At 53.3% G+C, this 67,650-nt stretch overlaps 19 protein-coding genes across 19 annotated transcripts; 11 read left to right on the top strand and 8 right to left on the bottom strand.

Moving 5' to 3' along the window:
* Window positions 1-1,076: 1,076 nt before the first annotated feature.
* J4E79_008777 (uncharacterized protein) lies at window positions 1,077-5,809 on the bottom strand (the record flags this gene model as incomplete). Its single annotated transcript, XM_049357631.1, has 2 exons — window positions 1,077-5,508; window positions 5,562-5,809. 2 exons carry the CDS (start codon window positions 5,807-5,809, stop codon window positions 1,077-1,079), a joined length of 4,680 nt encoding a protein of 1,559 aa, XP_049208102.1.
* A 1,189-nt stretch (window positions 5,810-6,998) lies between these two features.
* On the bottom strand, window positions 6,999-8,909 carry J4E79_008776 (uncharacterized protein; the record flags this gene model as incomplete). Its single annotated transcript, XM_049357630.1, has 4 exons — window positions 6,999-7,097; window positions 7,139-7,617; window positions 7,666-7,760; window positions 7,813-8,909. 4 exons carry the CDS (start codon window positions 8,907-8,909, stop codon window positions 6,999-7,001), a joined length of 1,770 nt encoding a protein of 589 aa, XP_049208101.1.
* A 1,327-nt stretch (window positions 8,910-10,236) lies between these two features.
* J4E79_008775 (uncharacterized protein) lies at window positions 10,237-11,378 on the top strand (the record flags this gene model as incomplete). The annotated part of the gene is made up of 4 exons (XM_049357629.1): window positions 10,237-10,344; window positions 10,418-10,703; window positions 10,750-11,201; window positions 11,253-11,378. The coding sequence occupies 4 exons, from the start codon at window positions 10,237-10,239 to the stop codon at window positions 11,376-11,378; spliced, it is 972 nt and encodes a 323-aa protein (XP_049208100.1).
* A 660-nt stretch (window positions 11,379-12,038) lies between these two features.
* On the top strand, window positions 12,039-13,538 carry J4E79_008774 (uncharacterized protein; the record flags this gene model as incomplete). The annotated part of the gene is made up of 1 exon (XM_049357628.1): window positions 12,039-13,538. The coding sequence occupies one exon, from the start codon at window positions 12,039-12,041 to the stop codon at window positions 13,536-13,538; it is 1,500 nt and encodes a 499-aa protein (XP_049208099.1).
* A 1,068-nt stretch (window positions 13,539-14,606) lies between these two features.
* J4E79_008773 (uncharacterized protein) lies at window positions 14,607-15,338 on the bottom strand (the record flags this gene model as incomplete). Its single annotated transcript, XM_049357627.1, has 2 exons — window positions 14,607-14,933; window positions 15,231-15,338. The coding sequence occupies 2 exons, from the start codon at window positions 15,336-15,338 to the stop codon at window positions 14,607-14,609; spliced, it is 435 nt and encodes a 144-aa protein (XP_049208098.1).
* A 1,984-nt stretch (window positions 15,339-17,322) lies between these two features.
* Window positions 17,323-19,524, top strand: J4E79_008772 (uncharacterized protein; the record flags this gene model as incomplete). Its single annotated transcript, XM_049357626.1, has 1 exon — window positions 17,323-19,524. One exon carries the CDS (start codon window positions 17,323-17,325, stop codon window positions 19,522-19,524), a length of 2,202 nt encoding a protein of 733 aa, XP_049208097.1.
* Window positions 19,525-22,247: 2,723 nt separating this feature from the next.
* On the bottom strand, window positions 22,248-24,323 carry J4E79_008771 (uncharacterized protein; the record flags this gene model as incomplete). Its single annotated transcript, XM_049357625.1, has 3 exons — window positions 22,248-22,847; window positions 22,899-23,482; window positions 23,561-24,323. The coding sequence occupies 3 exons, from the start codon at window positions 24,321-24,323 to the stop codon at window positions 22,248-22,250; spliced, it is 1,947 nt and encodes a 648-aa protein (XP_049208096.1).
* Window positions 24,324-27,444: 3,121 nt separating this feature from the next.
* J4E79_008770 (uncharacterized protein) lies at window positions 27,445-28,491 on the bottom strand (the record flags this gene model as incomplete). Its single annotated transcript, XM_049357624.1, has 4 exons — window positions 27,445-27,592; window positions 27,657-27,782; window positions 27,830-28,339; window positions 28,388-28,491. 4 exons carry the CDS (start codon window positions 28,489-28,491, stop codon window positions 27,445-27,447), a joined length of 888 nt encoding a protein of 295 aa, XP_049208095.1.
* Window positions 28,492-29,119: 628 nt separating this feature from the next.
* PRE3 (Proteasome subunit beta type-1) lies at window positions 29,120-29,764 on the top strand (the record flags this gene model as incomplete). Its single annotated transcript, XM_049357623.1, has 2 exons — window positions 29,120-29,394; window positions 29,443-29,764. 2 exons carry the CDS (start codon window positions 29,120-29,122, stop codon window positions 29,762-29,764), a joined length of 597 nt encoding a protein of 198 aa, XP_049208094.1.
* A 790-nt stretch (window positions 29,765-30,554) lies between these two features.
* Window positions 30,555-31,924, top strand: J4E79_008768 (uncharacterized protein; the record flags this gene model as incomplete). Its single annotated transcript, XM_049357622.1, has 2 exons — window positions 30,555-31,697; window positions 31,748-31,924. The coding sequence occupies 2 exons, from the start codon at window positions 30,555-30,557 to the stop codon at window positions 31,922-31,924; spliced, it is 1,320 nt and encodes a 439-aa protein (XP_049208093.1).
* A 5,982-nt stretch (window positions 31,925-37,906) lies between these two features.
* J4E79_008767 (uncharacterized protein) lies at window positions 37,907-38,545 on the top strand (the record flags this gene model as incomplete). Its single annotated transcript, XM_049357621.1, has 2 exons — window positions 37,907-38,163; window positions 38,209-38,545. The coding sequence occupies 2 exons, from the start codon at window positions 37,907-37,909 to the stop codon at window positions 38,543-38,545; spliced, it is 594 nt and encodes a 197-aa protein (XP_049208092.1).
* A 1,854-nt stretch (window positions 38,546-40,399) lies between these two features.
* Window positions 40,400-40,732, top strand: J4E79_008766 (uncharacterized protein; the record flags this gene model as incomplete). Its single annotated transcript, XM_049357620.1, has 2 exons — window positions 40,400-40,627; window positions 40,688-40,732. The coding sequence occupies 2 exons, from the start codon at window positions 40,400-40,402 to the stop codon at window positions 40,730-40,732; spliced, it is 273 nt and encodes a 90-aa protein (XP_049208091.1).
* A 1,368-nt stretch (window positions 40,733-42,100) lies between these two features.
* Window positions 42,101-44,237, bottom strand: J4E79_008765 (uncharacterized protein; the record flags this gene model as incomplete). Its single annotated transcript, XM_049357619.1, has 2 exons — window positions 42,101-43,984; window positions 44,097-44,237. 2 exons carry the CDS (start codon window positions 44,235-44,237, stop codon window positions 42,101-42,103), a joined length of 2,025 nt encoding a protein of 674 aa, XP_049208090.1.
* Window positions 44,238-44,472: 235 nt separating this feature from the next.
* On the top strand, window positions 44,473-46,035 carry J4E79_008764 (uncharacterized protein; the record flags this gene model as incomplete). Its single annotated transcript, XM_049357618.1, has 2 exons — window positions 44,473-44,492; window positions 44,547-46,035. 2 exons carry the CDS (start codon window positions 44,473-44,475, stop codon window positions 46,033-46,035), a joined length of 1,509 nt encoding a protein of 502 aa, XP_049208089.1.
* A 413-nt stretch (window positions 46,036-46,448) lies between these two features.
* J4E79_008763 (uncharacterized protein) lies at window positions 46,449-47,910 on the bottom strand (the record flags this gene model as incomplete). The annotated part of the gene is made up of 2 exons (XM_049357617.1): window positions 46,449-47,248; window positions 47,301-47,910. The coding sequence occupies 2 exons, from the start codon at window positions 47,908-47,910 to the stop codon at window positions 46,449-46,451; spliced, it is 1,410 nt and encodes a 469-aa protein (XP_049208088.1).
* An 802-nt stretch (window positions 47,911-48,712) lies between these two features.
* J4E79_008762 (uncharacterized protein) lies at window positions 48,713-49,083 on the top strand (the record flags this gene model as incomplete). The annotated part of the gene is made up of 2 exons (XM_049357616.1): window positions 48,713-48,746; window positions 48,863-49,083. 2 exons carry the CDS (start codon window positions 48,713-48,715, stop codon window positions 49,081-49,083), a joined length of 255 nt encoding a protein of 84 aa, XP_049208087.1.
* Window positions 49,084-52,807: 3,724 nt separating this feature from the next.
* Window positions 52,808-54,190, top strand: J4E79_008761 (uncharacterized protein; the record flags this gene model as incomplete). Its single annotated transcript, XM_049357615.1, has 1 exon — window positions 52,808-54,190. One exon carries the CDS (start codon window positions 52,808-52,810, stop codon window positions 54,188-54,190), a length of 1,383 nt encoding a protein of 460 aa, XP_049208086.1.
* Window positions 54,191-55,008: 818 nt separating this feature from the next.
* Window positions 55,009-56,543, bottom strand: J4E79_008760 (uncharacterized protein; the record flags this gene model as incomplete). Its single annotated transcript, XM_049357614.1, has 3 exons — window positions 55,009-55,848; window positions 55,901-56,362; window positions 56,412-56,543. The coding sequence occupies 3 exons, from the start codon at window positions 56,541-56,543 to the stop codon at window positions 55,009-55,011; spliced, it is 1,434 nt and encodes a 477-aa protein (XP_049208085.1).
* Window positions 56,544-61,522: 4,979 nt separating this feature from the next.
* Window positions 61,523-63,027, top strand: GSK1 (Glycogen synthase kinase 1; the record flags this gene model as incomplete). Its single annotated transcript, XM_049357613.1, has 7 exons — window positions 61,523-61,568; window positions 61,625-61,797; window positions 61,846-61,929; window positions 61,984-62,338; window positions 62,387-62,580; window positions 62,636-62,840; window positions 62,888-63,027. 7 exons carry the CDS (start codon window positions 61,523-61,525, stop codon window positions 63,025-63,027), a joined length of 1,197 nt encoding a protein of 398 aa, XP_049208084.1.
* Window positions 63,028-67,650: the final 4,623 nt, after the last annotated feature.

Genomic DNA, 67,650 nt, shown 5'->3' with positions numbered 1-67,650 from the left:
GCCCGTGGATGTCGTCCTGTGACATGCTGGTGGCTGGTGCGGCGATGACGCTTGTGGAGGAGGGCTGCTGCGAGGGAGTGGTCTGTTGGGGCGGCGTGGTGGCGTGCCTGTGGAGAGCGACTTGGTAACTGCGCATCAGTGGGTCGTGAGGATCGTAGGAGGGGAAGTGATTGGCCATTGCGTTGTATTTGATAGGCGTTTCTCGGTTCTCGTTGGCTGGGGGGTAAGTTGTTGTTGAGGCTGTGTGGTTTAGCTGCGATGTCGCGATGGGGGCTAGTAGGTGTGAGATTAGATGTAGGCTGGAGGGAGTGAAAATCCACCATTAGATGCGCAGCGACAGCACTGTGTACCCTTGGCAATCACGATTTGCTCGCTTTGCTCTTTTGCAACTCATACCTTCATCAGTGATAGCTCGACTGCTTTCACAGCTGCTGCCTTATCAGAATGTTCAGCGATGATCCCTACATCTGCTATCTGAACTCGCGATCCCTATATGTGCTATCTGAACTCGCCACCACCATCTAGTTTCTATCCGGAATCCCTTTTCTTTCAGGGTCTCCAGTGCCTCCCGAAGAGAAGACGCAGCAAGCTGATGTGCTGACCGCGAGTACAGTGGCGACTTTGTATCTTTGAGGGCCCCCGTCTACCATGACCCAAGCTCACTACCACCAGCGCAATCACCACAGCGACAAGAATCGCAATCTGGGCCTCTACACCCATCGTGTTCACACCTACCGCAACGCGATTCCTTCGATCCTACAGTCTACTCCTCTTTCCTACGCATCGCGCACGAACACGGACACACAGCGTGTATCTCACACGTCAACAAGTCTGTCGAGACTCGAGAGCATGTTAGTGACCCCGACAATCTACCTGGCAGCACGCAGAAACACAAAGAAGAACCGTCGGACGTAAAAGTCATGATGAAAAATCGGTGAGAATTCAAGGTTGATTAGTCGACTACTCTAGGTATCTACAACAGTCGTCTCTCGCCACTCTACTACACCACCTTACCACGTAGAAACACCCCCTCAAGTCATCTTCGCAACGAGGCTCATGAAACCAAACTTATCAGCCTACGACGAAGCTTGCAGCCCCTCGGTCTCGTACTCGCGCGCATCCTGGAACAAGTCGATAATGCAGCTAGCACTCCAACTCTGCGTGGGGCACGAGTCGCCGCAGAAGGCGCCATCCTTCTGGGTGAGCTCCGTGAGACCAGCCCACGGCGACTCTTGGATAGCCTTCATGCAGCCGGCGAGGCGGCGCGTGACTTGTTGGTAGCTCTCGACACGTTCGTCGGGCGTCTTGCGGCGCTTGAGATCGAACTTGAGCAGAGCGCGCAGGAAGAAGCCTGTGGGCCAGAGCCACTCGGGTCCTTGGTGGTAGTTGCGGCCCTTGGATGTGGCGAAATCAGTCGAGTCTTCGCTGTTGATGTAGTAGCCACGGTAGTTGAGGTCAGAGGGGTCGAGTGTCTTCATGCCCTGTGGACCGAGCAATACCCTGTCGGCCATCTGGAGGGCATACAAGGCATGCTCAGGATCGCAGAGGTCTGGTGCAACCGTCATCATAATAGGGAAGTTTGGCCTCAGCTGGTAGTCCTCGTACTCCTTGCCTGAGCGGTACAAGTCCTTGTAGATACCACGACGGTTGACGATGCTCGAGTTGACGTCGTACTTGCTGTCTTCTTCTGCCGAACGAGGAACGTAGAAGCAGCGTTCGAAGTTGGCCTTGATCAGGTCGGCCCACTCCTTGTAGGTAACGGTCTTCTTGCCATCGTCCAGGGTAACGCCCTGGTACTTGAACTGGCCTGCGTCATACATGTCGGCGCACCAGCGTACTGTGCTGTACAACATGCCGATGATCTCAACTGGAGCACCGTCTCGTGGTGTACCGGGAACACCCTTGCTGCCGGCCTTTTCACTCTCACCCATCTTGTCCATCCATGTGCCGCAATTCCATTGGTTACCACCGAAGATCATACCAGTCTCCCAGTCTGTCCAGATCTTGATGTTGAAGCCTTCGGACTTCATTTGGCTGTCAATGTTCGGGCCTGCGTCATACTCCCGGAACTCTATGCCGGAGGCGTGTCGCTGGAGAGCTTCCTGGATGACTTCCGCGATGGAGGAGGACTGGGAGTACGCTTTTGCATCCGTGTGAGCGAACCATGTGTCATCGTACGGCAAGAAGCGGCGCTTGACCTCCTCTTGAAGAAGCTCCATGCCATTGGGCACAATCTTGCAGTAATCTTGGCAGTTTTGGAGGAAGAACCAGACTGAGTCGCGGGAGTTGTAACGTGGGTTCTTGCCACCGCCGAGGAGATTGGGTACCATGCCATGCTTCAAGACGCTGGCAAAGGCAAAGATGTGCTCCTTAGCGTCGGCATATCTACCAGTTCCCATGTAAAGACCACGGGCGGAGATGGTAATGTCACGTCCCCAGCATCGCGCCCAGTCGTAGGCAAAGTGAGGGAGACCAGCGGCCATGCTGGGTACGCTCTTCTCGGGCCACAACGAGGCGCTGTTCATGTAACCGGTGACTTGGCAGCTGACAAGAGCAAGACTCTTGAGGAACTGGTTACCCTCGCGGACGTTCTCACCCATGAGCTCAATGGCTCGCTCGACTGCAGCGTTGTATGCAGTCTGGATGACGAGGGCAAAGTATCGCGGAAGCATGTAGCTGGGGACCTTGCGAATGGCATCGAACTTCGCTTCCAACCACTCGGCGGGGCCCTTAATGTTGACGTACTCTGGCTTCTTGGAGATATTTTGAAGGCGACCAAGGCAGTAGTCGAGCGCCCATTGACCCTCACGCAAATGGTTGCAGAGTGGGTGGCCAAGGTTGTTCTCGTTCACAATGTCGCGTAGGACACTCCACCAGCCTTGCAGACCAGCGTAGACCAAGTTGCCATGACCTGGGACGTTGTATGTTCCGTCCTTGTGGTCCGTAGCGTCCCTCTCTTCCTCTTCACATCTGTATAGGATGTAGTTGAGGTCGATGAGGTTGACACCACTGAAAGCCGAACGCGCTCCGCTAGTGACGAACTTGTCGAGGCCTTCAGCATGCTCTGCGCTGGGTACCCAGGTCTCAAATAGAGCGATACTGCCCGGTGGGAACTTGTCAGGGATACTAATCGTGGTATCATCGCCAGCAGCCTCGATGTTGACGCCTTGAAGTTCGTTTGTCTTGCTGGGCAAACCGCGCAGTGTCGTCTGGTCGCCGATGATACGCGCTCTTGTCTCGGGACTGTTGTCGACTTCGAGATTCCAGGCGCCGACGAGCTTTGCTTGAGTGCCTGGTAGCTTCGTCTTGCCGAAGCCTCCGTTTCCGTTTCCGTAGCCGGGGAATGCAGTGTGCGCAATAAGGAAGTAACCTTTCCTGGTGTGGGGATTGACCCGATGGACGGTGATGTACTCGTTGTCGTGGTGGATATAGGTCTCATTGTACTCCTCCTTGCCCATTTTGACGTGGATCTCGTTGATAATCTTGCGGATACCACCAATGCCACCTTCTCCAGCTTGTGCTTTGATTTCGCCTCCAGTGGAATTTGCAGAGGAATACAGTCTCTTCTCGTGCACCAACTCGATCAGTTCAGGGTAGCATTCGTCGTAACCGAAGACGCTGCCAGTCGCGCAGTCGCACATGGCGACGAGCGCGGCACTGGGGAGCGTGTCGCGTGCATCCCGCTTCTGAGCTGGCGTCTCGTTGTCGTGCGTGCAGTCCATGAACAACGCGTGGACAGGACTGCGCTTGATCTTCTTGATGATAGGCTTTGTCTGGTCAGCTCCATCAGTCGCCTGCGCAGCATTGAGCACTTCGTCAGTCTCGAAGCTGCCGATGGGAACACCGCCGTGACGGTGAACAAGTCTGCTCAGCTCTTGAGTACTCCATGACTGCATGGCTTCTCGGATCAAGGCGCAGATTCCGAGCTTCATGCAGAACTTGTAATCCATCTCTTCAGACCCGGTGAAGAGCTCGGCGCAGACCATAACGTTTGAGTTGACGCTACGTGCTTGGTCAAGCATGTATTCGGCGAGATGCAGAGGGGTGGAATGACAGTTGTCGATGCGGAAGCCTTGGAAGTACTTGGCCATGAGGCGTGTGTACTTGGCCATGTGATCCCAAAGGAAAGGGTTGTCCTCTGGGCCATCTCCGTATCGGAGCTTCACGCAGTCGCCCCAAACAATGACCTCTCTTCGCAGGTATGCTCTTGACTTGGGCCCAGCGTTGTCTCGCATCGCGTCGGCAGCCCATACCCATCCGTTGTTCACCAGCGCAAGAGCTTCGGGGTTGTGCTTCTTTGTGGTCTCGTTGAGTGGTAGGCGCGTGAAGTAGGTCTCGATGAGTGGGTTCACATCGTTGACTTCGCCAAGCTTGGGACCATGGGCATCCATTCGGACGTACTTGGTCCGGTTGAAGAGTTGCTCCATGATCTCTGCTTGGTCTTGATCATACTCGCGGTAAAATGGAAGGTTGACCTCGTTGAGCATAGCCGTCATGGTGCCTTGAGCAGCCCGGTCGTCAGGAGTATTGCTAGTACGGGTGTCGTAGCGACCGAACAAGGCGCACAGTAGGCTAGCAGCGATGTTCGGGTCCATTGTCCGACGGTAGCGCTCGCCCATGCGGTCACCGCCGCGCAGAGCATGCTCGACCAACCAGTCTGCCTTCTGCTTCAGTGGCCAGTTCCTGACAGCATCGAGCCCGCGAAGACCAGCTTCACTAAAGCTGCCATCAACAAACTTGGCTTGGCCAGAGGTCCAAGCCTCCATGATGGCCTTGGTGTCTCTTTCGACGTCGATGACGTAGAATTGCCAGAGCTTGACCTTGCTAAGGACGTGGTCCTTGACACCTTGCATGACCTTGAGAAGGTCATCTTCACTGTTGAAGGTGGTGGGTAGACCATGCTTGGAGAGGTCCTTGCTGAACTGCAACAGCGCTGTATCGAGTTCGAGAGCAGGTCGCAGGTGTGGAGCGGTGTCGACGTTGTAGCCGGATTCTGGATGCTCTTCGAGCCATGGGCTGTTGTTGGCCGTGTGGTTCCAGACAACATCGGTCATGGCAAGCAGATTGAACTCGTTCTGCATTTTTCGAATCATGTTCGCAATGTCCTTTTCGCTTTCTTTGAAGATAGCCTTGTCGAACTCCAGTTGATTGTAAATACTGTAGGGCGAGTTTGAAGAGCCGCGCATCATCAAGGGTGTGAAGTGCACCATGTTGAAGCCACGCTGGCTCATGCCCTGCAGGTGGTTGTCCCAGTCTGTCGGGTAGTTGCCCATGAATTTGGACAGGCAAGAGATGATGCAGACGGCCTCGACCGGCAAGTGCTCGCCCTGCAGCTTGAGATTTGGACATATGTCGATGTAGTAGGTGTCCGTCCGCGTGGGTTCAGGCGACGCAACGTCTGTGAAGGACCACTGCGGCAGCGGTGTGTAGGTCGTGTAGAAGGAAAAGGCATTGGCCTCGTGGACGGGGATCTCAATCTCACACATGCCAGTAAAGTTGGGCTGCAATCTGCGGTGTGTGTCAGTGGCATGTGACCAGGCAAGGCATGGCAGACTGCTTACTTGTACTCACGATACTGGCTGCGCTTGAACTTCTCGCCCTCAGCGGGGATGTTCACCCAGAGACTGCCCTCGCGACATATCGAGCTGGTACCCTGGATCTGAAAGCAAATCGAGTATGCTGGGCTGGTGGGGGGAGGCAGGTAGATGTAAGTGCCAGCGACGTCTGGAACGCCGTAGTCGGTCAATGGCAGCAGGTAGACGACCTTGCGGTCCGAAGACTTGGGGTGTGTTGGCAGTGCTACAGACATGATGGTGTCGAGAGACTGAAGGGTTGCGGGAGAGTTATGCGGTAGTAAACAATAATAGTAGGTGGATAGCGGTACTCTAGGATATCTATCTTTGACGTAGCAATGGCGGCGATGCAGTCAGAGAGAGTGGTAGTAATGCAGTGTAGGAGCAGCGCGGTCGACGGAGGTAATAAACAGGCCAAAAGCCGTTTGCGCAGTCGCTTCTGAGGGTCAATTGCCCTCTGTGTGGAGAGAAGGAAGCAGCGCCTGGAGACGTGTGAGATCGGCGGTGGGCGGTCGCGAAGCATACGAGCCGCAAGCGCAACCCGCGGGAAACGTCATTGCCCCAAGCTCCAACCCCAGCTGGCGCCCCAGGTGGCCCCGTCTTCGACAGGTTCTACTCCAATAGCGCGGGGGCTAGGCATGCGTCCCAACTCGATCCAGTTGGTACGAGGGAAATTGTTGAACACGTTGAAACTGCCATGGAAACGCTTTCTGCCATGCGACGATATCCACATATGATACAAATGAACCCGCTCAAAATGCTACTTCTTCCTGCCCCGCTCTCCCAACGCCCGTATGCAACATAATGCAGAATGCAGGGTTAAATAAGCAGCTAATCAATACGCGGCCAAAACTCCAGCGCTGGCTACTAAACAATTATCGGGCAATACTGCTGCCACGAGCTCAGAGTGGTCAAACGACGGGTATCGCGACCTCGTGGCAGCCCACACGGGACGAAGCGAACATGCGAAAACCAAGCAGTCAAATCCAAACTTTCTTCTATCGTCACCTCATCTAGAGGCGCTCAACACATGGTCCGCTGTCTTCTCAGCTTCCGCGTCAAAATTTAATGTTGAAGGGGGAGCCCGGTGGATCGCGCAGGTCCAATCGAAATTGCGTCGATTCAGACGGCCCGCGACTATGTTGTGCTTGAGTCGGTGTGGCATTCTCATCTAGGTCGATCGAGGACGCTTCGGTGCTGACCGACGGGGGCGCACGCGGTGTGCTTCTCGCATGCTGAACCCCCTCTCGACTGTCTGAAGACGACGTGACTCGCTCAGGCGACGTCTCGCGCTCGCTATAACCACCGCCTCGCATTCGTAAAACGGGGTTGCTTGAGGGTTCCGACAAGACCAGTGAAGGGTTCGGTGGTGTAGCGCGTCCATTCCTCTCAGATGAAAGCCCTCGCGAGGATGACTTGACATGGTCAGTAGACTGACTCCGCATCGTCGCCGGCTTCTTCGGAGGCGGCACCTGGGGCGAGTTCGTGCCTTTGCTTCTCCCAGCGCTTTGAGGTGGGCCGTTTCTGGATGGAGTCTGTTGTTGTTGCTGTAGGTGGTGCTGTACTTGTTGCTGCTGTTGCTGTTCTTGTTGTTGCTGCTGTTGCTGGGACTCAACTTCTTGTACATGGTTCAAGAAGTTGATTTCGTCTGTCAAAAAGTCCTTCTCCGTCCAACAACCCTGCCAGCAGTTTCGCCAATCCAGAATAAGGAATTGGAAGCAAAAGGCGTCGATCTTGATAGCCGGCTGGAAACAGATGCACAGATTGTTGTAGTTCATCTTGTTGAATTCGGAACATGAGTGCAACAGGCTGATGTGGCAGGTAATCGCGAACAATAGGTAGTAGTTGAATGGTGGGAGCTTCGAGAGCTCATCCTTAAGCATTTGCGGCGTCGTCTTGGCGCCCTGGCATTCTTGCTGGATTGCCGTCTGGACCGCTTTTGGAAAGATTTCATCTGGCAGTTGTCGGAGCCAGTTCTTGAAGAGTGAACCGATGACGTTGGGATCGTTCAGGTTGGGATCGCTGATCAAGTCGATGTCTCGGTCTGTGATTTGGTGAGCAATTGTCGTGGAAATGAATGAGATAGTCCTACCTTCATCGAATTTGCGTTCGTAATATCGGACCTGCTGGGCTGATCCAGGAACGCGGTACAAGCCTTCTTCTTCACAGCCCCGCATATTCAGATAGCTAAAGTGAGTGTTAGCCTCACAAGCGGAGAACGAATCGAAGCATGACCTACTCTATGCACCGCCAAGGTAGAGCCGGCATCCAGAACTCAGTCTTGTCGCGTGACTGCTCCAGACGGGTCGATATCCGTGTCAGCCTCGTCTGTTCGATCAAGGGCTTGTGAATGATTTTGCACACGTAAGGTTCATTCGATATCGGCGTCTGGCTCTCGTGATTGCTTGAGCTTCGTCCAAGTTTGCCGAACACGCCCTTGCGGGCGGAGTCCATCTTCTCCCCCATGTTGCGAGCTCCTGAACCGAGTTTCGAGATGAAGCCGTGTCCCTTGGTTTCATTGTACGAACTCGAGGCTAGCGATATCTGCTCCGACTTGTCCCTTCGTGGCCCGTTGTCGACGTCCCGTGGTATCTGCTTCGAGCTGTCCTGACGATCTGCCGAGTGTGTTCGTGGCTTGCCTATGCCTCGCCATGATTGACCTTTGTCCATGGGTGCCGGCTTCAATGGCGGGCCATCGCCATTTGTCGTCCACGAACCCGCAATGTCCGGTGACAGTTGCCCTGGTGGGGCTTTGTTTAGTTTTGCACGGGTACCTGAGCTCTCGCCGTCTTTGATGGATTTCGACCTGTTCAGAATGCCCTTCTTCGGTTTGATGGTGTTGCGCTTTGAGGAGTCGGCGTGGGGATCGGAGGAGTCGTTGGAGTTGCCTGAGCCTGTCCGTAATACCTCGGAGCGGTTGTCTGTGGCAGTTAGCGATACGCTGTTTGTCTGGGCTACTGTAGCCATACCATCCGAGTTGGGGGTGCGCACGGGGCGGCCGAGGTCTGGTGTCGAAGCCCCGCTGCGCCCGTTGGAGTATAGACTGGGCGAGTGTTGTTGTTCAGGAAGCTGCCGTATCGAGTTCCCCTGGCTGTTAAGGCGTGACGACGACTTGTTGGCGCTGAAGTTGGAGAATATGCTCTTGGAGTCCTTGCGAGGCTTCGGCGAGGCTGGTGACTGTGGCATGCTATGAAACGAGGCATTGGGAGCGGCATAGTCGAGGTCCTCAGGCATATCTGGCGACCTCGGACTTTTGGGGCTCATAGGGCCGTTGGCGTCATCCTTGTTCTTTGGCTTGCCCCGCATGGCCAGCGACAGTGTCGAGGACTTGGGCATCTTTCGTATTGTTTTGCGTGGAGGGTCGCAGGGCTACTGACTCCTTAGCACGGCTCCCTTAAAAAGCAATGGCTGCTGCCAAGCGTGCAGGTCGAGGGCCGCAATACCTCGATGGGTGTTGGTGGGACGAGGGCGCCGATGTGCAGGCAGTCGAGCGAGGGTGTGAAGAGACGGTGCGGCGCGTGTAGAGAAGGGAGCGGTGGCAGGCTCAGTGGTTGCGGCACATGGGCGGTTGCGCGGTCAACGAGTCTGTATTTCATGACTGTCAGCAGCGGACTCATAGCTGGCGCAGAGAGGTGAAAGCCAGCGGGAGGTATTAGACGGCGCGCGGGGTGGTACGAACCGTGAGAGCCTGGTCGGCGCTGGCTGCGGGCGTGCCTCGAAGCGTCGGCAGCGGGTGTCGAGTCTATATCACCGCCGGCAGGACGTTGCTCCCATGCAGCAAGCCGGGAGGACAGGCGATGCCGAGCGCGTGCTACGGCAGTCTTTGGCGGGCACAGCGGTCGTCGAGTATGGCGGTCGCGGGCAGGTGAGGCGGTCATGCAACGTCTGGGATGTGGTCAGCAAGCGCTGCGGAACGTGAAAGGGGCCGGCGGCGCTATGGCGAGTGTTGACGGTGGTACAACATGGCGAGGGCACGAGTGGCAGCGGCGAGCGAGGTGTCGCAGCGCCGTGGTTGGGCATTACTCACCCACTTTCACACACAGGACTCGAGGGGTCTACGGGGCGCCGCGACGAGGGAGAGGCGCTGGGGTGAAGGGAGCGAGTGGAGCGTGGAGCGCAGGCTGGGCGGCCGTTGCTTCGAGTGCGGTGAGCGGCGCCTTGGTCAGCAAAAGGACACAATTCACGTGTCTCTGTGGTGAGTGCGATGGAGGGGCCCAAGGCACAGACAGGCTCTGCTGCAATCAAGAGCAAAGGGCACCAAGGGCTGCGAGAGGATGGCGGCAACGACTTCAGCACCGTGCACGGCCCCAGGTACAGTACGAGGGCGCGACGCTGCCACCACCCCCCAATTCGGCCCACCAGCGCTATCGCAAACGGCTGTCCACGGCGGGCGTAGTGCGATCTACCTAAGCAACATGCATGTGTGCTCACCGCCAGGCGACGGACTATCGACGGCAGACTATCGACGCTGCACAAGAGCACCCTCTGCATCGTCATTGTTGCGAGTGCGAGGCTGTCGCGGCTGCCAGACCGAAATGCTTCATGTGCCAAGTCTCGTTTCAGAAATTATGAGACCCTGTCGGCGCCATCCATGCTGCCTCGACTAGACCCTCCCGCGCCGCCAGCTCCCACCAACTCCTCCCACATCTGACACCCGTCTAACATGTCTCTCGTTTCCGGGCCCGGGCGCGCTGCTGGGATGGCCAGCCTGCCCAGCGAGATGCACCTCTTCGTCGACAGGCACGTCGCCTACATCCAGAGCCTCGACACTGTGCGTAGCCCGTCCCCAGTCCCAGCGGCCGCGCAAGCTCCCGGCCACCCAATCCCGCGCTGACCCGCTGCAGCGCAAAGATGAGCTCGAGTACTGGCTCACCGAACATCTGCGCCTCAACGGCCTCTACTGGGGACTGACGGCCCTGCATCTCCTGGGCCGCCCAGACGCCCTTCCACGCGCTCCCATCCTCGACTTTGTCATCTCGTGTCTGCATGATAATGGCGGCCTCGGTGCTGCGCCGGGCCATGATGCCCATATGCTCTATACCGTTAGTGGCGTGCAGATACTCGCGACGCTTGACGCTTTCGGTGAGCTTGAAGAGCGCAGCCCCGGCGCCCGCCTGAAAATTGCAAAATGTAAGTCATCTGCAGCTTCGCCGTGATAGTCTACTCATAAAGGTAGTCATCGCCGATTTGCAAGATCGCGAGACGGGCACCTTTGCGGGCGATGAGTGGGGCGAGCAGGATACCCGCTTTCTCTACGGCGCCCTAAATGCCCTGTCTCTCATGGGCCTGCTTGAACTCGTAGATGTCGACAAGGCCGCTCAGTACGTCAACTCGTGCGCCAACTTTGACGGCGGATACGGTACCAGCCCTGGGGCCGAGTCGCACTCTGGTCAGGTGTTCACGTGTGTTGGCGCACTGACCATAGCGGGGAGACTCGACCTTGTCAACCAAGAAAAGTTGGGCGCCTGGCTAAGCGAACGACAGCTCAAGAACGGAGGCCTCAACGGCCGGCCAGAGAAGAAGGAAGACGTCTGCTACAGCTGGTGGGTCATGAGCAGCATGGCCATGCTAGACAAGCTGCACTGGATAGACGGTCAGAAATTGACAAGTTTCATCCTGCAGTGCCAGGTGGGTAGTGTCTTCTCTTCAGCATCATCGCCATCTGACCATGAACGATAGGACCCGGATCTGGGTGGTCTCGCAGACCGACCTGGCGACATGGTCGACGTCTTCCACACCGTCTTTGGAATTGCTGGTCTCAGTCTGTTGAAGTATCCCGGTCTGGAAGAGGTAGATCCCGTGTAGTATGTGACCACTGTCCTCGCATCTCAACGCGTATACTGACCAACGCGCAGCTGCATGCCTCGCTCAGTCACCCGTAGGTGCTTAGGTAAGTAAGCGAAGATGCCAACAACAAATGCTAGTTGTATCTTCTCGCGCCTGTAGACTTCATGACCATTCACTTGTATTCGTATCCGTGTATTGTCCGTCTAAAGCCTATTCTCTCGCTATCTAATACCTCGCGTCTCTCCCATAGGCGTCGAGACACAAAGCGGGAGGAAAGTGAGGGTGGCTTCCTCTTTCGTCAGTGCCGAGCCCCCACGTGCTCTGCCTGCTAGAACACCACCAACAGACCTCTTCTTGCTGCAATTCCTCCACTGCGATATCGCACCTTCCTCTCTTCTCCTTACAAGTGCTGGCGCCTCTTCTGCTTTCCAATTATTCGCTCAGGAAATGGGCTAGGAGCTACCGCGGTGACCGGCAGCCATCTCTGTACTAGGTCTCTCATGAGCACCTCTCCCACCGTCACTTCGCCTTCTCCACTCTCAGTCCGCTCCTTTCGCAACGCTCTTTGCTTTCACTACTGCGCTGCTCTTGTGCTTGTTTCACTTACGCTCCTTACAAACACCGCATCCACACTGCAGCTTTCACCTTGATATAGTGCAGCCTCGCCAGGCTTTCGGCATGGCCAACATTCCGCTTCACTGCAACATTTGCCCCAAGAAGCCAAACTTCAGCGATGTCTCGCATCTACTCACCCACATCGCCAGCAAAGGCCACTTATCCAACTACTACAAGGTCAAGGTCCGCTCCACCAACGAGGATGCATCCCGCCGGCTCATTGAGACGTACGACCAGTGGTATGCCGAATGGGCTGTCGAAGAGCTCATGTCGGACCGGATGAATCAGAAGGACAAACGCCGTACTCGCGCGAGACCCGCTGGTACAGCTACCTCCTGCATCCGATTGTACTTGAGACTGATACTGACTACACCTGAAGCAGCCCGGCCGGCGCCTCCGCTCAAGATCGAGGCCCCCGCGCCACGTCCTGTACGTCGCGCCGCCGCAAGCGCTCTCCTCGATCCACGCCTGTCGGAGCAGCAGCACACGATGATCAAGCTAGAGCAGTCGCCTTCTCCGACGCCGCAACCTCTCGGCCCGGTCCTCCGCAATCGCAATACCCTCGCACCTCATATGCAGTACTGGCCTACAGAGTCTCGGGCCAGCTCTCGCAGCTATACCAACCCAGACTATGATACTTCCAGTGAATACTCCGATCCGAACGAGCAGCGTCGGAGGTCATACCGGTACAACGCTGCGGCTTCGTGTGCCATTGAAGATGAACCTGCTGAGGTTGCAGATCCGATGGCTGTCAGCGAGTCGACCAAACTCAAAGGTGTCTACTGGCCTGGCATGGACATCTTCGACTCTGCTACCCCAGAGATGCGGCGCAAGAGGAACCAGAAGAAGGACAGCTCTGTCGTCGAACAGCTGGAGCTCAACTCCCAAGTAGTCGAAGCAACTGAGCTCATCTTCACACCGTTGGGATCTTTCAAACGCCAGCGCAGGATCTCGTGCTCGGAGTCTGACGAAGAGGACGAGGTCGAGATCAAGACTGAGAGCCCCCAGCCCGTACGTCGGCGACCTGCACTCGCCAGTCTTGATGCAAACACTACTCGCCGCTCTACTAGACAGTCCAAGCGGCCCGTATTTCCTGTCCTCAGCCGCAACCAATACGATGATGATCGCGGCCGTCCTGGCTACGACCATGGCCGCAACAACCGTGCTCCGAAGCGGAAGCAGTTTGACGTTTACCAAGACGAGGATGACGTTCCATTCTCGCAGCCCAATGGCATGAACTATCTTACATCTGGCTTCACTCACCAAGCATCTCCATCTCCTGCACCTGCATTCAACTCTTACAAACCCTTCAACGACCCGTTCCAGTATGATAACAAGGAGAACGTTCTACCTTCGTTCCATCAAACGGCTTATGGTAACTTTCATGGCCATCAGAACAACGCCTACCAGTATCCCACCTACTCGTACGGCATTGGGCCTGATCAACAGGCCTTCCAGTACACCAGCCATCTCTACAACACCGCAAGCGCCTACCAGCAACAGGACCAAGATGACGATGACCAACGTACCATCACAGCTCCACCTTCACCGTCTACAAGCTAAGCGCTTGGACCTTGTGCTCTCATTCCGTTCCCAACGCGACACCCACGCTCGGCTTCACCGTGCTGTAGCAGATACCCGACTGTTCACGCTCGTTCCATCTACCGACTTATGCATGCGACTTACTTTCCCGCGTTTCTTTCTGATTCATATCTTTTACACGGTGATATATGATATACGCTGCAACGAGTAGCGACATGCGACATGATTTAATACGACATCTTCAAAGAGGCGCGCTATGGGGATCGCTGGACAGATACTCAGGCATGTTCTTCTTATTTCTATGCCTCACCCTACTGTGCATTTTGCTCGCAAGCATGGGACTGCCGGTAAGAAGCTGGTGGGCATGTAAAGTATCACTGTTTTCTCTTTTACCTGTTTAATATAGAGAGTTTGTTGTCTTCCAATCACGTAGACTCATAACCTCTAGATCTGACCAATGACTTCCACCGCCGCTCTAATACCCACCTGCAATATTCCTGTCTACACCAACCACCTCCATTTCACGCTTCCATAGCTTCCGCGCATCATAACATCATCTAGTCGTATACCGATCTCCGTACCTTTCCCTTCTTACTCCCACTTCCCACTACCGCCCATGACCTTATTCCGTCGTACCTTCTCCAGATGCTCCACACTCTCATAGCCATTAATCCTCGCATACAGCACCCTCAACAACCCACCCACCACCCACATAATCACGCCACTCACAACAAACAACCCGATTCGCTGATTGGTCGTGAGCATCGCAAAGATGGGATAAGGGTAGAAGCCATTCTGCAAAAAGCAGATTTCCTAGAAGATGGTGTGTGTGGTTAGCTGAGTGTACTTGGGGCGTTTTGAGAATGGGGTAATCTTACAATCCAGATCCAATATGTAAACGCGGTAATAGTGGAGAGAGCAAGTGTGATCATAGGCGCAGACTCATTCATCGGTGTGGTAGGCCATGGCGGCGAAAGCAGTATGTAATCCAAGGCCAGGACTACAGCAGGGACCAGATGGAATCCTATATCGTAGATTGCTGGTGGTAGCGGGATATCCCTATAATTCTCCCGTTAGCAAAAAGGAACGTCATGGGAACAACACCAAATCTCGGAAATCGAGGGTAAGGAAAGAGACGACGTACGGCTGCACCAAAAGCTTCCCATCAATAGCCTTCAACGTCCAGTACAGAATGCTGATGGTGGCTTCAATCGGGGCGGCTACGAGCGCAAGGTAGTTCTTTAGCCGGAACAGATGGTCTGAGAGGGCGACGGCAGGCGGGTTTGACGGGAGCGTGGAGGAGACGGAGAGGGCGGTGGAGGTCAGGTCGGCGATGAGGCCGAAGAGGAAGGTTAGGGTTGAGAGGGAGAGGCCGATTATGGTTAGGAATTGGAGGTGCCAGCCGAAGGAGGAGTTCTGGGATTGGGTGTTAGAGCGTGGGTTGGGTTGGTTGGAAGGTGGTGAGGGTTGGTGAGGGTTGAGGTGTCGTGTGCAGGAACCATTATGGGATGTGAAGATATGTTTTCGACAATGGTCTGTACATACAAAGACATTTGGGTTATCAATCAAGCTGAACTCATGTTAGCTGGTTGCAAAGTTGGCGGGATGCAGACATACAACTTGAAGGAACTGTAGAAGCTAATCAGACCAGCAACCTGTAATACGAATACTCGTCAACATTTGGCCTTGCCTTACGCTTCCTCTGTGACTTACGTGCAACGCGCCCGAAAATCCCTTGGATGGAGAGTCAAATCGCTGAAGCGGATGCCGCCGGCTCGCCGTGGGCTCGACTTCCCCAGATTTCGTCGACGAGACAGCCATGTTGTGCGCCTCAAAAGCGGAAAATGTACAAACAAATTAACACCTGCAAATGCTGGAATATGTGGGATATCAGACGGTCGTCTTGCAGAGAAGTTTTGAGGCTGTAGAGAAATGCAATGCCATCAGAAACACAACATGACGTATAGTTTTCTCAAAAAGCTTCACCTGGCACCACAGCGGCGCCAGCCAAGCCAACGTGGGTCCCCCTGCGACTGCCGTTTGAGCCTCGGAAGTTTGCCGCATCGAGATCTGACTTAGCAAGCAGCGCAACCAGCAACTAGCAACACTATTAGCCTAATGTTACACTGCAGAAGACGTTACAGTACATGCCTATAAGCTTATTAATTACTAGTCTACTTAATCTACTTATTACTCTTACCTACTTTAGACTTTAACTAAAATATATTTTACTTACTTTTATACTTTTCTCTAAGATTTATCTATAAGCATATTAATAATTATTTTATTAGTAGTAGTAGTATTATTAGTAAGAACTCTCTTATAAAGTTATTTAAAAGTCTTTAGCTCTACGCATATAAAGAGCTTAATAATATTATTAAGAGCGTTATTAAAGATAGAGATAGTAGTAACTTTATAATAAGTAATTACTTAAAGTAGAAATATATATTTCTAGTTAATAGCGTCTTTATACTTAGTAATATAGCTAGAATACTCTCTATTAAAGAAGTTAATAAGCTTAATTAGCTTATATTTATTAGAGCTAAGTTTTAATAGCGTTACGTACGCGTAAAAGTTATATTAAAGTATTTTTAAGTACTTAGATAGAAATAAGTATAGAAAAATTAACGTATAAGTATAAAGATTTTATAATTTTATTTCTTTTAGGTATTAGAGTAGTATATAACTATAATAGTGTACTTTAGTTATTAAGTTAAGATTTTTTTAAGTTTCTATAGTTAAGAAATACTAAAGCCTAAGGCTTACTTTAGACACGTAAAGCAACACTATTAGCAGTCTGCTATCGAACGTCTAGTGTGTTCACCGACCTCAAAGTTTACTCATCACTTGTACAACACAGACCCGTTCGTACTTAAACGACATCCCACGTATCATCTGACGTCTTGTGGATAAACTCCGAGCCTACCCTCGCGGCTAAACCTCGGCGAAAGCGCTGCCGACGGCTCGCCAACGGGAAAGGTACGAATCAGAGCACGATCAGGCCGTCCGCCATGGCAAAACCTCGGCACGCTTACGAGTGCCACTACGGTAGATCTCGAGACGCGCCAATGATGCGCGAATGTGTTCCCCCAATTCTCCACAACGAAGCGTCTCGAGATGCACCGATGCGGTCGTCAATGGTGTGCTTTCCCGGAGAGACGGTCAGGATTCCCGTGTGGGATTGGAGGCGAGCGCGGGAGCGGCGTTGGGGTACTTATATCGAGGGTCGTGCGCGGTGGAGGGGGGGATGTGTAGAGCGGTGATACCCTTTTCGTTGCAAGGTGCTTTTTGTTGGGTATATCTGTCACTACGGGCGAGTAGACGGTAGCGCGTGGTTCATTTCACACCTTTGTTGAAGTTTTCTGGGCAATTGCTGCTCTACGACACTGCTGAGAAGATGGGTTCAAAAGTTGAGACTGTCCTCCAGTCTCTGACGCTGGAAGAGAAGATATCGCTTCTTGCTGGGAAAGACTTTTGGGAAACTGTGCCTGTACCTGATAAGGGCGTTCCCGCTATCAAGGTACGACTTTGCTCTGCAACTTTGGAGTTACTGTACGGTGACTGACGCACGGTAGACTAGCGATGGACCGAACGGTGCACGTGGTGAAGTGTTCACAGGAGGAACACGAGCTGCCTGTTTCCCGGCTGCAGTATGTTCAGCCGCGACGTGGAATCCCGAAAATGCAAAGCATATAGGCCATGCGTTGGCTGAAGAGACTAAGACGAAGAGTGCGCGAGTGCTGTATGTCTGCTGATATATGACACGCGTAATAAATGCTGACAATGCTTCAGTCTTGCGCCCACCATGTGCAACCATAGACATCCTCTCGGAGGCCGCAACTTTGAATCCTTCTCCGAAGACCCATATCTTGCTGGCAAGATGGCCGCCAATGTCGTCAGCGGGCTACAAGAGAAAGGCATCGCAGCAACCATCAAGCACTTTGTAGCCAACGAGCAAGAGACGGATCGCCTGAAGGTCAACGAGATTGTGTCTGAGCGTGCACTGAGGGAAATCTACATGAAGCCCTTTGAGATCACCATCAAGGAAGCGAATCCCCTCGCTGTTATGACATCCTACAACAAAGTCAACGGAACACATGCGGATTCGAACGAGTTCCTCCTCAAGCAGGTCTTGCGTGGTGAATGGGGATGGGAAGGACTTGTCATGAGCGACTGGGGTGGTACCAATTCAACGGCCGACTCGCTGAACGCTGGATTGGATCTAGAAATGCCTGGTCCGACGAGGTGGCGCAGTACCGATGCTGTCCTTGAGGCTGTCAAGAAGGGCCAGGTCACCGAAGCCACCATCACTGAGCGAGCGAGAAATGTCCTGAATCTTATCGAGAAGGTCGGCGCGTTTGAGAACCCGGAGATTCCGCCTGAGCAGTCTATCGTCGACCCGAAACATAGCAAACTCATTCGGGATGTTGCTGGACAGGGCATTACTCTACTGAAGAATGACGGCGTTCTGCCGCTCAGGAAAGAAGACGTCAAGGGTAAGACGATCGGACTGTTTGGCCTGGCTAAGGAGGCTCTGATCCATGGTGGCGGAAGTGCTTCGTTGAACGCCCACTACCGCATCACTCCCGAACAAGGCCTCAAAGCTGCGTACGGAAACGACGTAGAATTCAAGTTCGCCAAGGGAGCTGCCACGTATCGACTCATCCCACCCCTATCGAAAGGCTGTAAAGATCTTGAGGGGAAGGACGGTTGGAGAATGGAGCTCTTCAACCAGGGCAACACCAGTAAGCCCATCAAGACAAAGCATGGCTACAAAGAAGCGGCATTTTCTCCACTGCTCGAACAGAGTGCCAAGGATAGCGAAGTCAGGTTTACCACCGTGTTTACTCCCAGCGAGTCTGGATCTCACTACCTTGGCTGCTCAGGCATCGGCCCCACCGTCGTCCACGTAAACGGCGAGCTCGTCTACGAGCAGAAACACAACTCACCAGACGCCATGGGCTTCCTCTTCGGCGGCAACCCCGAAAAAGAGTTCCGCGTCCCATTCACCGCAGGCAAGCCCTACGAAATCCAAGTCCACTCCAAGCCGCCCGCCGGCGACTCAAAAGGAGACATTCTCGCCGGACTCCCCGGATTCAGACTAGGCTTCATGTACGCCTCCGAGCACGATCTCGACATGGCCGCCGAAGCCAAAGCGCTCGCAAAAGAATGCGACATAGCCATCGTCTTCACCGGCCACACGCCCGTCTGGGAAACCGAAGGCCAAGACCAAGTCGGCTTCCACCTGCCCCGCGAAGGCTCCCAAGACAAGCTCGTCGAAACAGTCGCATCCGTGAACCCGCGAACCATCGTCGTAAACTCGACCGGTGTAGCTGTCGCCCTGCCCTGGCTCGACAACGTCTCCGCACTCATCCAAGCCTGGTTCCCGGGTCAAGAAGCCGGAAACGCCATCGCTGATATCATATCTGGTGCCGTGAACCCTTCTGGCCATTTACCTATTTCATGGCCTAAACGCATCGAAGACGCGCCTGCGCATGGCCATTTCCCTGGTACGCGCGACGAAACGGGGCAGCTTACTGTAAAGTACGAAGAAGGAGTTTTTGTGGGCTACAGACACTACGATCGTATCGCTGCGGATAGGATTCATTTCCCCTTTGGTTTTGGGTTGTCGTACACGACGTTCTCTTTTACCGAGGCGAGCGTTGAGCAGTCGTCGGCTGGACACTTTTCTACAAGCGTTGTGGTCAAGAACACGGGAAGTGTTGCTGGTGCTACGGTGGTTCAGTTGTATGTGGGTAGGAAGGAGAAGGCTGAAGAACATCCGGTGAAGACTCTTGTGGCTTTCCGGAAAGTCGCTCTTGATGCTGGTGCGCAGGAGACTGTGCGGTTGGATGTCAAGAATAAGGACTTTGCTTACTTTGATGAGGGGAGGGGGAAGTGGGCGGTGGATCGGGGGCAGTATGAGTTTCTGTTTGGACACAGCGCCGGGGAGATTGAGGGCGTTGTGACGGTGGATGTTGAGGGGGTGAGGGAGGTGAAGTTATAGAGAGGCTTTGATTCCTTTTATTGCTCTACCGATTCTAGGAATACGAGTATATCGACCAGGCCGGTGCCATAGAGCCTGTACTTTGGGCATGTGACGTACCTTACATGTTCAACGCATCAATACATATTCAGCTGGCAACTGGTGCAACTGTCTTCTCCCTGCGATAAGACGCTAGTGTTTCCCGTGATCTGAGTACTTGTATGCATACAACGCTCTCCTTGTGCCTGTCTCTTGTGTATTCTTGACCTCCACAGGCCGTCGCGGCTCTGTGTATTTGGCGGCGGACAGCTTGCCTTCATGTCTCAAATGAGGACAACGCTATTTGGCGCATCCCCTCTGAGCTTGCAGTCCAGTCGTTCGACCGCATATAGACCGTCGGAACCTTAATAAAATGTCTTCTCTACCTAAAGGCGCACTCTGATCTTTCTTCTCTACCTAGGTACTGCGCAAACCGACTGAAGTCACGTGATGGTAATCATAGCATGGCTCCGGCCTAATAAATGGAAAAGATAATTATTAGCGCTCCTACTAGGTAATGCGTTGAACACTAGACAGAATAGAAGCTATTTCAAGATGGAAAAGGCCATACCATCATAAAGACTACCCATAGAGCGGGAAATGCCGTGAGCGAGTCGTGCACACCGGGTACATCAACCGCAAGCGAGAAGAAACCGGCAAACGAGGAAAGCTGAGTGTCGAAAACAGATGACAAGGCTCTGCACGATTTACCCAAGATGAAGTTCTGATGAGCCTCATGGGAAGGAGACGTCCCACTAAACGCACGCTCGGTACAAACAAACCGAGGAAGCAAGTAACTCCAACAAAAGAAGCAACATCACGAACCCCCTGTTCCCCCTTTCTTCTTTCCCACCTCCCTCTTCAGGTGTATGTAGCCATCACCACTACTACCTAGGTACCAAAAAAACTACCAAACATTACACATCCTACACATCCTACACATCCTACACACCGCCGAAAGCGGAGCGACCGAAAAAAAAAAAGAAAGAAGTCGATCAAAACACCGGAGCGTGTCAAATCCCACACCTCAACAGCACCAAAGGCAATCGCGATCCAACATACCCGCCATTACTCATCAGCCTGGCACCACGGGTACTAGCGCGAGGCCCGAGCTCATGCTTCCGCGGACCCTCTCTTCTCTCCCTCTTTCCTCCCCACTTAAAAAAGTCGAAAGAGAGTTAAGAGACGTGAGATCCATGGATTTGAGAGGGAACCGGCACACCGGCGTTTTTGGCAGCGACGATAAAGTAACGCACAGACACTCATGGGCAAAAGTGTGAAATGGCATGCCAGCGGATAACGCGGCATCGAGGATGCGCTGATCTAGATTCGCGATGCTTGCTGTGTAACTTTGAGGCTTGTGTGTCGTGTGCGAAACAGCCTGGGTTCTAGAATTGCGCGATGGGGCATGGGTTGTGGGTTTTTTTTGGCTTGGATTGGTTATAGTGAAGGATATGCATATGTGGCTATTGGGGTGTGGGAAAGTTTGTGCCTTTTCGCACGCACTGTCCTTCTGCATTCTGCGTTTCCGCTTGTTTAGCTGGCTGTTGCTCTCGGGTATAACGGCGTTTGCTAGTATTTGGTCCATGTGTGAGTGTGTGTGGGTGTGCGGAAAGCGTTGGGGCTACTATGGCAAGCTCGGAAGCGATGGATAGGGATGAGGCTTTTCAGAGTTTCGTCCGGAGGCGCGCGGGTTGCTGGGCTTGGCTTTGGGTAAGATCCTTGTTCTACGTACCTGGGTGCTCTGCAAAGTGTGATGGGACTACCGAGGGAGCGCGTGTTGTTGCTCACTTGAGCATGTGCAAGGACACGTGGAGGTAGCGTAAAGTTTACGTTGCATCATGACGATTCTGGGAGGCATGTCGCAGATGTCTAGCGTCGGTCGTTTTGTACGGGCCTTGAACCTTGTAGTCGAGATGGCGACTTTCCTACCTGAGCATTCATTGTGGCCAACGTGTTTTTGCCGACAGACCAGTGGGCTGATCATGATGCTCCTCCCCGGTGTGTCTGCCCAGGAGCCTTTTCATAGGTCGCGGCCAGGTAACCCGCGAGGGTGGGTATCCCTACCCGGAGGCACTAAACGCAAGTCAGGGCCAGAACAAGAACAAAGAGATCGAGAACCTCCCTGCGACCCTGCCAGCCCTGAAAGGGCCGATCAAGATAAAGTCAAGTTCTGCATGTACGAAATATCGACAAATTGAAAAGACCATGAGCAAGGGGCTGCGGTTCAAGTACAACCGGGGTTTGCGCGCAAAACACAGGACAGGTCCGAGCGGGACAATGCAGGAGAGTATGTTACATTACGAATGAGAGTGATAAGAATACAGAAATGGATAACTCCAGTGAAACTACGGTGACAAGAGAACGATGTGGGAAGGAGAGCTCACTCAATTACCCACACGAATCCAAGCACTAGCTTCGTTTCCTACGTGTTTCTTGATCTCGTCTTGCCTATTAAAAGATCATGTCATCGTCAAGTTTTCGTTCCTCGGTGATAATAGATGGCAGAAGCGAATGAATGCGGAAGAGCTCAATCTAGCGCCCACTGCCCGGCAGTGGAGGGCCCGATGAGATTCTTCCAATGGCAACAAAGAGGCGCATCGTAACCTCGCAAGCTCCAAGTCGTTCTAATCGAGTTCAACGGTAAACAAGCGTCTGGTACATCAAGTGCAATGCAACGGGGCCAATTAAGGCCTGACAAGTGCCTAGAATGTTCGCATCTGGGGCATCATGCCGGTGGCTACACCGGGCGGCATTACCGGTGCACCGGCAGCCGACGGGCCCATTCGATGAAACATCTGGACCAGGCGCTCTCCAACACTTGGCTCGAGTTCTGTGCCATCTCTCGCAATCTTAACTTCGCGATTCGCATTCCATGGGTTGCGGAGGCCACGGGTGCGGTAAAATGGTAGGCGGTTCGTAGAGACCCACTCAATCTTGAAAGGCTTGCCCCAGCTCTGCGGAACGGCTGAGGTGTCGGCTTCGATTTGTTGCGGCGCATCGTCTCTCTCAGTCTTGTCGTCTTTGTCCTGTGCTTCTTCTTCGCCGTCTCCTTCGGGTAGCTCTGCCTCCCAGAAAATTGTGCCTCGCGCAGAGTCGTCAATGATCCTTCCTCGCGGCGCCCATTCCGTTGCTGGAGTAGCGATCGCCTTTGGCACATCCGTCGCGTCTACGATGGCCTCGGGCTTGGGTGCCGAGCCTATGGTGGGAGACCCATCTTCAAGGATTTGTGACGCCATGCGTGCGTAGCCAAAGTACTCGCCCGACTTGTTCGCGGAGAAGATGAGGTAGACATTTTCAGCAGACTAGACTCTGTTAGTTAACAGTCTTCAGCGTGGAGAGTATTGTGCGCTCACCTGGAAAGCCTTGTTCAGGACGTCTTCGTTATGAGACTGCGTGGCCCAGATCCCGTTCCGAACACTGAGCTCAAGGTCTTGTAGCGTGAGGCTTTTCACGATGAAGTATTTTGTAGCAGTGTCCACAGATGGTTTAACATCTTCAGCACTCTTGTGTGATGGCGAGTCAGCTGCGTCTTCTGTGGGAGCATCGGTAATGTTGTCTTGTGTCGGTGTCGTTGCTCGAGAAGTATTCTTTTGCTGGCCTATCATGGCTGAAGGTGCCGTGGGTACCCCTGATGCAGGAGCAGAGCTGCGTCGGAGGCGGCAGACTAAACGTACACCGCTGAAGCGTGAGTCGTGGAATCTGTGCATTGCGGCCGTGCAAGATGCTTCTGTGCGGTAGTTGACGAATGCACAGTTGCTCTTCGAAATCAAGAACAGACTTTCAATATCCTTAGTAGCATCGCGGGAGAAGTGGTCCTTCAAAGCGACTATCGTGGTGCCAGGTGGGAGGTTACCGACCCAAAGTGCGTGCCCAGATTGCTTAGGTTTGCGAGGCGGTCCACGAGGTATGGAGCTCACTGGCCCTGAGCGAGGCATGCCTGGAAGGTCATCAGTAGCTGTACGCACCATTTTGCGACGTTAAACCTGCACAAGAACAGGTCGCGGACTTTGCTTACCGGAAGACTGCGCGAACTGTACGCCGTATGGAGACATTATTGAGCTTGTGTCCCCCATGTAGTTTCCAGTCGCCATCCGAACACCAGGGAAGCCGCCATCACCATGCGAATAATCCGCAACATGACCTTGCATACCCGGGTTCGTTGAACTGGCTTTTCTATCGTACATTTGGCTCTGAGCACCGAACCCAGGGTTGAATTGGCCCTGTTGTCCGTATGGCGCCGGATAATACATGTACTGCGACGCTTGCTGATAGTTTTGGTAGGGCGACTGCATTGGCGCCACGCCTGCTAGACGAGGCTGGTTTGTCGGATAGGAAGGATAGGCGTTGTACTGTGAGCCTTGTTGAGACATGAAGTGTTGTTGGGGGAGACCTGTAGCGAATCCAGGTCCATAGGAAGCGTGAGCGGGCATGTTACCGGGCATTTGTAGGTTCTGCCCAAGCTGGTATGCCACAGCTGAGGTGGATGCGCCCGACAAGGAGCGTGGTACTTGCGGGTTCATTGGAGTATTGTCGTTTGCGCCGTAGTTGGGCAATGCGCCTGTCATTGCGCCCATATTAAGTGGTGAAGTACCATGTTCTTGGGACTGGTAGATTCCGTTCGCGTGCGTTGATAAGCGATGGTCGGGTCGCAATTGACCTTGGGGTAGACTGCTAAGTTGGGAGTAGAACGGATCGTTGCCGTCGGGAGATTTGAGAGACGTGGGAAACGGCGTTGAATTGTTTCCTTCACGTGCGAGACTGGCTGTTGTGTTGTCCATGGTGTGAGACCGTGGACCAGGAGGAAGGTCGCCCATGTGTAGCTCGTAAACGACAGGAAGTGGCACCCACTGTTGGACCCAAACGAAAGCCATGTTAGTCCATGTTACAACTAATACAACGAGTGCTAGAAAAACGAATGTGTAAAGGCCCGACTCAACCAAATTTTCCGAACATAGGAGAATACAACGCACCTAATTCTATATCAACGTATCCTTGAAGGGATGTGGCAAGCCGGAAAGGACGATACCCGAAAGTAAGTCGCTTCGTAGGAGAGACGACGATCAAGGTTTGCCAGTGGGTAAGGGAGGCTGTGAGGTGATCGCATGTAAAAAAAGATGCCGGCAGTAGGAGAAACCGTTTGAGGGAAGATGAACGGCTTCGGTTGATGTACTACCTGGAGAAGGAGCTCGCTTAAGGCGGAACGAAGATGATGGTCAGAATTACACGACCACTAAGACGGCAGAAGCGAGCTCTCAAAGCCTTATGAGGTTGGGGACGGCGCAACGGCAGGGACCGCAATGGGCAAGCGTACGTGCGGCAGATAGTAGGAGCTAGGGTCGCAGAGATGGGCTCATTGACTAGCTTAGTAGAAATGGGAAGGCCGCCAGAGGGTTCTCGCGAGCTTTCTGCTTCACTCGCCGCTGGCCGCAGCTACTAGCACGAGCCTGATTGGCTGTCGGTAGGCTTCCCGTGGCTGACAGGATCGATGTGGAGTGACAGGGTCTGAACCGATGCTTTGGAGGCGAAGTGATCACCGAAAGCCCAGCAAGGAGAAGATTGGGTGCCTGAGTCAAGGGAATGTTAGAAAACAAGTGTTGCGGACGTGGTATATCATCGGACGTGGCGAGTGATACCGTTTCTAGAATGCTATGGGCCGATGGCGCTGATCCTAGACTATCTTACCAAAGCTTAGCGGGCCCTTCCTAGCAATCTCCGGTAGGCGGAAATTTAGTGTTTGTTCTGTATACCGAAACGCAAGCTGGTGCTGGCGTCAATTTGTCGAGTTAAAACCTGCATGGAAAGTAGAAGAAAGTATTGGACTACAAAAGTGCTGGGAGAACATGGTACCAGGGTATCTACTAGCACCGGCTTGTATATGACAGCATCGCCTAGATCAAGATCATGAAGTAATTCGACGCCGTCCATAGGAACGGGCCCAACATGCATGCGAGTTGGCGGACCAATCGAGGAGGCTGTAGGCATAGTGGAGCAGACGCGACATGCAAGAACTGAGCCGCCGCCCAGAAGACTCCGGCCGTCTAGGAAGCAGGGAGAAGCCATGGATGCCGCGTGGACGTGATTAGGGCGTCACGATAATGACCAGGCATGGAGCCAGCGCAGGGAGCTGACAGGGGACCCGGTAAAAGCATCTTGCGGCGTTGTTGAGTGGTGGTAGGCTGGCTCGGCGGTGGTACTCCCCTGGTGACCCTGCGGCGGGAGTGCGTCGAAACGAGGATGGAAGAAAGATGGAGCGGGCAGCTATGGCTGTGGGACCTATACAGGCCTAGCGCCACAGCGCGACGGTGGGCCTCGAGATGACAGCGTTCGCTTCCATGAACGCGAACACGCCGGCGCAAGCCAAAGCTTGACAAGTCTGCACTTGGTTTGGTTCGGCACGCTGCTCGGCAGACGGCTGAAATGAATGGCCCGAAAACCGTTTGCTCAAACATGCAAAGTGGTTCTGGCCTGCGAGTGAGGCCGGTTCGCCACAGTCGGAGTGACCGCTCGACAATAGTGATCTGCCGCCACAGCACAGCCACCACACTTGTTCCCGCGTGGTCATGATCGACACCCGGGCGAGCAATGAATCAAACGTCTGTCCCGTCCGCCGGGGTGCAACAATGACGGTGGCGTTACAAGAATAGATCCGCAGATCATGAGCTTATTCAATTCATCTCAACTGACGTCTGCTCACTTGGAGAGTCGTTGTCTCCAACTTGCTCGGCTGGGTAGCTACGAATGCTGAAATGGGATAGAGCTTCGGCCTAATGCAAGATTGCCATGCTAAGATTGCCATGTTCCGTGCAGCCGATGCATGCACTTCCGGTCGCAAGCAGCATGGGAAATGTTAAGCCTTCGCGATACTGCCCACATTACTGCAGTGGCGCTGGTAGCATCCGTTGCAGGGTCCAGCACAGATCCATCACCATCGAATCAGCGGCCGGTCGCAAACGCGGACGTTGGCACTACCGTACATGGAGCCTCTTCGTATTCAAGAACCCGGCTGGAACCTTGCGGGGCTCCCAGTGCGTGGTCCTTAGCAGCTCTGTCGCGAGCACACGTCCGACACAGGCGGTAGGTCCGAATAACGTCGTCCCCGTGGCCACTCGTTACGCATTGCATCGCGTAACATGCAGCAACGAAGCGACTGAGGCTGTGAAGGATGATCTTTCGATAATGTATCCCCTGTGTCAAGAAATCTTGTACCGATAAACTGCCTAGGGCACATGTACCTCGCCCCTGGCGATCCGTCATCACCCCACATCTCGGGTCTTGCACGTGGTCGGTAAAGCTGGACCCTTGCGACGCAAAAATCAATTGCTCCGTCATAAATAGTCAAAGGACAGCTGACACGGCTTGTAAACACAAATCACAACTAGCTTACGGAGATACACACGTTACTGCAGGGTGATGCATACGATCGCGATCTCAATATTCGCGAGCCCTGCACGGCGACGCAATCTCGAAACTAGTGGTGCCATTTTGCCACCCAAAGTACATTTTCGTAGCCAGTGTCGGCGCAAAAAGGTCAGCCCCGGGGGATATGCGCACATGCACCTACGTTTCAGAACGCTGAAAGATGCAAAGTACACGTCGGCTGCCCCGAGATGCTCATGCTCATGCTCACAGCGCGTAGATGTGCTGTCCGCGCAGTAGACATAAACCGCACACCTCTAATGCACGTCTCGGAACAAAAGCCAATGAGGGTATAAACCACGAAACCCAATCGGATGTCCCTCCAATAGCAAACTCCCAGTGACATATCGAACGCTTGCACTTGGCCATTCCCCTGTCTGCGCACAGCCTGTGGTTCGCGCTATTCAAGTGAAGCAGTAGCGTGGGACTGGCTCAGCATATTTGTCAACCGTCCAACCAACTAATGAGTATCCAGTGGAAGCTTCAACGGGCTACAAATTCGCTGAGGAACTCTTCGATGTATTGGAAGTAGCGCGGTTCTGCGACGGTGTCGTTGTGGCTTCCGTTGGGTAACTCCTTCCAGACTTTTGGCGCTTTGCAGACGTCGAACAACTTGGTCATATGCGAAGGTCTGTCAAACAGTCAGCAAACAGATCCCTGCCGGAAACTCAGCGTTTGGGAGTATGTGCGCTTACGGAATGATTTCATCCTTAAGACCGCTGAGGAACAAGATGGGTATCTTCGAGATCTTGGGAAGTGTCTCTTCAGTCGGCCAGATCTGGTGGCAGAGCGGAGTCAGGAAGCGGGCGGGAGGAAAGGCACTACTCCATGTCAGTGATGGTACGTACAGCCGATTGAAGGTACCCACGTCGGTATGAGTTTCTTGATCGAAGTAAAGGTGTTCTCCAGGATGATGCCGGAGATGTCACCTTCTCTCTGGTTACGAGCAGCCAACCCGACAGCAACTGCACCGCCGATACTCTGACCGTAGACAACAATCTTGGTATCCCGAAGTTCGTGTCTCTGCCGGATGTAATCCAAGCCAGTCTGAGCATCGATCATGAGCCCCTTTTCGTTGGGGTTGCCAGAGGACAGACCATAGCCCCGATATTGCAACATCAATACATTACATCGGAGTTCGTTTTCGAGTATCTTTGCAATGGGAAGTCGGTAGCCGATGTTGCCAGCGTTGCCGTGGAACATGAGGACCGTTACGTTGCGCGCATGCTGTTTGTTGGCTCGAATGAAGAAGGCGCTCAGAGATTCGCCATCGGGTGTGGGGATAAACAGCTCCTCATAGTCGGTTATGGCGAACTGGGAAGGTCTGGGGACGTTTGTTCGGGCGTCAGGAGGGAAGGCTCGGGGATATATGATCTCACTGCCAGAGTTAGCCAAACCCAAAACGGGCATTGCAAGGATGACGTACTTTTGTTTGAAGTAGAGGAGGCCACTGAGCAGCGCGGCGACACCAGAGGACGCTAGAATCGGCACTTTCAAGTAGGAGATGAAGGTGTCGAGAGCCGAAGCCATGCTCCCTGGTCGCACTTCGGGATCGGTGGGGCGTAGGATTGATCTGGGTTCAGGGGCCGAGCGGCTTCGTGGGAACAGCTGCCTAGGTGAGGGAGAGCGAGAAGGAATAGAAGACTCGACCATTCGGAGCGACAGTCGCGATAAGGCAGTTGAGGTTCCAGCGCGCAATTGCCTGAACGCGAGCCCTCGAGGGTGTCGCATGGTGCAGCCGGCCACTAAGACCAGTAGCGTAATGCCAAGGAATATCAGCCGCGTAGAGTCGAGCTGCCTGCACCACCACTATAGCAACAACCCACCCCACAGCTTCTCTCGCCCGCCCCATACGCCGCTCCAACCTATCGTCCCCCCGAAACTTCTTTCTACCTAATCGACCAGCTCACTTCGCAATGATGATGTCAACGGGCATGTTGGGAGAAGGTACATTCGCCGCTACAAACAAGTCGCCTACGGAAGCTCACACCGCGCAGATGGCATTCACGTCGACATGAACCACCTCAAGAAGGGAGAGGTCAAGTAAGATACAACACTTTCTAGAGCGCTGCAAGATTACTAACAGCCATTGTAGCCTCGGAACATCCATGTTTGTCTTTCCCGAACCGCTGCCTCTCAGTTTCTGACAGTACCCAGCATGGCCATCAACTTCAAGGACGGTGTCATATTAGCCGCCGACAGCAGAACAACGACCGGAGCCTACATTGCGAACCGAGTCACCGACAAGCTCACACAAGTCCACGACACCATCTGGTGTTGCAGATCTGGATCGGCAGCAGACACACAGGCTGTCGCGGACATTGTTCAATACCACCTCGGCATGTACGGTACCACCAACGACGAGCCACCTACGACGCAGACGGCGGCAGCCATCTTCCAAGAACTGTGCTACTCTAACAAGGACCAACTCTCGTGAGTAAGCCACGGCTGCGCAAGCATCAGTTACTGACGTATATGCAGCGCTGGACTCATCATTGCCGGATGGGACCACCGACACGGCGGCCAAGTATACTCTATCCCTCTCGGAGGCTCCCTGCACAAGCAATCATACGCGATTGGTGGCTCGGGTTCGACGTACATCTACGGATACTGCGATGCAAACTGGAAGGAGAACATGAGCGAGGAAGAAGGCATCAAGTTCGTCAAGGGCGCGCTCTCAGAAGCCATCAAGTGGGACGGCAGCTCGGGCGGTGTGATTCGCATGGTGGTGCTCACAGGCAAGGGTGCGCAGAGGCATCTATATCTGCCAGACCAGAACTACGAGGGGCCAGGCAAGCAGTAGGACTCGTCATGACCATGTATGATATAGTACGACATGATGATGATACCTGAATGAGCTGTATGAAATCAAAGAAAGCAAGTTAGCTAGCATCCTCTACACAGGAACTTGGGCCACGGGCGTGGGATGGGACCGCAGCCACGGGCCAATCAACTGTCAGCATTGCCCCATTCGTCACCGGCCTTTTCTTGGCTCCTCGCCCTCTGGTTCTGTGCAGCATTTTACGTGGCGCGACGTGCCGAGGTGGCAGAATTATCATCTTGTGTTTATCTAGTTGGATGCAACGAGTGCTGCAACGGCTCTTGGTGGCTGCATAGTGTCGTCACATGCGTCTGGGACTGTGCAGGTGAATTGCGGCCAGGGTCTCGTTGATCTCGCCAGTCGTTGGTCTGTGACGTCCGATCCCCACGCCTTTCTCCAACAACACCTCATCACTCACCACGCTGGGCCCCGACTCGGCGCGCATCTTGCCCTTCACCTTGACACGACGCGTGCCGTCCAATTTGCTTTGGGTACGGCAGAGTAGAGCAGGCTCGCACGCGGTATCTGCGCCCCTTTAAGCTGCGTCCACGTTCGGGCTCTCTACGATAAGGCTCAACAACACGACCGACGCCTCTCACCGATCCACTGCGCCTTCGAACCACACTCTTTGGTGCGCCCAGCACAGCCCTTGTGTCGCGCCTGCCTCCAGTCCAAGACTATCGTGAACCCCAGACACCTGCACAGCCTGGTTTCGCGCGGAATGACTTCGCTTCTGGTGAGCGACTTCGGTGGGAACCACTTTCACACCAACATGTTTGGCGGCGGCAGTACGCACCAGGCGCAAGAGTCTCCTGCTGGCCATCACACGCCTGTACGCCCGTCGCCGTCTTCGAGCGCCAATGCGCCGCGGCCAGTAGCTTCGTCTGCTGATGTTCCCATGGCGGATTCGGGAGCCCCGCAGTCGAGCTCAACACCAAGCCAGCGGTCGCAGCACCACAACAGCTCAGAACCAAACTCTACCGCACCTGCTGCTGACCAAGCAGTACCGACACCACCCAGTCCGACTTTCCGCCCTCGCTCACAGCAGCCGACGCCTTCGGGCACTGACCCCGCCCTCGCAAACACGCGAACCGTTCCCCAGCCTTCTCCAGCACAGTCCTTACGATCGCCGGAAGCTTCTCCTACGCGCATCAAAGTCAAGAGTCTGTCACACATCCAGAGTTTTGCCATCGATGAGTCCAGTCCCTTTTCTCAGTCGCGCTCGCTCGCCCGGCGGCAGCGACGAGACCCTGCAGAGGTTGGGCCTCAATACGAGATCAGCGAGATGCCTGTTTCGGACATCATTGAAATGGTTGCCGGACTCTTGACCAAAATCACAACAACCAACGATCGCCAGCATGATCATCTACACCGCCAAATCCCACCATCAGACGGCACAGCGGGATTGAGCCAACAGACCACCAGCGTCCTGGCCTTCCACGGCAAGAACGTCCCCAGCATTTCAATCCTGAGCTATCTAAGTAGAATTCACAAATACTGCCCGACCACGTACGAGGTGTTCTTGAGTTTACTCGTCTACTTCGACAGAATGACAGAGAGGGTAAATGCTGGCCCTATATCTGGTCTTCGCAAGGCTAATGAGCAGTCTGTGGAACACTCAAAGTCTACAATGTCAGCAACTCCGGCCCCGGCAGACAACGCACGACCCGCATCAGCTTCCGCTCAGGCGGCGACCCCTCCTCCGTCAGGCTCCTTGGGCAAGCCATCGCAAACGCCAGGGGACAATACCCAGCCGCCTTCGCCCCCGCAACAAGATCTCGGCGCGGATGCGCTGAATCTATCTCACTTCTTTGTTGTTGACAGCTTCAACATACATCGTCTAGTCATAGCCGGCGTTACATGCGCCAGCAAATTCTTCTCCGACGTCTTCTATACAAACTCGAGATACGCAAAGGTTTGTGTTGGCCGATACACATTATGAAAACGCATGCTAACAGGTTCAAGGTTGGCGGTCTACCCTTGGTTGAACTGAACCACCTGGAGTTGCAATTTCTGCTATTGAATGACTTCCGCCTCGCTGTACCTTTAGAAGAGATGGAGGCGTATGGAACGATGTTAGTCGAGTTTTACGCGCGTGAAGTTGCCGAGCAGCATGAACGAGAAAACAGTGGAAAACAGTAATCTCACCGCCGACCTACACAACTACTGCTACGGTCCGTTCCAATGAGCGAAGCCAGCAGAACGGAACAGGGCAAAGAAAGATTGCGGATTAACACCGAACAAACAGAAGGATTCTTCACGTCCAGTAGCGACCAGAGGATACCACTATTGCGCAAACCATATGCCACGGCATAATTTTGACATCCAGAGTCTTTGCATTCTGGCATAATTTGAGAAGGCAGACATCATGCCAGAACCCACGAGGTGACGACTTTGGTCCCAGCATGCGAGCGAGTGTGTTCTTCTTCCTTGGGTGTGTGTGTGTGCGTAGATTCTGGGATACCAACTGCTTGTCCTTTTTTTTTTCAAGAGAGATTGATGACATTACGACAAAGTCTCATTCATCTGAGCTTCGTTTTCATGCTCTACCCTTTTGTATTCTTTGTTTTGATACCTTTTTGTGCACCATTAGGGTGGCGTTTATAGAGGTGCAATTCGAGGACATTGTTTCAATATTATGCATTGGTAAACTTTGAGAGCGTTGCATGTGGTGATCTGGGTCCTGGTCGCAGCAACTGAACAACAAATATTTCTTGCGGACTACGGAATAAATGCCAAAGCACATAGGCATGAGGGGTAGCTAAGCCCGCCCCTCCATTCTAGATCTCTACTTCAAACCAGGATGCCAGTCTCACGTACCAGAAAAAAGCGACAGACAGACCCCTCCGTCCCGCCCCCCTGGATGCCAATGCCAAACCGCCGCCGCAAAACCAAGCGCCATCCATGATTCATGCCCACAACACGCAGATTAACCCCGACGCCCCCATCCCTGTCCCTCGCGCCCAGCCAAATTCCACCCGCAAGTTACCTAAGCCAGGGGTAAAACTCTCGGAACAAAACACACCCACGGTGCCACTTGCTCAGGTAAAATATGCACACACCACCTAGCGCTCCATGTTGTGTCGTGTGTCCCGAGCATAATCTGACGCAGAGTCCACTCCGCGCGATAAAGCACACATGACACGTGAGACCTGAGATGAGACTAGGCGCGCGCCCGCGGAAAGGAAAGTCGGGACCCTTGATAGCGGTAAGCGGTAATTGCAGATGAAATCATTTGGGCGGAAGTGCGCTGTGCGGCGGGCGGTAGGGGGATTGTGCTTGGTTTCTTTCCTTTTGAAGGGGCGTGTGGGTTTGTGAGTTTGTGGACTTTCCCATCGTCACTCTTTTACAAATCTTTCGGTCTCTTCTATTTGTGTTTTGCGGCTGTCGAGCATCTGGGTTGTTGCTTGTCGTTATTCTTTGTTTCGTTGGGGCCTGCGCTTAGGGGGAAGAGAGTGTTGCGTGGTTTTGCGATGCTTCGTTCCTCCTCCGCGCCTGCATCGTCGTCGTCAGGTACCTCGTATTCGTCCTCGCTATCGATAACGTCATTCGTACAATATGCCTTCCTCGCTGCGCTAGCGTATATACTCGCTGGCGCGCCTTTGTCGTCGTTGCTTACTTCGAATGTGGGTGGCGATGCGGTATCGTCCAACAGCGTTGGTGCGAGAGGTGGTGGTGATGTAAAAGCCAATCTAGAGAATTTGGTGATTCCGGAGCGGAATTTGAGTTGCGCAGCGCATACATACAAGGGTGTCTATGTGCTGAGTCGGGAGCCGTTGGTGGTGTATATTGAGGGGTTTGTTGGTGAGGAGGAAGGGAAGGAGGTTGTTGCTTTGAGGTACGTCTGTTTTTGGTCGCTACTGCTTCGAGATATCCCAGGGTATAGAAAAGGACTCTGTATCCATGGGACTTGCCATGTAATAGTGATGCTGCATACTTATGGATGAAGCGAACACGACTAACAGTACAACCGCAGCAACCCCCACTTCACTCCCTCAACAGTATGGACCTCCGGCACCGAATCCTTCAAACCCGCGATCCGCAACTCAGAGAAAGCACCCTTACCCCGCAGTCAAACAGTCAAATGCATCGAAGAGCGCGCCCGCGTGTTCCAAGGGTGGCGGCCGTACACTTTCATCGAGAAACTCTGGAGCCAGAGATATGGCGTAGGAGGCCACTACACATACCACTACGACTGGAGCACTGCGACCAAGAAAAGCGGGCGCGTGAGTTCCTTCATGGTGTATCTGGAAGCAAATTGCACGGGCGGAGGCACGCATTTCCCGCGCTTGGAGAGGCCTGAGGATAAGAGTTGGTGTCGGTTTATCGAGTGTGGTGAAGATGGGGCCGCGACTGTCTCCGCGGATGGTGTTCGGCAAGAGGGAGGGCCCAAGGAGGATCTTAGCAAAGGCATCATTTTCAAGCCGATTGCTGGGAACGCGGTGTTTTGGGAGAATATGCGGAGCGATGGGACTGGATATGCGGAGAGTTGGCATGCCGGATTGCCAGTTACGAAGGGCGTCAAGATTGGGCTCAATATTTGGAGCTGGTTGGCTGAGGGGTATGTGCCTGCGGATGGAGATGCTTGAGGACTATTGCGAACAGAAAAAAGAGATGGGAGGACAATGAACAAGCCAGTATACTCGCGTTGCGCTCATCGCGTGTAGAGATGAAAGAGATCAAGCCGCGGAATGGATCTTCAAGAATAAGAGCCCTATTTATGATCGGGTAGACCTCCTCAACACGCTCAGCTACCGCCCGGTAAAGCTGTAGCCCCCCTCTGGCATCCCGTGGATCTATGGTGTTGGCGCCTTGGCACGTCCGAAAAAGGTCTGTTCGGATTCTGTCTTGTGTGGCACAAAGGCCCACTGGGCAATCGATTTTAGGCAACAGAGACCTGGCCTTATGATAAAGTCCTCTAAATATTGCGCTATCTGACTCTTCTACCTTTCCTAACCGATAGTATTGTACCTACCTTCTACAGAGACGCACCTCGCTATATGCACACAACCTCCCGAGCCATGAGCGCTGAATTCGACCAACAGCTCCTGTCAGCTATCCACTTCCCAGAATCATCGCCTGGTCGTGGCAGTCAATATCTACGCCATCTAGGACGGCTGGCGGGTGGCCGAGAAAGACACAACACCCGGGCGAAGATCCAACCAGATTATCCTGATGATGAACAATGAATACTTGCGCAATGGAGAAGCGACGTTATAAAGCATATTGATGCTCGCATCTCGCAGTTCAAGCCGGGGGCATGGAGCACGCAAATTGCGCGAGTGCATCGCCCCAAGTCGGCCGCTTCCGGACACCGAGCGCTGCGCATACCCGAGCTTCTCGATAAGATCTTAATGTTCGCGGGTCCTGCATCGCAATTATCAGCATGGTACGTTTCTTCTGGTTGGCGACGTTCAGCAAAGTCAGTCATTGGAAGTTGCAATAGTCCCACCTTCTGGAATGTACAGCCGGGTCATGTCCCTGTCGAATACGGCAGTAAAGTGGATGACTCCGCAGAGACTTGGATCGCGCCAACGCAGCAAGAACTCGATGCATTCAGCCACATCGTCAGCCAGACCATGCAGCGTGTGGAGCGTGGCTGCGCTCCACGGGACAAATGGCCCCAAGAGCATGTCAACAAAAAGATACTGTATTTTCCAGCTCGTTACACGCAGGCCCCCAATTTACCACCAGCGTTCTCCACTGTCCTCGACCACCTAGATGATGCCCAACACGCCGCCATTACATCCACATATTACATGATACAAGACCAGCCGACCTCACGCAATCCAGATCGGTACTGGCTCGACTTCAGTCAATTTGATCTGAATCCACACTTTACTGCTTTGTTCCCGTCACGCCTTAGCTGTGTGAGCGGTCGAATTGAGATCGGGCTTCGGCAGTGCAATTCCCACGAAACTGCACATGTTCTCGACCCCCTATTTTCCAGGGGCCTCACGGATTTTCTGGGATCCATGTTTCTCACTCAACCTCCGTGTCAGGTTGTGGGAATATATCACTGCGCAAACACTACTCTAGGATATCGAGGGTATAGAGAACATTGCGAGACTTCAAAGAAGGAGCTCCTAGTGCGCTTACGAAACGATGAGGGTGTCAAGGTTGGCCAGGTCTTAGCTGCCTTGATCAAGTATGCACCTCGTGTTCTTTCGGCATGGCTAGCACAGGCCGCGAGTCTGAAGGCTAAAGTTTCAAGTGGCCACTGGCAGGAAGACATATGGCGTGTTCCGGGGAGCCCACGATTTGTCATGCTGTTGGACAGTAAGACGATGAGGCAAGATTGGGTCAATGATCGAGCTCATCAAGAACGGGTCCTCAGAGCGGCGTACTTGGAGCCTTCCACTGGAGTTCATGAAGCCGTCGGAGCCATCTCGATGCCGCTTTCGGTTTGCGGACACGTTACCAGGCCGCAGTACCTAATTGCCGACGCGTTTCGCGAAGATCGACAGACGGAGTGGGTGCCAAAGGAACTCATCGAGCCTGCATCAAGCAGCATTCGCCATCCTGTCAACTGGGACATGTAGCACATTCGCGTGGCTAGGAGACGCCAGACTTTAGGCTTAAGATCCACATTTGCCAGCAAAAGCTTCGTTGGTTGCGTGTGAGGGACCTCTCATCCATCTGGAGCCTCGCTTACACATTGCTGTAGCTGTTCGTAGCCTCTGTAAAGCGTCTCATTATGTGCCCACAATGGGATTGGAGCTAATCAACGCAAGTCGTTGCATTCGTTGATGAAGATACGGAGCTTAAGCCCAATTCTCCGTCTGTTCTGTTATCCTTTTCGTTTAGTTATAGTCTCAGAAGAGTATGCGTCGCAACAGCGATTTCCCACTTTCTTTGTTGCAGTGTTTTTGACACGTGTTGGGAAGAAGCCAAGTTCTTGGGCGGCTATGAAACAAAAGTTCGGCATCACCAGCCGGTGATGCTAGTAGCGCTCCCGACCTTGAGAGGTCTCCATCCAATTTGCGATGACCTTGAGTAACATGAGATCAATTCTACCGCCCCGGTTTTCGTCACCCTTTCGAAATGAAACAGATATTGCATTGTGAGTATTTCAAGTATGCGCAGTGACCTCGTTTTGGACGTGGTGCAGAGTCCCTCGGGCATCCGCAAAGCTGACGCCAATGTCAAGCTAGGGTACATGTAGCACCCTGGAACCTGCTTTGGCAGTCTTTCCCGAGGTACGATTGTCGATGGTACCATCGAAGGTCACATGTCCTAGGTATTGCGCGGGCGGCCTTCTGCCGACCACGCCACCTTGGCGAAGGACGATATTCTGCCGGAATTTAGATTAAGGGACGCAATCTCGTGGACGCACTCGCATGTCCCATGCTTCTTCGTCAACCTCCCCTCTTTACACAAAATCCTGTCCGAAAACCTCTAGCCAGACGCTGCGAGTTCGGGATAAATTCACCAGTCACTTCCGGCGAAGGAACCTTCGTTCCAGGCCAGATAGTATCGCAAGCCTACCACGACGCGGCCGATGCGAGCAGAAGCTCTGCTGATACATCGCCTTTGCAAAGAATACCCAGAGACGACGATGTTAGCCTGAGGACAGAAGCTTTAGACCGTCTGAGATGGAATGTCCTCGCCTCACCATCGACAGTCGAAGTCGTCGACCTCAACGAAGCAAACGAGCTATGCTGGAAAACCCTGTTAACTGACCCTAATCATCCTCTTGCCGAGGAACCAGTAACCACACGACCAACTTTTCATATCAGTGTCATTTTCGTTATGGTCCGCTATTGGAAGTGCTTGGGCATGGTGGACCAGAGCCCACCACCTCTACACATTCACAATACAGACAGACGAGCAATCACTGTCGAGCAATTTGTTACTCAAGTTTCAGCGTACGCGGAAAGCTTGCGAGAGATGATTGACGAGATCGAAGATGTGAGCTTGGCGGCGGAGAAGGAGAACCGTTGCCTCTACTATTATTCCAACTATGGATTGCGGAGCTGGAATGGGGGAGGGACGGAAGACGTCTTTCCTCTCAACTTTCAGTCCTCCGTCTCGAGTTCAGCGGAAGAGTTTAGGGAACATTGGGTGAGGAGAGAACGGCTGTTCAAAGATCATCTGTTAAGTGACCCTACAAATACAGTCCACATGGCGCCAGGGTCGATAGATTTCGCCGAGGCAAGTAGGAACTTCCGCCTCACTCCTGAAGAGGTTCCTCGTGAGGAGGAGAGCCTCTTGCACACGAGTGCTCTAGACCGCCTACGATGGAACCTACTCGCCCCACCATCTACCGTTCTAATCATCGACTCCAATGAAGAGGGCGAGCCGAGCTGGCGGCCAATGCTGGTGGATCCAAAGCACCCTCTATCTGATGAAGCTGTTACCGAAGTACCGCGTTCACGAATGTGTGTAGCATTTGACATGGTCGAAGCTTGGGAGTGCTGAGAGAGGTACGATGACAATCCACCCCCACCGCCTCTGCTCATCGAGAATTCCGATGGGAAAGCCATCACTATCGAGCAATTCATCGTAAAGGTCTCTGAATACGCTCAAAGCTTGCGGGAGACGATTTTCGAATGCGAGGGTCGCGCTCTGTCGGGGTCCGAGGGCGCGTGTCTTTGGTTCGATGCGGCATTTGGACCGAAACGGAAGGATGCCGAAGATCCAGATATCTTGTTCCTCGTCGGATTCACGTCCAATTTCTGGTTCTCGAGCAGCCAAATTGAAGCGGACCATGTTCAGAAGGAGAAGAATTTTATCGAATCGCTTAAAGTAGAGCAGAATTAACGCTCCGTACTCAGCACAAATGGCTGCAAAGTAGCGAAACTGCCTTCCACAATTGTTGCTCTTGCGACGGATGGTGTGCAAGATCCACGAGCCATTGTACCGCAGAGTTTCAAATTACGTCCCACACTCCATCCGGTAGACCAATATGATGAATAGTCACTATCGAAGCGGAATGATCCGAAGGGCGCTTATGATGTTTTGCTACTGGAATGGCAAGGTGGATGTGCTGAGAGAATTGGTCGGCCAGATTCAGATCGGCGTTTGGAAGTCACTGGGGCCGGTGCGAAGACAGATCTTCAATCGCTAGACAGTCGGTATGCGTTATCAGAGTACTAGGTATGCGTTGGGAACGCTTTAGCAGTAAACAGTGTGGATAGATCAGATTGAGCGTGACGTGGAAGAATAGTACGACACTCACCGCAAAGATGTACTCACCGGAAACATGTCCAGGTAGCCTTCGCTTACAGTCCTTTTCCCAACGACGCGCGCGACCGAACAATCGTCGGAAGATAGCATCCGTTTGGTGGCGTCCAGTGAGCGAGCGTAGAGCTTTGCTTCTTTTCAACGGAGAACAGAGTGCGCCTTGGATTTTGTTCCCATCTTTGTTGCAGTCCCAAAATAGTGCATCTTGTTAGAGGAGTGTCATCTATCTGCCCAGACATCTTTCATTCACTAGTCACCCTCGTGTTTAACATCTCAATGTGGGAAGCTGCGGCCCCACGAGGTTTCCATTTCTGATCGACGCCCAGAGATAGCCGATAGTCGACCAGCCAGTCGTGCCAGCAGGGGTAGAGGCTTATCCAGAAGGAGCACGTCTACATCCGATGACTCGGGTAGACAGTGCCATCTGTTGTGAATTTAATTGCGATGGTCGTCAATAGCTCCCAGACATGTTCAAAGCTCAATAGTAGGTCGTGCCAGAGCTATACAAAGTTCATCTGCCAATCGTGAAAACATGCGCTTGTACTGGATGACTTTTGCTTCTTTCAGGCGGTCGGGGAGGCGCCAAGGCGATGGGGATACTGTCGGTGAGGCTGGTCGACGAGGCTGTCGTTTCGCTGAGTCCCTCCCGAGCCACTCGGGAAACTTCAGAGATTGCTTCTTTCGGGCGGTTGATGAGATTGACGCTGCTTACCTAGGTAGGTAGGTACGTCCACAGGTGGTGTACCCAGGTAGAAAGGCGATTCCTCATCGAGCTTAGCTCGAAGTCGAGTGGCATGCGGGAGGCGGCAACAACGGCTGCACCCCACCGTGACACTTACCCCCACCACACCACCCCAGGGTAGATCCGTTACTTACAGCAGCGACTAACACAGATAGCTCCAGAATGCAGCAGATTGACCGCTCTCTGGTTGCGGATTATCACCATATCCGCTGTAGTTCTTTTCCCTGATGAGGCTAGAGGGGCCAGTGCACCCTTAGGAGAATCAGGCACCGAATGTGCGAAACATCGAAGCACGGTTCGCTACAGTGTGTCGTACCTCACCCTACTACCCCAACGCTTCTGACACTATGCAAAAGACAAAGTGGTCTCGTGAAAGCTTGCGCTTGGCACTCAACATGCTCTCAGCAACTGTCGGTCTGGCGTTCTTGCACGTTCCATTGGACGATCTCCTGTATCCTCACCGGACTGTATGAGACCAGCGCGAAAAAGAAACAAGAAAGAAGACCTCAGAGCAGAAGAGACACGATGCTCAGCACGTCGAAGATGTGTATATAAGACCTGACAACCTCGACTCCAAGTTTAATCATCAGCTCATCACAACAATCACTACAACCAGCATCTTCACTTCCACAACACCACTCACTCTTACAACTTCCAATCGTTCTTTCGATCCCAACAACAACTTCAAAATGCAGTTCTTCATCACCATCCTCTCCCTGGCTGTCGCCGTCTCCGCTGTTCCCCAAGGCAACGGCAACGGAAACACCATCTGCAAGGGTGGAAACGAGAGGGCAGTCTGCTGCGCTTCCAAGGATGCGCTCGTCGGCGCCCTTGAGTGCGTCACTCTCCCTATCAGCGTCCAGCAGCCCGGCTGCGATGGCAGCATCCGCTGCTGCGACATCGGTGACCAAAAGGATGTGAGTCACCCCCTTTCACGCTCGCCTCCATTAACTCATACTAATCTGCAACTCCAACAGGGTATCGTCAACGTCAATGCCCTCAACTGCGCCAGCGTCGCATAAACGATCCGCTTACACATTTCGAGGCATGGAACAAATTCGCAGGAAACGGGGATGGAAGCTAGAGGAGGGCATGTCACACTGTTCGCAGGGGCTTTTCTGGATTTCTACTTCTCTCATTCTGGGTCTTCCGATGATTTCTTCTCTTTCTTTGGAGGACCGCTTTATGAAGTGGTGTCTCAAATCTTGGGCGTTCAATTTTAGACATGGGCTAGATGTTTTGGTGTTTAGTAGAAAATGCGATTCATGATCAAACCACAAATCTGTTCCTGCGCTCGAGAGCTTGATGCCTCATTCGGAAGTGTACTGTCTGCTCTTTTACGCTAGAGATTGCAGTTGCAGAATCGCTCGCTTGTCAAGCCTGGAATCCATACAGCCTAGTCTTCTCAGCCTTGCTACTCAACCTGTTCCTCCACGCTAAGAATTGCAGTGCAGTGGAATGGTGGGATGCAGCTGAGTTCTCGCTTCGGTGCATCCCCCGTACATGCTTGCATACGCGATATCCTTCCGGTGAACCTTGGAAGAGAAGCACACTTGCCATTGGCGACACCCTTGCCATCCGTCATGCACACGCTCGCTTCCACACTTTCGAGGTCAGCCATCGTCAGCGCTAAAGATTGCAGTGGAATGGTCCATGCCAGCGCACATTTCTCAAGCCTTCCAACCATTTGCTGTTCTTTCTGTCTGTGACGACAAGGGCTACGTCTTAGCCTTGCCTGTTGACATGCTCTTCTGCACTAAAGATTGCAGTGCAAAGCGCCACAATAACCGAGCTAAATGCCTCGCCCTCCTCCTCCAGATCAAAGGCAAGATAAACAGAGATCGAGCCAGAGAAGACAGGAGATTCGATCATGTGACGTGAAGCTGTCGACTCTCCTGCTACACCACACATTCACTCTCAAAAACTCTTTCCTGATTTAGCAAGTCTCGCTTAAGCCATCAATCACAGTGACATTCAGAACATTACGATGCATCACCTAAATCCCACGTGTTCTGGCGACTTTTGTACCAAGTCTCGAAGAAAACGTGACAGCAGTCCCGATTAGGCAAGTTTTGGCTTGGCGTGGATTTCAGCAAATAGCACCAATGACTTGGTGGACCTGCGTGAAGTTGCGACCCAGCGCCTGCTCTCCGCTACAGCCACCAGCTACCATCTCAACAAACATGGTCCATGCAAATCATGTGGAATGAGATGGATCATATGAACCGCACGTAACATCAAAGCAGGAGAAAGAGGTGATAACATGACTTTTATATTCTATGCATTGAATTCCCGGTATATCATCCCAAGAAACAGATCCAAACGCCGATCATGCATTCATAACCTCCATCCCTTTTGCCCTTTCCCCTTCCTCATGCTCATCGATATGTCTAATCCACATACTCAGATCGCACCTTCTTCGCTCTCCTCTTGTTAGCCTTGAAGTGCTTCTTGCTGTTCATCTTCATCTCAGTGGGGTCGACATCTGCCTCAAGCGCAGCGACCATCTTAGCTTTCCTTCCGCTCAACTCCTTGCCCTGCTCACTGTACTTGTAGTGGAAAGGCTGGTTTACCCTGCCCATACCTTGTCCAGGGCCGAAGAAACGCTTGTCCATGCGTTGTGTCTTCTCTCCCTGGACGGGTACGCCGGCGTCGAGCTCGTCGTCCATCAGCGACATGTCATCGTCTAGTGCACCCGCGAGGGATGTGTTGCCAGGGAGAGAGGCGAGAGGGTGATGTCGGCGCTTAGCGGGAAGATGGTCGACGTCGTAGAGTTCGCGGTTGAAGTGCTTGGGGTCTAGCGGTGGGTCGGTGGGTGGAGGGTGGCAGAAGAGAATCTTGCCCTTGACGTAATCTTTGAGGATGTATCGCGCCGCTCGAGACTCGTCTGGCTGACCAAGACCTTGGGTGGAGAAGCCTCTGGCGATGGCGTAGGCACGTAGAATTTCTTCGGATGTCAGAATACCAGTTCCGCCTTCCTCCATAGGTCGGGGGTGGATCTTCATTCCATAGAGCGCCTCAAGGAAGGGTTGTGGGATGCGGCGTGCGACAAGACCCGCAGGACCAGTGTACTCGCGAAGTTGGTCGATCGGCAGTACACCAGCACACACGAGCTCGGCCTTGGTTGTGGCGAAGTTGGGGAACACTAGACCAGGACAATCGCAGAGCATGACCTTGTCGCTGAGATGGATAGTCTGGAAGTGCTTGGTCTTTCCGGGTGTTGCAGAAACTGACACCTTCTTTGCGCCAATCAATGCGTTGATCGTGGACGACTTTCCGACGTTGGGGTAACCGACAAGACCAATAGACGTCTTTCGCGGCTCGCCGTTTGGTCCGGTATCAACATCAGGCGCATGTTGGAGGAACAGGGCTTCAAGGTCCTCTGTTGTCAGTATCCGCGTGCGCTCGTCGCCGTCCGCCTCTGCTTGACTCGCGCCCGGTACGTCGACTGTCTCTTCGTCCACCCATTTTTCCTTCTCTTCCTGCTTGTCTTGCAGGTCAATCTTCTTGGCTTCTTTTGCGAGCTTGTCGTCTTCTTCCTCGAAGTCTTCGCCTTCATCAGTCACAAGCTCATCAGAGTCGCCGGCATCGTCCGATTCGTCGTCGCTTGCCTCCAACTCAGCACGAGCCTCGTTCATCTCTTTGGCGAGTTCAGCCGAGAAGAACTTGTAGTTGATGCCAGCTTCGGTGAAGTAGTCGGCCCAAGCTTTCCGTTGCTCCAGCGTCATCATATCCGCCTTGTTGACCAGCAACAGATTGTTCTTCTTCGGGTCCACCTCCTTGACGTAGTCCTCCAAATCCTCTGACCGGAACATGAGCGGGTTACGGGCGTCCACAATCTGCACGACCAGATCCGACCGTTCAATGACACGCCACAACTGCCTCCAGACTTCGAGATTGCGCTCGAACGGTGTGAGGAGAAGATCGTTGTTCTCCTGCAGCTCCGCCAAGCCTCTTCGCCACTGTAACAACGATGCCCTCTCTTTCTCGTCCAACTCTTGTGGTGTAGTGTCCTTGTCCCAGTGGGGTCGCCTCGGTACAGTCAGTCGGTTCCTGTTTTCCTTGTGCTTCTTGGTGACGTTGCGCTCCTCAAGCGGCGAGAGGAGGTATGGGTTCTTCTGGTCCTTGTGGATAATCTTGACGTTGTTCATCTTCTCGGCGGTGAAGTCGGTTCCGGCCAATTCTGCAGTGGAGAGGAAGTCGTCGAGGGCGCCTTGTTCGGTGACGGAGCGCATCTTCATGTACGACGCCTCTTTCTTCTCGTTGGTGATGTACTTGAGGATGTTAGTATGAGTCGCGTGCTCTACTGGGTGCCACCCAGAACATTGCGCACTGTTCCTACGCATGCGCAATATCCCAAGCATAATCATCGTGGATTTAACACACCTTCTCGCCATTCTGACCGGTTCGCTCGATACCGGCGTTGAAGTTGCCCTTGCGCAGGTTGTCGCCCTTTCCCTTGCTGAACCTGTCGTTCATCAGGCTGTTACCCAGCCCGACGCTCTTTTTGGATTTCGCGAGCACCATGTTTGCGGTTGGAAGTGGTGTATCGCGTGGTTTGTGGTGTTTTTGGCCCAAATAGAGGGGTGAGTGGAAAGAGAAAGTTGCGACGGAAGTTGCCCCACCACGTCATTCACCGAGTGCCTCGCTAAATTCTTTTTCTGAGAAGACCCTTTTGTAAGCGCGCCTTCCCCAGACTTCCACGACAGCACACTCGCCACTTCCATACGACTTGTCCTCAACTCTCACATAAGCCGCCAAGATGCCTCGCCGAAAGTTCATGTGAGTCGAGAATTGTGAAGGCGCGTTTGGAGTACCCCGCTAACCCCGCGACAGCGATAAGAAGAACGCGACCAACTTCCGCCTCGTCCACCGCGCCCAAAATGACCCCCGAATCCACGACGAAGATGCCCCGCAGATGGTCTTCGCCGAGAGGGCCGCACCCAATCAACGCGAAACCGACGAGCCCGCAGGAAGTTCACGTGCGTCGCAATACTCAGCAGCGACGGGACGCAGCAAGATCAAGTCGAGACGCGAACTAGAAAGCGAATATGGCGCCCAAGTACGGAAGAACGAGGGTGAAGCCGCCAACTACGGCATCTACTACGACGACACCGAGTACGACTACATGCAGCACATGCGCGACCTGGGCTCTGGCAGCGGCGACTCATACTTCATCGAGCCCAAGGCGGAGAAGAAGGGAAAGCAAAAGATGGACTTGGCGGATATGCTGCGCGATGCATCGCTGAACGACAGCAGAAGCCAGGCCGATCTCAGCGTGAGCAGCAACATCAGCAGCGCGAGCGAACTATTCGGAGAAGACATGGCACCATCAGAGTTCGTGCGCAAGACAACCTACCAAGACCAGCAGAACATCCCCGATGCCCTCAAGGGGTTCCAACCAGACATGGACCCGCGCCTCCGCGAAGTGCTCGAGGCGCTCGAAGACGAAGCCTACGTCGAGGACGACGAGGACATTTTCAACGAACTCGCCCAAGACGGCTTCGAAGTCGACCAACGAGAATGGGACAGCGCCGACCTCTTCGACGACGAGACCGACGACAGAGACCCCATGGACCGCTTCCTCGCAGAAGAAGACCCAGGTTGGGAAACCGACGACACAATCAAAGCCTCCTCCCCCAAGCTGCGCGCTCAGAAATCTTCAGCCGACCCTACAGACCCATCCTCGCTCCCCGCTCCAGACGAAGCGCCTGCCCCCGCCGACGCAGCAGACATGGCGTACCTCGATGAATTCAAAAAGTTCAAACAAGACGTCAAAGCCGCCAAGCCCACTCCCGGTAACCCCCGAAACGGCGCCGCTGCCGCAACAGACAACCAATCTTTCATAACAGGCGCCTCAGCCCTAACAGCCGGCGGCCGCCACAAGAAGCGCAAAGGCGCCAAAACATCCACATCAGGATACTCCATGTCCTCCTCCGCCCTCCACCGCACAGAAGGTCTCACACTGCTCGACCAGCGCTTCGACAAGATCGAAGAAGAATACGCTGACGACGATGGTTTCCCCGAAGATGACTTCGGCTACGACGACTCTGCTTCCATGGTTAGCGGTATGTCCAAGATGAGCGGCATGAGCAAAATGAGTGGTATGAGTGGGTGGTCGAGTAGTGAGGCGCCGCCGCTACGGGGCGATTTCGATAGTATCATGGATGATTTCCTGGGGAGCCATCATACTGCCGGAAAGAGTGGAAGGAGGGTTAAGAAGGGGAAGCAGCAGAGTGGCATGGAGCAGTTGGATGAGGTTAGGAAGGGATTGGGTGCGCCGAAGGTTAAGCCGCAGGATAGGTTTAGTGTGTTGAAGGTCTAGGGAGGAGCAGCTTTCTTCTCATTTCGCGTTATGATATAGATGACTTCATGCATTTGCTGGCGTTTGGGATGGTGGGTAAAAGGGATCTGGGTCATAGGCTGGGACATGTTATACCCGTATTGCAAGTATACAGTGGAATGAAGAGATGAACGGAGAATACATTGCCAAAGTCTTAGCCTAGGTTCTTCAAGATGTAGACAGACAGTGAATGCCGACCATCTATCTCTTGAAGGACCTAGACTAAGACTTTGACAATATACCCTTCAGCGTTCTCATTCATTCGTTGATCTCATATACATCGTGACACCTCTTGTACGTTCCTTTTTCATACCATACCACGTCCAGATACTGATGTGAAATTCTCCATCCTTCGCTTCACTACCATACAACACGTCGTCTCACCCAAGCGGACCCTAAGCCTTAGGCTCAACACTGCTCTGCGCAACACCCCTCTGCAGCGCCTTCTTGCTAACAAGCCTGAATCCACCGACCAGCATAAGCACCGCGAGCGAGCCCAGAACAACAGCCAGCGTAACAAAAGCACCAATAACACCACCAACCGCAGGCGAGATATCGCTGCTGCCATTTCCACTCTGCTGCGCAGTAGTAGCGCCGTTGTCCTTGACAAACGCAGCGCAAGATCCAGCAGTGTTACCGCACTTAGTGCACCACTGCTCCGTAGTCGTAATAGCAAACTCATTCAGCTTGTCCTGGAAAGTAGTCCACGAGACAGCGTTCTCGCTACCGCCGAAGAGAGGGAAGACAGTCGGTTCACTGGTGTTGCTCGCCGTGCCGTTGTGGAACAGGAAACGAACTTGCAGATCATCTCCGTTGGGAAAACCAGAGTCGACATTCGCGTTGGTGAAGAGCTCGAAGACCATGGAGCTAGCGTAGTCGACTACACCGGTGAAGTCGTCGCTGACCTTTTGCAGGTCGGCGAGACCGAAGAAGGACATGAACGTGGCGTAGGCGCCGAATTGAATGCCGAATTTCTTGGAGCCAGAGGTGCTGATGATGTTGTTCATGTATTCCAGGATTTCTCCTGCGAGTTGCATGCCGGCGACTGCGCGCATGTTGTCGCTGGCGTTGTAGGCGAGACCCCACTCGTGGGCGTCGGCGAGAGTGCGGAGTTGGGTAAGGGTGGTGTTGGTCAGGGCGTCGGAGTTGGGGATGCTGGAGTTGTGGATCTCGGCTACGTGAATGGTGTCGTAGACTATTTGCATGCGTTAGTTGTGAACATGAGAGGTGGATCAGGGTGTACGTACCGACGTAGGCGTTCTTGAAGGACACCTGCTCATCGCTGACCACGCCGTTCATCGAAGGAACGATAGAGGAGTAGAAGTCCTTGGAGCTGGACGCCAGGTTCTTGTACGCCTCGCTGTCAAAGTAAGAGTTTGAGCTGGTCTTTGCGTTCTGGCAGCTCGACGCATCCTGCAGCCAGCCATTGTCCTCAGAGCCGGAGCCGGTCTCGATGGTGTTGACTGGGATGAGCTGATAGCCATCCATTGGCGCTTGTACGCTTTGGCCATTGGCAAGAGTCTGAACACTCTGGACAGGGGGATAAAGTCCCTGGAGGAATCCCATGGCTGAGTTCTGAAGGACATTGTCGACCGGTGCTTGAACCTGAAGCTGAGACAGCTTGACTTCATCCTCATTGATGCCATAGATCTTGGACTCGCCGGACAGGTAGCGTGAGCGGTAGTACTGGCCGGATGTGTAGACCTGTTCGTAACCAAGAGCAGTCAGGTTGGTGGGAGCAAGAGCCTTTGGCGTACGGTCGCCATGGCGGTGGAAGATGTAAGCTCCAAGAACGGTCTCAGCTGCCTCGGCACCAGCGAGCATAGAGAGAGCGGAAAGCGCGACAACAGACTTCATGGTGGGCAATTGAACGCTTGTCAACGAAGGAAGCTGTTCACGAAAGCGAGTGAAGCAATTGAACCCAGGTCAACGCGGCGAATCTCACGAGCAGAGGTGGGATGGGGAAAGAGTAGAAGCGGACGTCAGGAAGGACTTATACCAGCTATCTCGCTGCATGCCCCGCTGAGTAAGTAAACCAAGCTCGGGATTAAGCTACAGCAGCTAGATAGCAGGAGCCATCCGCCCAATCCGACGAGTAAACAGCTCATGGTGTAGCGGGGCGCTTGCCTGACAAGCATGGTTCTTTCCGAATCTCGCAGTTCGGGAGGGGCAGGTGTAAGTGGGGGTTAGAGCGACCCACTGCCCGCGACAAGCTTTTTCCGCGCAAAAGGTATCTTTGGCCGAGAATGACAGTCGCGCTGAATAAGTAGTAGTCAGAATGACGATATCAATCATCTGTCGCAACCGTAGAGTATCTCGCAGACGCCGCCAATTGGCACATCCATCACGGCATCTGTTCCCGTGCTCCAGAAGCCTTTCCAGTCCACTTCATCTTGTGCGCTAAATTGATATGCCGAGAAAGAGCTTCGTCGGCTGGGAGGTGCACTGGCTCTAGTGCCTTTTTCCTTGTCCTTGTCGTGTAGCTTGTCTGTGACTAGCACCGGGTCGCGTACTATCTGCCCAGTCATGCGATCGACAACGGCTATCTGTGCGCATTCATCGACGAGGTTCTCGCAGCTGCTCAGCGGTAGTGTGAGATAGCGCGTGTTGTAGCTTGCAAGGGCAACGTAGATGTAGATGACTAGCACCACCAGCCAGCATGGCACCGCAAGCGCCCACCACCGGTTCGGGTAGTAGTGGATGCCCATCTGATGCAGCATCGGAGCTGGTACATAGGCCCATAGGATGTACATCAGGAATGCGGCGGAGCTCCCCAGGTACAGAGCAAAGCCATAGTATTCGTATGTAGGCACTTTCGGCGAGGCCCGGGGTACCGTCGGCGCATGCCGTGCCGAGCTTGCGAGGTTCGTGGGTGTGCTTGTGCCTGTGGTATGCGAGCCCGCTCTCGTATATCCTTCTACATCGGACGAGTCTGGTGTTGTAGGCCTCGAGGTTGGACGGCTGAACGCGGGGCGAAGTAGCGAGGTAAGTGATGGAGATGGCGGTAGCGGAGTCGGGGGTCTGTTGTAGAAGGGTGGGAATAGCGCAGTCGCAGTATGTCGCGGGAGATGACTATACGATTTGGAAGTCTGTAGTGGTCGAGATGTAGGCGCTGGCTCATCTTCGTCCTCTTCATCTTCGCTGATTACGTCCTCCACCATGAACGGATCCTCGTCTTCATCTTGATTGTCCTCTACAGACGCCGCCTCGGAGAGAGCGCTATTCGATATTGGCGATAGAGGAGTTGCTCCTGGACGAGTCGCCGAGCGTGGAGGAGATGCTATGGTACTGTCCTCGCGACTCTGACCATCGAACGACCCCAAAGTAGGCAAGTTAGGGGTGGATTTCGAGTAGAACCCTGAAGGAAGGGACTCCCCTCTACTGTGGGGTGGCATGTCGTTGACGTGGTTTGGCGCGATGTGAACCTCATGCATTGATCGCGTGCTTGAGCCTCTCAATTACGCGTTCGCGCTAGCGGATGTGTTCCGCACCTGCCTAGGTTGCCAGCTATCTGCCCCGTGTAACAAAACCATCTCATCTTCAGCCCAACATCAACTACACAGATGGCTCCAAAAGTCCCAACAACGGCTTCCCCAAGCACTCTGCAGCTAATGAAACTAAGGAGATGCGACACTTGCTTCTGTCAACATACTCCGGTCGACTGATAAGACCCACGATCCGCAACCTGCACCTCCGTCTGGACGACAATCAATGCCATGAGCGCAGACTCCCTGCGAATCGGCCCATAATGGAGAGACTTCAAGCGAGGCAATACCGATGGCGCTTCAATGTCTGTTCGGGCTGTCTTTGTCAGCATCGCTGCTATCGCGGCTTCCTCGCCCAGTCACTCACATCGCTCACGAGCGCGACGTCTTCTCTGACGCAACAGACATGTAGCCATCAGGACGAACATTGGTATGCATGTTGCAAGAAGAGCGAGAACAGAGATGGTGTTATCTTTCGACCAGGTCATCATTAGATGTGCGCGTTGGTGAGTGCATCGACGTCTTCGCCGGTCTATCATATATGCTGGGAAAGCAGATTCCTGCCATAGTCCTCATGTTCAGATTTGGCGAAAGCAGCCGGTGTTTAGGATTTCAGCTTCGCATCGCGATACAGATCAGGCTAGGTGTGGAGCAATCCCATTTGGCAGAGGCTGAGCGTGCCGAGATCCTGAATGTACGAGGCTACACACGTTAGAATCTCGAATCGACGAGGCTCAGCATGTCGGAATTTGATTTTGAACAGGCTGCATGTGCCGAAATCTCATTTGAGCAGGCGCAGTCGTTGCAGTTTCGACGAATCAACCACCGGTGTGAGCTTCAAACCAGATTCTGTTATATACATTGCATATATCGGTAAGTACTGCAGATACCATTGGTTAGGCATGCATGCACGATGTGGCTGAAATCGGATTTTGCCTACAGGACCCAGGGCTGGCAGGCGCCATTCACGTGATGCAGTCCCTCACGTATCCGACAAGTGCCCCGCTATCAGCCTGGTGTTCAAACATTCTTCTTCTTCGCACACCCAAATTCACCCTCATTTCGATACCTCTGCGCGCGCCGTCCACCCATGTTGGATAACAGTTAACTTCACCGAACGAAACGATGTCGGGGAAAAGAAAATCACCACGAATCCCAGAACGCATATGGGAGATGCACAAACCCAACATTTTGCGCCTGTATCTTTCGGAAAACAGGCCTTTAACAGCTCCTGGTGGAGTCCGGGACATAATGCGCACTGAGCATAATTTCTTGGCAAGGTAAGTCAATGATATACCACTAGTCACAATGCAAGTGGATGCAGGTTATGCTGACGTCCCGATAGCAAATCACAATACGAGACAACACTGAAGAGATGGAACTGCTGTAAATACACCCCCGTACAAAATCGACGCACCCAACAATCATTGCTTAACAGCCGAAGAGTGTGTGGTCCACGGCCGGACGATGAATCCCGCAACCTTACGATAAGGATACCTTCTCCACATCGCTCTGTTCTAGAGTCCGCTCCACTCAATTTCCAGTCAGCTGGAATCTCGTCATCGTTTTTGGCCAGGGGTTGGTGCGACATGTCATCAACCTCTTTGGCTAGTATCTCGGTCCCATCATCTATGTTTCGTCACGAGATTGAATCTTTGCTCCACCGAGACCCCGAATGGCCATCAAATGTACCTCTGGATGCAAATGACCTGTTCAACTCAGCACGGAGCTTTCGGGACAATTTTCTGGCACGTACGACGGCCGTTTTGAACGTCCTTTCTGTACCAGATTTCGCGACTTCGATAATGCCTATAATCTCGGCCATATTCCCAAGAGCTACATCAACCGCTCATGTGGTCTTGCTCGGAGCTAGCACTGTAGTCGATGCTGCAGTCAGGAACATCTCTCATCCAAACACACTGCGACTCGTTCGTGAACAAAGCATTGATCACCAGATCATCTACATCATCTTACATCATCTTGTCAACCACGAAGATATTGCTCTCACGCTTCGTAAGCCGACAACCAAGCTCGAGCACTTCTTGAAGAGGGGCGTGACTTACTGCTTTTCTCTTGGACCGAAGTTTCTCAGCAGTATCATCGAATCTACTCCACCACCCTGGAATGTGGCCCTAATACAGAACATGTTTCGTACAGCATTGTTCCTGGGGGATGGACCGATATTGAGCCTTATTATAGACCTTAGCCAAGAAGATCTGGTGAATCGGCTGGTCTTGCTTCAAGGCTCCCATTACTATCCAGTACTGTACACGAGTTACTTTGGGCATGTCCTAGCAACACAAGCTCTGCTCGATCATGGCGCAAATCTTGAACTATTACAGGATCATTATGATCTTGCTAATATCGGGTCGATGCCGTTCTTTCAGAAGCCGAGTGCGGAAACAAGACCCCAAATCATGCGGCTATTGGTAAATCGCGGTCTCAAAATCGAGTTTAAGGCAGCTAGACATCTCATGAGGAGTTGCACCATGGATGAATTGCAGATACTAATTACCTGCTTCCTGGATGATAGCTTCGAAGTCTTCTTTGGTGGGGATGGCTTACCGTTAGTCCTGGATCGCGCCGGCTGGGATGACTCACTCTCCGAGACATTGAGAGTCATCCTGAAACAAGCGTCGGTTACTGGTACCCATCATCGAAAATCCTGGGACTCAGTATTGTCGGACGCACTGTCGTGTGCGATATCACGCAATTATGCGTTCGCAGTCGATATCTTACTTGGAACGGGGGCAACCCTGAATTCCACATGCATGATCAGCGCTGTTCAGAGTAACAATCTGAAAATCCTCGAAGATTGTTTGGATCGGGGTATAGACCCAAACATCATGATTCACAGTCGCACTGCGTTGAGCGAGGCGATCAAAAGTCAGTCCAGGGGACCCATACAGATGCTCCAAGTGCGGGGGTATATTTCTAAGCTGGCTTGTCAACCGTCCGCCTTTGTATCAGCCTTTACAGCAGCGTGTCAGATTGGTGATATTGCTCTTATAGACCATCTTCTATCACTACAGACCTTCCCATGGAATTTACCCGGGATAGCACGGTCCCTGGAGGCTGCTCTAGAAAGTAATCAATATCCCGTCGTGGAGAAGTTGATCAAGGCTGGAATTACGCCGACGATGCCATGTTTTGAATTAGCAATTCAGAACAAGCAGCTGGCAGCCGTCAATGTCCTGGCCGATTGTACGGGCTCATTTGCTCCGCCACAGATGAGACTCCCTTACGGCAGGGCCCCTACACACAACGATATGGGCATTCTCTATCACAACGCTATCATGTTTGGAGCCATACAATGGGGTGATAGCACAGTCATTCAACAAGTGCTCTCCATGGAGTACCCTGTCGATGTTTTATTTCGATTGGATCACCATCGGTTCTCTGAGTGGGATTTGGCACCGAAGTTGTACCCGCCCGGAGATAATTGGACTTGGTATTTGACACCTCTTAGCGCCGCAATTCTGAAAGGCAACAGAACAGCAATGGACGCTTTGATGGCTCATGGTGTACAAGCTGTGCACTTCAACTGCCAGCTTACATCTTACCGAACTCTGTTTTTGACTGAGAACGACAGGAACATGATAACACTGACCCCTCTTGCTGCTGGCGTAATAAGAAACGATATCCCTTTGGTTAAAGCGTTGTTGCGTCTAGGTGCAGATCCCTTCGACAACGGTGCTCTATTCGTGTGCGCCGTGCTCGACATACCAGACGTCGCTGCCCTGCTGCTTTTCGCCATCAAGAGTCGATACCCTGACGACCAAAGATCTTTTGGCTATGACGCCCTCTACCAGATCATACGTCGTAACAACATGCGGATGCTCAAGCTCCTCGCAAACGACTACAACATCATTGGGCCTGTCCAAGAAGACCGCGGGCCATTGACTTACCCCGATCAGCGACCTCGACCTAACACTATGTTCACCACTCCCCTTGGTGAAGCGGTGCGTCTCTATGCTGAAAGCAACGGCGTTGACGAAGCGCTTGACTTCTTCTTGTCTCAAGCCCAGCACCACAATGCTGTTGTATTCCGAGACTTACGTCGCGGTAACATGACCTGTGTACTCTACGCCATCTTTCTCAATTCTTTGAAGACAGTTCAGAAGCTCCATCAAAAGGGCGCGAGTATGTTCCCCCCAGCTCAAAGGAATATAACCCGAACGCAACTCCAGGCAGCAGCGGAGTCGGGGAGCACAGACATCGTTGAATACCTCCTAAATCAAGGAGTCAGTGCAAACGAGCCTCCCTCAAAACAGGCAGGGGCGACAGCCCTCCAGTTAGCGGCGATCACAGGAAACGTCAACATCGCAACTATGTTGTTAAAGGCAGGAGCCGACATCAACGCCCCACCAGCCTTTTTCAATGGCAGAACAGCATTTGAAGGCGCCACAGAACACGGTCGTATCGAGATGATGATCTTTCTCGTTGGCGAAGGCGCCGATCTACTTGCCAACAACAACGAACAATATCGACGCGCTATCGCATTTGCAGAAGAAAACCTGCAATACGCTGCGAAAGCTCTCGCAGATGACCTGTATGCAAAGGTCCTGGTGAGCCAACAAGCGGGATTCATCGGCATGAGTGAGCCATGGGCTGGATCTGAGATGCCGGATTTTGGGGCCTTTTTCCCATGAGTTCAAACCGTCGCATTGGGCTGCTCTTCTTTCTTATTACATACGGCTTTCATTATGGGTGGTGTAAGGGTAGACAATCTGGTCGAACGTGGACACTTTCGTCGCGCTGGCGTTTGGAGCACTTTCTTCAGTCCTTCTGACACTATTTCCAAGTGTGTTTCCTTGCACTGAGTAGTAATCGTGACATATACCCACTATTGAGTCTCTTCGTTGTGCACGTATCCTTGTGGCACCAGATTCCAAGAGTCATACCGAGACAACTCTAGGAACGATATCAATCATCCCTAGACACCGTCTGTAACACTCCCAAAGACCATCTGGCAACAGCCCTCACCGAAAACCAATCAACGTAAAGGTCGCACACACACAACCCTCATTGATAATCCGAGCAACAGTCTCACAGACCATAATAAACCCGAGCCAGGACAAGAGGCCTATTGCGCCTTCTCATATAACCAAAGACAGACAGCGGACGCCTGCATCTCCCCAGAAGAACCGCGGGTTTATAGTTAAAGGTGCAATGTTTGGCAATGGCTTCATGTACTCCCCTATGCCAACATCTGGGGTCGTGATGATCCAGCCATAGCTATACACATCACCTGTGTCCGCGATTTCATTGCTGTCAATTCGGCAACGACATAGCTCTGATTCGATCAACATGCGGAGGCTTCTCAATGCAGAGCTCGAATGCGCACGACGTAAAGTGTACTGAACACCCAGCACCCAATAAACACATCACACGAGACCTTTACGACATCCAGCAGATTGAATGCAAGTTCATCATCATTGCAGCACTGCCTAAATACCAAGACAGCAATCTACAGCTTACTAGCCTCCCCACTCGTCCTGTTAAGGTACAAAGGATCCCTCGGCTCAATCCCATACTGCCTACACAGCTCCTCACCCTTCTTCTGTTGCGCCTCAATCCTAGCCTTATGCGCAAGACCCCTCTTATTCTCATTCTTACCCAACTGCAACAGATGCACCTCGTCCGGTCCATCTACAATCCTCATCGTACGGCCACTCGACCACATCTGCGCAAGCGGCGTATCTTGACTCACACCCGCACCGCCATAGGCCTGCATAGCCCAGTCGATGACCTTGAGGTTGACCTCGGGGACGAGCACCTTGACTTCGGCGATTTCCTTGAGCGCGCCCTTGGCGTTTGTTTCGTCGATCTTGATGGCGGCGTTGAGGACGGAGAGGCGGGCGGCGTCGATTTCGATACGGGAGCGTGCGACGCGCTCAAGCATGATGCCGTGTTTGTTGAGGAGCTCGCCGAACGGCTTCTTGCGCTCGTCGTTGATGCGGGCGAGGAACCATTCTAGTGCTTTCTCGGCGGAGCCGATGCTGCGCATGGCGTGGTGAATGCGTCCAGGTCCGAGACGGCCTTGGATGATTTCGAATCCGCGGCCTTCGCCGAGCACCATGTTGCTGGCGGGGACGCGGACGTTCTCGAAGGTCACGTGGCCGTGGCCGTGGGGTGCGTCGTCGAAACCCATGACTGACAGCATGCGGTGGACGGTTACACCGGGTGTGGTGTTGGGGACAAGGATGACGGATTGTTGCTTGTACTTGTCGGAGTTGTTGGGGTCGGTCTTTCCGAGGACGATGAAGATCTTGCAGCGAGGGTCGCCAATGCCGGATGACCACCATTTCTGAGGGTTGTTAGTAACGTGGTGGGTGAGGGAGGGACGAAGATGAACTAACCTGGCCGTTCAGAACGTAGTGGTCACCATCCTTCTTGATAGTCATCTCAATGTTGGTAGCATCACTCGACGCAACCTGAGGCTCCGTCATCAAGAACGCAGAGCGAATCTCGCCCTTCAGCAGGGGATCCAGCCACTGCCTCTTCTGTGCCTCTGTACCGTACTTGGCAATGACCTCCATGTTGCCAGTATCGGGAGCAGCGCAGTTGACAGCCTCGGAAGCTGTCCGGCTCTTGCCCAGGTACTCAGCCATGAGGCCGTACTCCAGGTTGCTGAAGCCAGCACCCTCCTTGAAGTGTGCCTTGGGCAGGAACATGTTCCATAGTCCAAGCTCTTGTGCCCTCTTCTTCAGGTCCTCGATAATGGATGGATGTGACGAGAAGCGCTCTTGGACAGTCTGGCCAATCTGGCGAACGTATACGGCGTCGGCGGGGATGCACTCTTCTTCGACGAACTTCTCTACCTATGAATATGTTAGCATGTACTTGTTCAGAGCTTGCCAAGTCACCTACAAGGTCAAGTGTCTTCGCCGCTCTCTCGCTGACAAAAGGCCGCGCGATGACGGGAATGCGCTGAGAGGCGGAGATATGGCCATCCTTGCTGTTGCTAAGCAGATCGTAGGCGCGGTCGTACGGTACAGACATGATTGCGTACTGTGGAGAGAGGATGAGTTAGGAAGGACTGTCCAGGGAGGAAATCCGGGGTAGTTTAACAAAAGATGCGGAGAGACGACTCGTCCGTGGCTACTGCTTCGGTCATTGATGTTGGGAGCTAAGAGTTGCCGAGGTACGGCATGCACCACCTCCGCTTTGGACCTCGTAACTTGGCTGTCTCACACCACGCAGACGTGATGCCAAGGTGTCCGATGGCAAACGTATCTTAGAGAAGGGTATCGTTGGCCGAGGCATTGATGATAGTCATGTCGTTGTGGACGCTGCGGTTGTAGTTGGCGATAGCTGCAATGGACGCGACGCCACCGTTACGCGTGGCGCACAGTCCAACGTCCGCAAGAGGCTATGGAATCGCCAACGTGGTTGTTGGAATTTATACGGGCCATCACTCATCCAATGGTTGCTAGAGAATCCATTGAATCTAGTTAGAGAATCTCTTGACTCCATGATCATAACACGAGTATGCATTGACTAAGTGACTCATCGTGCTTCGGCAGGCACAAGCCTACCAGTCGAACATCTAGACATAATCCGCCCAACAGCCACATCTCCAACCCGTAATTACCAGCAATGACATCGCAGCCAGTTCTCCCCCGCGGACTCATCGATCAAATCATCACCACCCTCATCTCCCTCCATTCCTACGACCCAGTAAGAGTGGAGAAAGCAGCTATATACCATTACTTGCGTAAACACTTTCACTGGCAGCGGAGGGCTGTTTTGGCGGCTTATCGGAAGTATAAATATCCTCTCTTGTGGATGAAGGATACTGTCGAGGTCGTTATCGCGAACATATTGAGGGTCGTTGCTACGAAGCGTATTCTTCCAAACGCCCCTTTGACTTCTCACAGTTCATTCATCAAGGCAGTGAGAAACTTGGTTTGGCTCTTTACGACGAGTTCCATATCCTCGAGGACGACAAAAGCATGTTGTTTCAAGTCCCTGGTTGGGAGGCGTCTGACGTAGGGGATATAGGACGCACGCGTGTTTATGAAGAGATGATTGAGGAACGGCTGTTGACGGATATGTGGTTTGGATACCCTGATGGTAAGTTGGAGGACTATTGGCAGTTTCAGTACAAGGGCCTATTGTAGGACATGGAGGGAAGAAGGACGGCCAGTGATGACGTTCTCGAAGGGCGTTTGAGAGCCGAGAAACTGGATCCAGTGACGTTCAGGCTTTCGGAAGCAGACAATGAATGGTTTCCATACCATTAGTGAAGGGGTTCCGAGAGTTCTTTGCAGTTTTTCTCACGCTGTCTTATCCATATCACTTGAGTGAATGCTGACATTCCATCGAAAATTCTTAGAAGATCACGACTTGAAGTGTAACCTGACCCAAAGAATTTTGATAGTCAGCAGTGACTAGTCGTTGGGTCGGAGAGATACGTGAGCGACTCTGTTCTGATTCTACATCGCAGTTTTGAGACGTACGTGAAGTCGGGTATACGTTGTATAGATCTCATAGCAACGTCGTAGCAAAATGTGAAGGGTGCTACATCGTACAGCTTGTGATGAGGATAGACCTGTAACAGTGACATGAATCGCAAGGCTATAACGTTGCTCGATCCTCATTGCTGGGCTCCAGTTCCGGAAGGGTTGCTTGTCGCAGACCGGATCAAACGGGTATGTTGTAGGAAACGAGTAAGAAAATCTTGTGTAACTGCTCTTAGTGCCAAGACACCGGACTGTAAGTCGAAAAATCTAATAGCAGTGCTAGTAGCCTGGTAACATAATGTCAAAATTGGGAACGTGAGGGTTACAGTCCTGCTCGTGAGCGCGGATGTGTACCCACGGCATGCTTCCTACAACGACCAAAGGGCATCTGAGAAGGTCGTCCCGCCTGCTTGTGGCGTACACAGACACCAGATAGAGCCAATAATAGTCTTGGACGTACAAGTTGACTGACAGAATGGTATCATCCGCCCGGGCAGCTGCGTGTCGCTATTCTGGTGCAGAACCGGATGAATGCATGAGATGTGTGCGCTCAACCGTGACGATGTAACCAAGATGTTGAGTGAGCTGTTACGGATCCGACATGACAGCTGCAGACGAGCGTGGCGAGGTCTCCGGCCGATGTCGGTAGCCGAATACAGCTCGTGGTACAACCATCGTGCATACTCTATTGTCTTCATTTAAAATAGACGCTCATCCTGTACCGCATGGTTGCGCGCTATCAGCGATGAAAATCTCCGAGTATTCAACCATATAGGTGGACCGGCATAGTCCGATCGTCGGGTATGACAAGTCGGCCGGGTACTCCGTAAGGCTGAAGTCCATATGCGTGCTTCACCTGAAGTGTATTGGGGGTACACATCGTGGTCGCGCAGATCGACTCGTATCTGAGTTCGACAGGCTGATAAAGTCCAGATGTCTAGGTCTGCGTATTCTTGTTCGTCGCTTTACATATAGACTCCCGCCACCAGATCTGAGACAGAGCGGGAGGCTTCGTCACACAGTGTCGCTGTGGACCGATGTGGTGCTTCATGGCTTGATCTACGACGCCTCGGGGCCTGTAATCTATTTTCATGTTAGGAGTGGTTCGGGCCGTAGTGAGCTTGAGCAAACGTCAAGTGACGGATTCAAAGAGAGCGTGCTCGCGCCCAGCTCGGGCTGGAAGGAACCTTGGACTGCTGGTGAATAGAACGGGAGAGGATGGGTAGTAATGACGGCAATAGTGGGGCTCATAACACTGGTTTTGGCTATTCTCAAGGTCGAGCGGTCGTCTGCAGCGGCTGGGAATACCGCCGTCAAGAGCCCTTAAGTCACATGACTAAAGCCAATAGGGTGGGTCGGATTTCCGAACGGCATGCTCACTGCATGTTGACGTATGAGCGGCAGTCGGGCATCGATAGTGTAGCTCGACTAGCCTACCCACACAGCAAGCGCCAAATGCAAAATCTGTAGGAATTGTTTCAGCCCGATCTATCTCAGTAGCCTGCAGATGGACTTGTACGTGATGTCCATTGTCGTTCGAGGCATGGCTGTTGGCGGCGCCTGGAACATGTTGCGCGCGCGATTTGCACGTGCCTTGCAGCACCAAGTGCGGGAAAGGCGAAGAGGGGAACACAAGCGTCATGAATAGTTTGCAACGATGTCGGTTGCTGCAAGTGCGGCCGATTCGGGTTTAAAGGTGCGCGTGTGTAACCCGCACCGAGCAGTGGTTCACACCGGCCAGTGGGCCCTGGACATCCGAGAGCAGCGGTGTCGTTGACTTGATCCGCATCCGCTTGGTGCAGCTGGCTGCCGGTCAAGATGGAAGCGTGCACAAACGGTGGAGTGGCATTTCACGAGACCAGAAGGGAATAGTGAGTCGCTGGGCTGGGCGGCTGTGAAAGGATATGCACCACAATAACACGCCACGCCTCTGGGTCGCCCGGGCATTCGGCTGTAGACGAAGAGGGGGGCGCCAGGACCAGGGCGCGAGAGAACATCAGCTGCCCTCCAAGTGGAGCTGCAGGCCACGAGGGCGTGGCCGGGGCCTCGAGCAGAATGACGATGCAGCAGGACGAGGCGACAGGGCGGCGTGCAGGGGGATTTGGTTTTGCAGCAGGCCGCAAGGGTGCGGTCAAAGTTTGGAAAAAGCCATATTGTTGAGTCGGATATCAGCTTCTTCAACGCCAGTCGGAAGACTTTTCTGCGGCTACCGACCCCTGTACTCTCGCGAGTGTCCTGGTACGTCGTCGACACGAAAGTGCGGCGGCGGCGGCTTTGATTGACGGGCTGTGGTGCAAACAAAGACAAGGTTGTGGTTGCTCGAACAGCGCGGTGCATGAAATTGCTGCCGCGGGCGCTCAGGCGTCCGCAGCATGGAATTGGCTGACGGAGTCGAGCATTCGCACAGTGTTGAGGGACGCTCGCTAAAGGCAGAGGCGTCGTGGGCCCTGGAGCGGAATGAGGGTCTTGCTCAGGCCATGGTAACGGCGGCGATGGCCTGGTAACGTCTCAATGGGAACGGTCGTCGCATGTCAAACGCAGCATAGCAGCTACTCACTGCCTGCTAGAGCCGCGCAGCCTATCGCCGGGCAGGTATTCACAGCTCGTACGGCCAGGTTAGTATAAGCACAGCAAGGCCCGGCCATGATTGGAGTGCGTCTCAGCCACGCGCCAGCGAGCAAGTGGGTGCAGCTCATTTCAGGCGGCATGACGGCGTGCTGGGAAGAAATCTGATGCCTCACGTGCAGGCCGGCGTCCGCAGCTGCAGACGCAATGGTCATGTTGAATGTTGGCGATGTCGTATGTGAGGCCGCTGGCGACGGCTGGCAGAGCACACTCACTGTCGTGTGCTGACGTCTGTTTCAAGCAGGCGCGGTCGCATGCTCCTGCCGCCGCAGAGCAGCCCTGTGTATGTGTATTACTATAAGGCTCCACGAGAAGCTATCATCTGCATCCTATCCCATCCCCCCGTTTCCTGCAGGTCCGTGATTCCTGCACCGGGCGATTACTGTACGCTGCTCCCTCGAGCAGCTTAGACGCCGCTGGGCTGGTCTGCGCTGACAAGTAGGTGAATTGCAGGCCTTCTGATCACGTTGGCACCCAATTTCGCACTAGCAGTGCCCCGCCCTTAATCCCCAGCACTGCCGTCACTCAACCCCATCGTCGCCTTTCCTCGCACCTTCACAAGCTCTCCATCTCCGCCTTCAATTCTCCTTCACCCCCTTCCCACCACCTGCTGTGACTGCCGCCCGAGCATCGTTGCTGAGGGGTCGACCTGCGCCTTCCTTGTTCCTTAGCTCCGTCAGCCACAACAAGCGTCACCTGGTACTGCACAGACGGCACGCGGGACCACGCCCTCTTGACACTCGACCTCGCGCCTACAACCCTATCTGCTCCGCCTCAGCCCGCCCGACACCACTCCTCGCCCACACTCAACTCCCCTGCCGCCCGCCCTCCAGTTCCCCAGCAATCCGCGCAGCGCTGCCGGACCCCCTCCCACACGCATAACACCAAACAATGAGCCAGAACCGGCCATCGGCCTTCTCATCGCTAAGAATGGGTGGTAAGTGCCCCCCGTCAACCCGCCGCGTAATTGGCCTCATGCTCACCCTCCCGCAGAAGTTATCCGCGAAAAGGTCCAGGACGGCCTGACCGGCGACTACAAGGACCTCGCATACACGCAGTGCAAGATTGTCGGCAACGGCTCTTTCGGCGTCGTCTTCCAGACCAAGCTTTCGCCTAGTGGTGAAGATGCGGCCATCAAGCGTGTCCTGCAAGACAAGCGCTTCAAGGTGCGTCTGCGCGCCATCATGACATGCCGCCCCAGCTGACCCCCGCAGAACCGCGAACTCCAGATTATGCGCATTGTCCGACATCCCAACATTGTCGAGCTCAAGGCCTTCTTCTACAACAACGGCGAGCGGGTACGTGTCTGCAAGCAAGCGCGTGCGTGCATTTCGTGTAGCTAACCGTTTCAGCCACAGAAAGACGAGGTGTACCTGAATCTCGTGCTTGAGTTCGTTCCCGAGACCGTGTACCGTGCTTCGCGCTACTTCAACAAGATGAAGTCGGTTATGCCCATCCTCGAAGTCAAGCTGTACATCTACCAGCTCTTCCGCTCGCTCGCCTACATTCACTCGCAGGGTATCTGTCACAGGGACATCAAGCCCCAGAACCTCCTGCTAGACCCCTCAACCGGTGTCCTGAAGCTGTGCGATTTCGGAAGCGCCAAGATCTTGGTCGAGAACGAGCCCAACGTTTCGTACATCTGCTCCAGGTACTACCGTGCGCCTGAGCTGATTTTCGGAGCGACAAACTACACTACCAAGATCGGTATGTGTTGTGCTGTAATGAGCGGGAGCCCGTGCTAATATTGTACAGATGTCTGGTCTACGGGTTGCGTCATGGCGGAGCTCATGCTTGGACAGCCATTGTTCCCGGGAGAGTCAGGTATTGACCAGCTGGTGGAGATTATCAAGGTTCTAGGAACGCCCACCCGCGACCAGATCCGCACCATGAACCCGAACTACATGGAGCACAAGTTCCCCCAGATTAAGCCTCACCCGTTCAGTAAGGTATGTTGAGCGATGCATCTCCGGTAGCCGCGTGATCTTTACTTACATGGACCAGGTGTTCCGGAAGGCCGATCCCAACGCGATCGATTTGATCTCCAAACTCCTCGAGTACACGCCAACTCAGCGTCTTTCGGCCATCGATGCCATGGTACACCCCTTCTTTGACGAGCTGAGGGACCCGAGCACGCGTCTCCCAGACTCGCGTCACCCCAACGGAGCCACTCGTGATATGCCTGAGCTGTACAACTTCACTCACCACGGTAAGTTTGTTTCGAGTCCTACGAGATGCAAAGTCTAACGTTTCCAGAATTGTCCATCGCTCCTCACCTCAACAACCAGCTGGTACCGCAGCACATCCGCGCGACACTAGCCGCCCGTGGCCTCGACTTCGAATCGCCGAACTTCAAGCCATTAACGCGGGATCAGATGATAGCCAGGCTGGATTAAGCCCTCTGCTATCACACGACACGATACCATTCATTCATGCGGCGGCTTCTGATCCTCTCTGGACCGGAGCACAAAGCTTTTCCGTCCGGAGAGATGCAAAATGGAGTCTCAATTGGGCGTCGGTTTTATCAGGTGTATACTACGAGGAGCACACCCTTTCCTGCTTTATATGAGCGCGTCTGAAATGATACCGACATTCACCTTTACAAAGAATGACCTGGCTTGCTTTTCTTTGGGGACTGTTGGCATCCCCGTTTACGCGAAATGATCAATGGACCGGCACGGCAAATGATGTTCCTTCGATCCCCTTTGAGATGACGAATGGGTGCAGCAGGTTGCAACTATGAAGGAAATAAGGAACGGGCAAAATTCGGGATGTATTGAGTATGGGATACGAAGGAAGGGTCTCGCTCATCCGATTTCCGATGCTTCAACAATGGTTACTATGCGTCACCTGGGTTGCATGCGGGAGTTTTCTTTCTGTTAAGATGAGTTCGGCGGGCTGCGCATCGGGCGATGAGGCTTTTATGAACTTGGGAATGCTATCCCTAGGATGGGATCATACGGGCTGGTCAATGGATGGCTAGCTTCGGACAAGTACTAGAGCGAGGCACTGCGCATTTGCAGCGGAACGAATGTCCAATGGACAATGACTATCCTGCTATTCGCCCACCTCTCAGCATACTTTCTATAACGGAGATTCCTTTCACATCTACCTTTCCGAATTGTTGTGAATTGTTGTGATATATTCTGTGGGATGGTACATTTTTGCAAGCAGAGCAATACCCAGTCTTTCATCCATGTTTTAGGGGATTCGTCTGAGATGTCGTGATAGTGGTCTGGATCCATACATGTTACCTTTTACCTTTACCGGGAGATAAGCATAGGGGTAATCAAGTATTCATGGTCTACCTTTACTGACAGCCTCACCTTGCTAGCTTCAGCATGCGTGATCCTGCTGCATAAAGAGCCTTCATCTTGTCTTGTGCATCTGTTCCCTCACCATAACCTAGTCACAATCAAAAAGTTAGTCAGTTGCAAACCAACAGTTAACAACTTCACGGTAAAATCAACAGATGAACAACTTGGACATGGACTCCACATTCATGTCACCAGATCGCATGGCCCTGCTCAAGTTGACCGATGAGGAAGCCCAGCAACATCTTGTTCGGGACAATTCATCGTTCAATGATTCGGCAATGGACGTTGACGTCGAGAGTGCATGGACCGAGCGCCAAGATACGCCTGGAACGGGAGCAAATGCCGCTAACCCTTTCGATGCGCAAGCTCCAGTGCGACTTCCGCGCCAACTCGACGATTCACTATCGCGAACCATCCGCCAACATCGCACCCGAACCGCCCCATTCCACAACCGTGTGTATAATCATCGACACGGCGACTTCTACCCCCCGCGTCAGCCCGTATATTACGATCACGACGACCTCGGCGCCAACTATACGCGAATCCCGTCGCAACTGAGGGAAGATTCTCCGGAGACGTTAGAAGAGAAGGCACGCGCAGTCTTGGTCGCAACCATGGCGGACGCAGATGTCAGAGAAGAGCGCGATGATAGGCGCGAGGACCGACGTGATGACAGGCGCGATCGTGGAAACTATCGAGGAAACAACAAGCGCCGCCGTGATGGTGAGTCTGCACATGTCCTATTACAACCGATTGCGCAAGCTGCATGGGTGGGCTGGATAGCTTCTTTGATTCGGTGGCTGTGATGGGCATCAGATCGAGGCCGAGAATATCCTCCCTACCCCATGGACAGGCTTGTGCATCTAGCATTTCCACTGTACTAACAGCGTCGCGCAGATGACGATAACCATTACCGCGGTGATGACCGTCGCGGACCCCAGCGCCGCCGTAACGATGATGGAGGCCCACGTCGCCGATACGAAGAGCCGCCGTTCCCCAAGCTGCGCCGACTGCTTTTGAACATTGCCAGCTCCACCAAGCTCCCACAGGACGAGGCTATCGAGATCGCAAAATACTTTGGAGAGCACTTTGACGATGAGCGTCTCCGATCCGACTTCTTCGATGTCTTGGTACAGCTGTAAGTATAGTCAATTCTCCATCATTTGTCATTTCACTAACGGACTTAGGATCATCGAGCAGCCCTTCAAGATCCCGTTCGTCGCAGCCGTCGCCTACTACGCCAACGATGTCAAGCCACAAATCACCATCGAGGCCATGAAGCGCGTCGGAGACCGGGCACAGGAGGCGCTGAATGCGGGCGAGTGGAAAGAGTTCAAGTTGCTTCTGAGGTTCTTCGCGTGCCTGCAGTCGCTCTACGAGGATGATGGCGTCTTCACTTTCCTTGGACAGCTCTTTGACACAGTCGTTGACCTCCAGAGTGCCAACGAGAACGATGTAAGATCTCCTTGCAATGATTGGGAAAATTTACTAACAAATCTAGGTTGTCGGTATCGAACTCGTCAAGATCATCCTACTTACCATTCCCTACGCCATCGTCGCTGGCGGAGAGCGTTTCCACGAACAAGCGCAACAACTACTGAAGAACACCGGTATCGTGGCAAGCAATGCGGTTCCGATCGAAAGCCTTATCCACTCTTACGTCGGCGATTTCGAGTCAAAGCCGGTAGACCACCACAGCGTCATTGGCCTTCTTCAAGCACAGTTGTCAGCTGAAGCCGAGTCTGGATTCGAGCTGAGATGCCTTCCACGCATCGACCTCGAGGCTTTGCGTAGGGCGGATGCCAAGGAAGAAGACGCCCTGCCCACGGCTCCTCAGACTCACGCCTTCCCGACTTTCACCATCCCGTCACCAGTCAACCCTGGCCCACGACCAGTCTTCCCGGAGGCGTACTTCTCCCTGTTTGCTGATCAGGAAGTTGACACCGTCCCCAAGACCACTGACATTGCTTCATCCCTTGTCCGGGATGCCATTGTCGACACCATCAACCAGCTCGACTTCAACCGTGAAATGGTGGCCAAGTTCCTTGTCGATGTTGATTGCTACTGGTCCGTCGACATCTTCGCTAAGCGCGGTTCACCTTTCGACAAGTTCCGTGAGCTGGTCGGCGACAAGATCCAGTACAAGTCAGAAGATATGATCATCGATGCCATCTTCTCGCAACTTTTCAAGCTGCCTAGCGCTGAGCACAAGCTTGTCTACTATCATGCGCTCATCACACAGTGCTGCAAGGTCGCGCCTGCTGCTATTGCCCCGTCTCTCGGACGTGCCATCCGTACCATCTACAAGAACCTGCCTATGATGGATCTCGAGCTAGGCTATCGATTCCTCGACTGGTTCTCCCACCATCTCAGCAACTTCGAGTTCCGATGGAGGTGGACTGAGTGGTATGTTCATCTATCTTTGCTTGTGGATCCGCGCTAACGTGATTTTAGGCTTGAGGATCTCGAGCTGTCTAACCTGCACCCGAAGAAGGCTTTCATTCTTGCGACTTTGGACAAGGAGATAAGGTTGTCCTTTGCCAAGCGCATCCGATCAACGCTGCCGGAGCCGATGCACACCATGATTCCTGAGCGTCTAGATGCAGACAACAGCCCTGACTTCAAATACGACAACCAACGTATGTATACTCCGCATGTAACATGCATCCCGCTAACAATATCCCAGAAACCCCTTACGCTGCTGAAGGTCAGATGCTCCTGAGTCAACTCAGGAAGAAGGCTACCGCCGAAGAGATCCAAGTCACTATCGACAGCATTCACGAGAAAGCTCTTGAACAGGGCATTACCGAAGTCCTCGTGCCTTCGACTGACGCCTTCGTCACCGCTATCTGCCGACTGGGAGCGAAATCATTGTCCCACGTTCTGTCTTGCATTGAACGCGGCAAGGACAGGCTACTGGAGCTCTCGCAGAACGAGGTCGCACGTCGTCAGATCGTTGCAAGCGTCGTCGAGTACTGGAAAGATCAGCCTGGTGTTGCGGTCCGCATCATCGATATTCTGCTCAACTATACTATTCTTGCGCCGATGACTGTCGTTCAGTGGGTATTCGGTAGCCACATGGGAGCTGGCGAGGCTCTGACCGAAAGCTGGGTTTTTGAGATGGTTAGCAACACAGTCGCCAAGGTCACCAACCGCAACCGTCAGATCGCGTCAGCCCGTCTCCAGAAGGGTCTTCCCCAAGAGCAGATCGAGATGGTTGAGGCCACTCTTGCCAAGGACCGCGACAACGCCCGCGAGTTGTTCAAGTACATTGAAGACTCGATGCGTGGTGTCGCAGAGGGTTCCGCTGACACTCTGATTGAGAAGTCATCCAATGGCTCGCTCACCGAAGAAGAAGTCGAGCTCATCAAGGCCTGGGGCAAGCGCTGGCAGACTGTCTTCATCCGCAAGGCGCAGGTCGAAGAGTCTGTCGTCGGCGAAGAGGCGGTCGAAGCTCGCATCAGACTTCTTGCTGCTGAGCCTGATGAGGTCGCTGAGAGCATGGAGCAGGATGCCGATGGCGTTGCCGAGGCCACCAACGGAGAGGCGCAGATGTCTCTTGCTTGAAACATTCCAGACTGAAGGACACGACATCGGATTCTACAAAAGCATAAGGATAGCGTTTGCATTCATCGGTGGCGTATCAGGCCAAGTGCTAATGGGTTATCGATTTGCACGTCGGCTGGCGAGAGGAAATCTGCA

This window comes from Alternaria viburni, assembly GCF_023758015.1.
Source record: "Alternaria viburni strain BMP 2772 chromosome Unknown scaffold_21, whole genome shotgun sequence".
Lineage (NCBI taxonomy): Eukaryota > Fungi > Ascomycota > Dothideomycetes > Pleosporales > Pleosporaceae > Alternaria > Alternaria viburni.
This window is presented reverse-complemented; position numbering and strand designations above follow the sequence as displayed.